This window comes from Arachis ipaensis, chromosome B9 (genome assembly GCF_059453495.1).
Source record: "Arachis ipaensis isolate K30076 ecotype BB chromosome B9, ASM5945349v1, whole genome shotgun sequence".
Lineage (NCBI taxonomy): Eukaryota > Viridiplantae > Streptophyta > Magnoliopsida > Fabales > Fabaceae > Arachis > Arachis ipaensis.
The window spans coordinates 103191284-103263372 of NC_142444.1; the positions used below are offsets into that span (position 1 = coordinate 103191284).

The 72089-nt window shown below is 39.2% G+C and overlaps 2 non-coding genes across 2 annotated transcripts; one reads left to right on the forward strand and one right to left on the reverse strand.

Annotated features, from left to right (window-relative positions):
• The first annotated feature begins 38505 nt into the window (after positions 1–38505).
• On the forward strand, positions 38506–38613 carry LOC148545710 (small nucleolar RNA R71). Its single transcript, XR_015901311.1, has one exon. It is a non-coding gene; the product is annotated as a small nucleolar RNA R71 (small nucleolar RNA).
• A 5219-nt stretch (positions 38614–43832) lies between these two features.
• Positions 43833–43936, reverse strand: LOC148545711 (small nucleolar RNA R71). The gene has a single exon (XR_015900887.1). It is a non-coding gene; the product is annotated as a small nucleolar RNA R71 (small nucleolar RNA).
• Between the last annotated feature and the right edge of the window lie 28153 nt (positions 43937–72089).

Consider the following 72089-nt stretch of genomic DNA (forward strand, 5'->3'; position numbering starts at 1 on the left):
CAACTGATTCCAGAGACTATTTCATGCAGAATTCAAGATGGATCAAGGGGGGAGAAATTAGTTTTAGGTTAGCATCATGTAGTTTAGTTTTCTAGAGAGAGAAGCTCCCTGACAATGAGAATTCTTGCATAGTTTGGAATCATTCAAAACAATAATCAATTCGTTGGTAGCATAGTCCAAACCAATAATGAATTCTCAAGATCAAATATTAAATCCAATCCAAAATAACCGAGAGTATTAGCTCCCGGATCCTCTTCCCTAGGAGTTGCAATGAAATGTACAATTATTGGCTATGAAGGAGAGCACGGGGAATGGAAAGCAAGAGAGCAAGTAATGTAAATAGCAAGAAAGTAAATGATCGCACAAGGAATTAAAGGAAAGCAAGTAAAGGCAATGAAAATGGAAATTAAATACTAAGAAGGGCTCTTAGTGAGAATTGGAGAATTTAGGATTCCTATCCTAGTTATGGACCACAAACATGGCAATTATGTGGAATTAATCCCAATTAGTCAATCCTACTTGAGGATTAGTCAAAAGGGCATAATTGATCTCAATCCATAAGTCATAGTCAACTCACTAATTACTTAGTGAAAGACCAGCGTCAATGGAAACCAAACCACTTAACAATCCTCACACAATACGGAATGGACATCCATAACTCAATTCCACCCAAACACCCAATTTCTCAACTAAGAGTGTGAAAATTAAACATGCAAGAAATTAAAGTCAAGGCAATAAAAGTCAAAGTAATTAAACTTCAAATGCAAGAAACCTCTTGGCAAGTCATTGAGAGCTAAGGATACCTATCCTAGCCATTGACCACAAACACATGATTATAACCTACTTAGTCAACCTTACATCGGAGATAAGTGATGAGTCTGAATTCACACCCCATTCAAAAATGGTAAATCATTTCTTTTGGCAAGCGCACCAAAATTATCGTCAAGTAATAACCCACAGTGGAGTGGGATTGTATCCCCAGAGATTGGTAAATTTGAGCAGTGTTAATCAATTGATGAATTAGTCAAGCAGACAGATAGATTGTGATTGCAGAATTATAAATGACAGAATTGTAAATGGCTAAAATGTAAAGGAAAGCAATAAAGTGCAGAAATAGAAATGGTAGAATGTAAAGTGCAGAATTATAAATGACTTAATTATAAATGGGAATGGGGAACTGCAGAAATAGAAATGGCAGAATGTAAAAGCAAGCTATAAAAAAAGTGATAGACAAGAATGGGGAAATTCATTGAAATCAGGAGATGTTGTCTCTTTGGATCAATTCCAGCTTGTATCCTCTTCAATCATGCAACATCATTGACCTCTTGGCAATCATGATTGATTGAGCCCCAATCCCTTGGTGACTCAATCTCTCAGATCTTGATCAATAGCCAATTCCTTGGTCTAATTATTCATGAAGAGAGATATGCTTGATCTTTGATTATACCACACATCATCATAGGTCCAAGTAGAGGGAGGATTATATGTCAACATATCCAAACACCAAAACCCAGATCCTACTCAAGTGTGAGAAGGGATTTCAAGCATGGTTTCATGTTTCCTTTCCCAAGGTTCCCATGAAACCCATTTTGCATTCAATCTCTTTTCCAAGATAATTGAACACTAAGCATTAAAAACAAAATTCCTTCTAGCAAATCAAAGAGAAGATGACGAGAAGAAGAATTTCACTATCATCAATCCATCAAGTACAACAGAGCTCCCTCTCTCAATGAGAGGGAATTTAGCTACTCATAGATCAAAGAAAAGTACTCAAAAGTAAAGAAGATGATGAAGTGTAAAAGTGAATCTAAAAATAGTCTAACTAAGTGCTTAACCCCTTTTCCAGTACTTCTTGGGGGTATTTATACTATTCCTAGCTCTCAAAATAAAAGAATTACAAAAGTGAAAAAGGAAAATTACAATTTGGAGGGAAAAGAAACTCAATAAGCGTGACTTCCCAGCTGGCGTGTGGCTGGCGCTTCAGTGGCGTGTCACGTGCTCCTCCAATTCTGGCATGGCGTGCCACGCCCAGTCCCTCAAGTGGCACGCTCTTCTTCAATAACATCCCTGGCGTGCCACGCCTTCGAGCTCAAGTGGCGCGCCCTAGCCTCTTTCCTCTTCTTCTTCCCTCTGGAGACTTGAACTAGCATGGCACGCCCAGGGTCTGGTGTGCCACGCCTTTGCTGCACGCTTGAACAAGCTCTCTGGAAAGTTGAACTAGCGTGGCACGCCCAAGGTCTGGCGTACCACGCCCTTTGTAAGCAAGTGATTCTTTTGTACGGCGTGCCACACCACGAACTCAAGTGGCATGCCCCAATGGCTTTTGCTTCCTGAATGACACTGGCGTGCCACGCCTGGGGTTCAAGTGGCACGCCTAAGTGAGGAATAGTGAATGGCGTGCCACGCCCTCGACACCAAGTGGCACGCCCGTGTATTTGGGTAGGCCTTTTATAAATTGAGACCTTGGCCTTGAATGAATGTAACATGACTAAGGGTAGGACTAAGTGCTCAACACATGTATGAATGTTTTAATGTCATAAAAAACTTTTAGATCTTTGAGGGTTCTTTCAAGAATAAGCTTCAGGGGTCCTTTCTATTGATTGTCACCTTGAAGTAGTAAGAGTTGTTTCTCTTTATTTTTGGTTGTGCTTTCTTGACCACGACTCTAAGTGTTCTGTCTCATGACAGCCCTTTAGTTAAGCTTTCAATTAGCACTCCCAAACCAGTTGGTTTTAGGGTACTAGGTGTTGAAGCACCCCTAAAAATTTACTTGCCCAGGTCTCTTCTTGACACATCTTCACCACAAGCATCTACTAGGATCTTTAACTCTTTTTAAGCTTTTTAATGTTTCTTTCCCATCCTAGTAGTTGATGCTCAGAGCCTTGGGTCTTTGTTGCTTACTACTTCTTGGTTCTATGGATATTCAAATCTTAACCTTTTCTTGTTATACCTTCTAAGACTAGTTGCTTTCCATGACTCATTTTCTCTTTCTTAAGTAAAAGTTCATTCAAGGTTCTACACTTAGTGTTTTGTTTCTTAGTTTGTTGAATGATCTCTCTTGGCCTTGGTTTCTCTTATTGTTGTTTCTTTGCACAGCTCACAGCAACTCTTATGGAGAAAAGCTCTACTTTATTTATGTTGAAAAGGAGGACTTGAAATACATTGCGTTTTCTTTCTTGTAGTTTAAAGAACTCATAAAGGACTTCAAGCATGAAATAAAACTAAGCAGAAAACATAAACTACCCTAGCATGACTATTTATTTTTGATAAAAAGTAAATCAAACAAAAGCTTAAACATGATTCAGAAATTAGAGGGTGTCAACCATGGGACTTAACAACCTTGAGCAGCTTAAATCTTTAGTTCATTGGCCCCTTTCCTTTGTCCTTCTTCTTGGAAGGGGAGGAGCCACCTTCATCCTTCTTGGAGGATCCTTCTTGTGCCTTAGCATCTTTGGGCTTCCAAAATCCTAGCCTCCTCATGTAGGATTTCACATTTTCCTTGTGCTGGTATACTATTTCTTCCTGCCTTGTACTGAGTTCCTCCAATTTCTGCATATAGGTAAGGTAATTGGGGTTCATGTTAGCTACTGCATTGCACAGGTAGCTCAACTTTGTTTGTGCATAGTAGTCATATTCCTCTCTGGCTACAATTCTTGCTTCATAAAGGTGTCTGAATTCAGCAAGGCTCCCTATTTATTGTAGTTGTCATTCCAGAATCATTCCTAGGCTGCCTTGCATCTCTCCCCAGTTAATCTAGTCTTGCTGCTCCTTGAGATTCTCGAAACTCCCTTGGAGTTGTTGGATATTTTGGTTCACTTGGCTCCATTGTTGTTGCTGAGTCTCCTTGAGTTGATTGACATCTTCTCTCAGGTAATACAGGTCTCCCTTCATTTGGTGTACATCTCCTTTCAGTTGTTCCCAATTGAATCCCTCTGGAAATTATTGGTATTGGTAGTGTGGTAGTGGTAGTTGAAGTGCTAGAAAGTGTGGTTGCTCTTCTGCCTCTTCTTGTTGTTGTTGTTGTTGTGGCCCATAAGCATGAGCTCTTTGTTCTCTGGCCCTCTGAAGTGGGTTAACAGCCACCACTTTGGCCATCTTCTTGGTAGTTATAAATTTGTGTTGCTTCACTAGCACCTCATCAATGATCTTTTCAACTCCAGCTTCATCACATAACCTCTGTATGATGCTGGGGAATGCCAACCTTGTGTTGTCACTGGTGCTTTTCAGCACTTTGTTAATGTTGTTGGCAATTAGATCTCCCACATTGACATTTTTGCCTTTCATGATGCTGTATATGAGCACATCTCTCTCCTTGGTCACCTCTGAAGTGTTGGATGTGGGAATTAGGGACCTCCTCACAAATTCCAGCCACCCTCTAGCTTAGGGGCTCAGATCCCTTTTTCTCAATTGGTTAGGTATCCCATCCTTGTCCTTGATCCATTACACATTCAGCATGCAAATCTCGTTCAGGATTTCATCAAATCCAGGGTCTTGTTGCTTCATTCTTTCTTCATAGCTCTGGGTGGAGCTTGTCCTCTTTACCATTATCATCCTCTCTATGCTGGAGGGACTATAGTCAATGAACTTCCCCCTCACATAGCTAAGGTAGCCATAGTGTTGTCCTGGTTGAGGCACAGCGTTAGCATAAAACTCCTTCACCAAGCTCTCTACTACCTTCCTTGGTGGATTGCATAGGAGTGACCAGCCCCTATTGTTAATCTCAATGTTGATCTCAAGATGCTCGTTCCTCCCTAATTGGAACCCAACCTCTGGGATGATTTCCTTCTCACTCACCCAACCATAGAATTGATTTTGGTTGAATACGGAGAGAAACTTGTGTTCATTGAAAGATGAGCTTGAGGATTCAGAAGTTGGTTCCTTGGTGTTTCTTTTCTTTGAGGCTGAGCTTTTTGGTGGTGCCATTGAGTTGAGAGAGTGTGTTTGAGGTTGTGGAAAAATAATTTTTGGGGAAGGTTGCAAGAGAGGCAAGCAAAACAAGGTTTTGCTCCAACACCAAACTTAGGACTTGATTGTCCCAATCAAGAAAAAGGAAAAGAAGTAGGGGAAGAGAAGTAGTGGAAGGCAAAAAGAGAAAAGAAGAAGAAAAGTGTTTGGATTCTTTTTCGTGTGTAATTAGGGGTTTGAAGTGGGAGAAGAGTTGGAAAAGTGAGGCTTTTATAGGGGGTGAAGAGTGTGATTTGAATGGTGTGAAATAAAAAGGATTCAATGTTTTTCCACTTGGGGAGTGGCGCCTAGCGTGGGAAGAGGCGCCAACCCTTTTCTCACTGTGCCTCCTGCATGTGTTGAGTTCCAAAGTGTAAGTACACTTTGACTTCTTTGCTTTATGAGTTATTCACCAAGTGGATCCCATCTTTTCTCCTGAAAATGAAACTGAAACCCGTTAGTAATGACCAAAGAATCCTTCACATTCCTTCTTATCATGGGTAAGTGGGATTGCAACTGATGGGTGTCTCTTGGGACACCAAACTTAATCCTATTGCATCTTAATAAATTGGTTTCATCATTGTGTATTTAATGTGCTTATAAGGATGAAATAACTCCAATCTTTTCATTTTCTTTTATTTCTAACCTCTTATGAACACATTAAATCGTGTTCATGCTCTTGCCAAAATATTAAGTGCTTTCAGATTGAGTAAAATTGGGCTTTCTAGGTGATCCTTGTATGGTGGTGGCCACACCAAACTTAATCTCTGGGCTTACTCTTCAAAATCAAGTTATCAAAATGGTTGTAATCCTAGATTAAGTGGGTGAGTGGCCACACCAAACTTAGCCTTTTAGTTAGTTCTCAGCCCACTTACTCATCATTAGTAAATACATTCATCAAGTTGTAATTTCGGAATAAAAGAGACACAAGAATGTCAGGGCATTCTAACTACCAAAACTAATATTTAAACTTCCTAACCTACCACTTGCAATCTAGTTCTTAATGGTAATGCAACACAAGTGTGAAACTGAAACTTAAACTATCTAAAAGCAATGAATTTTAAAACTACTTCTAAGAAAAAATAATAAATCAAAAGGATAAAGTGTTGGAGTGCCTCCCAACTAGCGCTTCTTTATTGTCACTAGCTTGACACTCCTCCATCTTTAGCTGAGCTTGTAGCTCACTCTCTGCTCCTCTAAGGAACCTTCCAAGTAGTGTTTGAGTCTATGGCCATTGACAGTGAAAGTTCTCTGAGTCTTGTCCTCCATGAGCTCTACATGACCATAGGAAAACACCTTGAGTATCGTGAAGGGTCCTGACCATCGAGACTTAAGTTTCCTAGGAAAGAACTTGAGTCTGGAGTTGTACAGCAGCACCTTTTGTCCTTTAGTGAACTCCCTTCTTGCTATCTTTTGATCATGCCACCTTTTTGTATTCTCTTTGTAGATTTTTGCATTCTCATATGCTTGATTTCTAAATTCCTCCAGCTCATTGAGTTGCATTAATCTTCTTTCTCCAACAGCTTGCTCATCATAGTTTAGCATTTTTACAGCCCAAAACGCTTTATGCTCAAGCTCAACTGGTAAATGACAAGCCTTGCCATATACTAGTTGGTATGGGGATATCCCAATGAGTGTCTTGTAGGCTGTCCTATAGGCCCATAATGCATCATCCAGCTTCTTAGACCAATCCTTTCTTGAGCTTCCAATAGTTTTTTCAAGAATTCTTTTTAGTTCTTTGTTTGAAATCTCAGCTTGCCTGTTGGTCTGTGGATGGTACGGAGTTTCCACCTTGTGCTTGACTCCATACCTGAGAAGGAGTGTCTCAAGTTGTTTGTTGCAGAAGTGTGTCCCTCCATCATTAATGAGGGCTCTAGGAACTCTAAATCTGCTGAAGATGTTTGATAAACTCCATTTGTAGGGTTTATCTTGTGTTGAATTTAGAGGTTTTATCATCTTTTCCCATATTTATTCAATAAAATAGCAAGGTTTTGTAAATTCTCCTTTAATTGTGCTTAAGAGTGAAAACATGCTTTTTAGGCCCTTAATTGTTTAATCTTAATTCACCTTGAATCCATTAGATGCCATGGTATGTTTGTTAAGTGATTTCAGGTTTAGGAGGCAAAGATTGGATCAAGTGAATGAAGGAAAAGCATGTAAAAGTGGAGAACTCATGAAGAAATGAAGGAATCGCAAAAGCTGTCAAGCCAACCTCTTTGCACTCAATCGACCATAACTTGAGCTACAGAGATCCAAATGATGCGGTTTTAGTTGCGTTGGAAAGCTAACATCCAGATCTTCGAAATAATATAAGATTTTCTATAGTTTCATCACGTTTAGAGAGCACTCACACGGCATGTACGCGCACACATTGAATTGCACGTGATTCATTAAAAGCAAATTAGTAGCTAGCGAATTCTAAAGCCTTGTGGGCCCAATCCAACTCATTTCTAATGCTATTTAACCCAAGGATTGAAGAGGGATGAGACATCTAGTCATTAGTTTATTTTTATTATGCTTTTAGTTAGTTTCTAGAGAGAGAAGCTCTCTCTTCTCTCTAGGATTAGGAGTAGGTTAGATCTAGATTAGGATTCTTAGATCTAGGTTAATTTCATGCTTTGATTTACTTTTCCTTTTGCAATTCTTCTTCTTCTACCTTTTCTCTCTCTAGTTTAGCATTTAATTCTTGCAATCCTTTACTTTTATGTTCATGCACTTTTGTTTCTTCTATTTTCATTTCAATGCAATTTATGTTTTCATGTTCCTTTGTTATTCATTTGATTTGTTATTGTTTAATTTCTTGCAATTGAGTAGTGTAGATTTACTTTGCTTGCCCTTTTTACTATGCTTTCCTTTTATGCCTTCCAAGTGTTTGATAAAATGCTTGGTTGGATTTTAGAATAGAATTTTATGTTCTTGGCTTGGGAAGGTAAGTTAGGAACTCTTGAGTTACTAATGTCCAAGTGATTGACGATTGGGAGCCATTAACGCTAGATCTCACTAATTGATTTGGTGGAGAACTAGGACTTATGGTCTTTGATTGACATAGCTCACTTAACTTTCCTTTATTAGTTAGAGGATGACTTAGTGGGGTTAGTCCTTGCGAATTCTCATGTTGTGGTTAGTGATTAGGATAGAGATCCTTGACCACCAAACCTTGCCAAGGCCTTTTTATTATTTTATTTTCATTGCCATTTATTTTTCATGTTTCTTATCCAAAAACCCCAAAATACCTCATAACCAATAACAAGACACTTCATTGCAATTCCTAGGGGGAACGACCCGAGGTTTAAATACTTCGGTTTATAGATTTTAGGGGTTTGTACTTGTGACAAATAAAGTTTTGTATGAAAGGACTATTGTTGGTTTAGAAACTATACTTGAAACGAGAATTCATTTGTGAATTCTAAACCACACAAAAGTCTAATCATCAAAATGGCACCGTTGCCGGGGAATTGCAATGGTGTTGTGTTATTGGTTATTGTATATATGTGAATAGTGTGAATATGTTTGCTTTTGTTAGCTCTTACTAGTGGTCTTCTTTATTTCTTATTTGAGTTTATTTTCCTTTTCTCTTGCTACTATGAATTCTAACTTTGGCTATGAGTTTGGTTCTAACTATGTTGTAGGAAATGAGAGCTTCAATGAGGATGTGTATCAAGGATGGGATAATCAACGGTGGGAGGAGCCATATGCATATGATCAATCTTCATGGCAACAACCTCCACTAATGCACTATGAAGAAGAGCCATTCTATGATGCATATCAATGCAATGGCTATGGTGAATCTCCTTGTAACTTTCAAGAACCACCACCATATGCCTATGAGTCATATCCTCAACATGAACCTCAACCACACTCACAAGCCTATTTTCACCAAACACCTCCATATGACCTTGATCCATATCCACCATACCAACCACCTTTTGAACCACATGAGCCATACATGGAACCACCATTCCAAGATCACTACTCCCAGGAACCACCTCAATACACACTACCACATCCTTACCAAGAAGAACCACCTTCCTATCATGAACCTATTCTCCAAGACAATGAACCCTCTTATCCACCCCAATCCTCAATGGATGAAACCCTTAGCTTTATACTTCAAGGGCAAGGAGAAATGCAAAGGGAGACACTAGAATTTGTGGCTACCTTGACCAAGGTAGTGATCATCTTAACCTCCCAATGCTTGAGCACTCAAAGCACTCCCATGGTCACATGTGGAGAATCAATTGAAAAGCATAAGGAGAGATTGGAAACTCTGGTGGAAAATGAGGATGTTATTTTGTATTAGAGCAATTAGAGGAGCCTATGATCATTGAAGAAGAGGAAGAAGTGGTTGAAGACTTAGGAGATGCGGAACCTCCTTGGAAACCTAGAGTTGAAGAGAACCTCTCCAAGAAGAGTGAATTTGATGTTAAGGAGGAATGTGCACAACCTCCAAGGCATATTCCATATGAAAACTTGGAAGAAATGGAGCAAAAATTGAGTTCCCTTGGAGATGAAGACCATGCATCCAATCTTCTTGGTGGTGAATCCTTTGAATTTGAAGAACCTTTTCCCAATGAAATAGAAAGTGATGTGGAGTTAGATTTCTCTCAACCTCCCATTTATGATTTGAGTGATGGGGAAGAGTTATATAAAATTGAAGAACAAAGGATTGAAATTGAAGAAGTTTGTCAAGAGGTGGAGGTAGTCAAGGAAGAACACAAGGGAGTAAAGCTTGTTAGCACGTTGGAGATACCTCTCCCCAAGCCACCACCATCCATTCTTTCATTCAAGTGGGTAAATTCCTTATACTCAAGCTTTATTATTCCCCTTGAATATGGTTTGCTTGAGACGGATGGTCAACTTAGACATATTTGTGGCCTTAAGAGTAAAAGGGAGATGGCTAGTGGTGGGAAACATTATTCTAGGTTCATTATGGTTGCATGTTCAAAGATTGATTGCAATGGTTAGTGTAGAACTAGATTGCTTAGGTCTAGGATGTCGTTTGGTTGCTTAAATGAGAATTCCAAGATTATGCCACCCAAGTGGAATAATGATAATCAACAAGATATGGGATCCCGGCATACATGAGGATCAACTTTGGGAGCCCATAGTCTATGAAGAACTCCATCAAAGCTTGGGAGAATTGAACTTGAAGAATAGAGCTTATTGGAGACTCAAGCATTAGTGGATGTTCAAGGATGGATTCAAGCACAAGCCACCTTGAGAGGAGCTCCCCATAAGTCCAACTTAAGGACAATAAACAAAAGTGCTAGATGGGAGACACCCTACCATGGTAACTTCTTTTCATTTTCTCTTTTTGTACATATTGGTAATTAGTTAAATTCATGTTTTTGGTTGATTTGTTGAGTATAATTGGTAGTTTAGTATGTTAAATAAGGTTTTATGGTGTTTTGGTAGCTGTTTGGAGGTTTGGAATGCTTGGATTGGTGCAAAAAAAAATTTTTTTTTGAAAAATAGAGCACCATCTACGCGTACGCGCACTGCACGCGTACGCGTGCATCAAGCATTTTCGCTAATCCGCGCGCACGCACCATGTGCGTGTACGCGTGGATCCAAGAATTTCATTCCTCCATACATTGACCCGAGAGTTGTGCGAGTGTTTCACGCGCACTGTGCCCAAGGCACAAACCGACTTGCGCGTACACGCACATGACGCATACGCGTCACTCTTGAAATAAGCCATCGACGCACACGCGCCATGCCCGCGTACGCGTCGCGTCCATTGCACCACCATCCGTGCGCACGCGCCATGGTCGCATACGCGTGGATGTCCTTCTTTCAGCACATTTCTTTTCTTCTCCTCTTTCCATTTCTTTCCCCCTCCTTTCTTCTTCCCTTCTTCTACCCCTCATCCAACACTCCCAAACACCATTGATGACCATTTATTTTAGTTAGTTAATTAGTTAGTTAGTTAGTTGATTAGTTAGTTTTAGTTAGTTTTCATTTCATTTTCTCTTTTTCATTATAAGTGTTGGATTGTTATTCTTGTTTACCATTAATTGCTGCTGAATATTAAAAAGGGATGTTATCTTAACATCATTATGTTTATAATCTTTGTTGGATTCTATTGTTGAGGTTATATTTTGCTACTTGGTTTTGAGTTTTTCATGCTTACCTTTTGAGAATACCAAGTGATGAGACTTGCCTTCGAGCTTGTAACTCTTCTTGAATTGCATGATTTGGCCACCATGTGATTTGAACCCTATTCTTTGATTAGGCAATCTCTTGACATTGGATGGTGTGCATTTATCTTAATGCCTTGTGCTTCTTGATTATATGCATCCATATGCTTATAGCTTGAATGCTCTCATGCTTCTTTAATGCTTGTTTTACCTTACGAGTTCACTTAAAGCATCTCAAGCATACTAGAATGAGTAAAGTGCATGCTTCTTTAGTGACATAGCTTTTATGCTAATGTGTGTTCTAAACTGCGCAATTTAGAATTCACATACCTAATATTTCTTAATGTCACACCAATTCACTCACTCAATTCTAGTGATTAGTACCTCATTCCAACAATGTATGCTTCCTTGCTTTTGTTTTCTCATCTTATGGTGTTATTTTCTATTTTTCATGATTGATGCACCACAAGCAAAAACGGAAGCAAGACAAAGAACTCGCAGTAACCGATTGATCTACCAGCTGAAGGTAGCAATCCAGAAAGTCGCCGTACCCCCTTACTCATCTTTGAGTACACCGAGGACGGTGCAAAGTTTTAAGTGTGGGGAGGTCATCCGACCGGTCGGTGATTTTGGGTGACAAGTTTCTAATCTCAACACTTTTGCATTTCATTTTAGGTTTCTAGGATTTTTACTTGCATTTTCTTAATTTTGCATATATATATATATATATATATATATATATATATATATATATATATATATATATATATATACACAATAAGCTTAGTCAAAATAACGAGATTTTTCAAGATTTCTATCTATAGGGCACCTCAATTGATTTGAGTGAAAACTTTTCATTGAAACTTACTTGAATTACATATATTATGGAACATGGTTTTTGAGCTAAGAATACAAGCAAGTGAGATTTGAGCCTAACGGTGTGGTTACATCTTATAACCACTTATTTTCCCTTCTTGTGTGTATTATTCTCTTTCTATGATTGTAATCTTTGATTTGTTTGATTCTCTATGTCCATTATTTTGTATATTCATGCATTTATATGATTGTGGCCATCATTTTATTTAGCTCACTTACCCAAATAGCCTTACCTTTTATCTTCCATTGTTAGCCAATTTGAGCCTACGATTAACCCATTTTTTTTCTAATTTTAGCACATTACAAGCTTTAAAGCGAAAAACAATAAAAGTCCTTATTTGGATCTTTGATTAGCTTAGGCTAGTGTGTGTGTAACATTCAAGTGTGGGAAAACTTGGGACATTGGTTGAATAAAAGGGTAGTTTTGCATTTTTGTTGTAAATATTGGGAATTAGGTACATGCTCATGTATTGATTAAATGTATAGACCTTATGCATTGACGTTCTTATATATGAAAGAAAGAAAGAAAAAAATAAGGAAAAGAAAAGGAGAAAAATATGAAAAAGAAAAAAAAATAGAAAAAGAAAGAAAAAAAAGAAAAAAATAAAGAAATAAAAAGGGGACAAAATGCCCCAAAGCAAAGTAAAGTTCAATAAAGATCAATGCATATGAGTTGTGAAATGAAAAAAAAATGCATGAGTATGTTAAAAAGTGAAAAATGGGTAGTTAGGTTAGAACTTAATTGTATAGGATGTCATAGGTTAGGTGGGAAGGGGACAAAATCCCCCAAATTAAAGCAAAGTAAAGTTCAATAAAGATCAATGCAAATGAGTTGTGAAATGAAAAGAAAATACATGAGTATGTTAAAAAGTGAAAAAATGGGTAGTTAGGTTAGAACTTAATTGTATAGGATGTCATAGGTTAGGTGGGAAGTTTAAGCTTATCAAAGATTCAAATTTCAAGCTCACTTGACCAAATATGCATCCTACCTTGACTTTAGCCCCATTACAACCAATGAAAAGACCTCATGATACTTGTATGCATGCATTGAATAAATGTTGATTGTTAGAAGAAAAACAAATCTTAGAAAGTATGAAATAGAGGAGAATTGAGAGAATCAACCCTAAACACTTGAGCGAATAGAGTGCAAACACATCCGGTGAGGGTTTGATGCTCAATTACATGTTTTCACCTATGATCATCATTCTTCATGCAAGTTTGTAAAAATATTTAATAACTCAATTCAATTGTGGATTAGACTTTCTAGTCCTTAGCCCTTGTGCATATATACTTCTTGGGAATTGATTTATTTTGACCGAACAATTGCATTCATGTAGATAGTTGCATATAGGTAGATTGCATTTAGTTAGACTTCATTGAATAAATGTTGATACCCTTGTTTCTCTCTTGGTTCAAGCATGAGGACATGCTTGGTTTAAGTGTGAGAAGGTTGATAAACCCCATTTGTAGGGTTTATCTTGTGTTGAATTTAGAGGGTTTCATCATCTTTTCCCATATTTATTCAATGAAATAGCATGGTTTTGTAAATTCTCCTTTTATTGTGCTTAAGAGTGAAAACATGCTTTTTAGGCCCTTAATTGTTTAATCTTAATTCACCTTGATTCCATTAGATGCCTTGGTATGTTTGTTAAGTGATTTCAAATTTAGGAGGCAAAGATTAGATCAAGGGAATGAAGGAAAAGCATGTAAAAGTGGAGAACTCATGAAGAAATGAAGGAATCGCAAAAGCTGTCAAGCCGACCTCTTTGCACTCAATTGACCATAACTTAAGCTACAGAGGTCCAAATGATACGGTTCTAGTTGCATTGGAAAGCTAACATCCGTAGCTTCGAAATAACATAAGATTTGCCATAGTTTCATCACGTTTAAGGGGCGCGCATGCGGCATGTATGCGCATGCATTGATTTGCACGTGATTCATTAAAAGCAAATTAGTGTCTAGTGAATTCTAAAGCTTTGTGGGCCCAATCCAACTCATTTCTAATGCTATTTAACCCAAGGATTGAAGAGGAATGAGACATTTAGTTATTAGTTTAGTTTTATTACGCTTTTAGTTAGTTTCTAGAGAGAGAAGCTCTCTCTTCTCTCTAGGATTAGGAGTAGGTTAGATCTAGATTAGGAATTCTTAGATCTAGGTTAATTTCATGCTTTGATTTACTTTTCCTTTTGCAATTCTTCTTCTTCTACCTTTACTCTCTCTAGTTTATAATTTAATTCTTGTAATCCTTTACTTTTATGTTCATGCACTTTTGTTTCTTCTATTTTCATTTCAATGCAATTTATGTTTTCATGTTCCTTTATTGTTCATTTGGTTTGTTGTTGTTTAATTTCTTGCAATTGAGTAGTGTAGATTTACTTTCCTTGCACTTTTTACTATGCTTTCTTTTTATGCCTTCCAAGTGTTTGATAAAATGCTTGGTTAGATTTTAGAGTAGAATTTTATGTTCTTGGCTTGGGAAGGTAACTTAGGAACTCTTGAGTTACTAATGTCCAAGTGATTGACGATTGGGAGGCATTAACGCTAGATCTCACTAATTGATTTGGTGGAGAACTAGGACTTATGGTCTTGGATTGACATAGCTCACTTAACTTTCCTTTATTAGTTAGAGGATGACTTAGTGGGGTTGGTCCTTGCCAATTCTCATGTTGTGGTTAGTGATTAGGATAGAGATCCTTGACCACCAAACCTTGCCAAGGCCTTTTTATTATTTTATTTTCATTGCCATTTATTTTTCATGTCTCTTATCCAAAAACCCCAAAATATTTCATAACCAATAACAAGACACTTCATTGCAATTCCTAGGAAGAACGACCCGAGGTTTAAATACTTCGGTTTATAGATTTTAGGGGTTTGTACTTGTGACAAACAAATTTTTGTATGAAAGGACTTTTGTTGGTCTAGAAACTATACTTGCAACGAGAATTCATTCGTGAATTCTAAACCACACAAAAGTCTAATCATCAATGTTCCTTCTCAAGAAGCTTATCACAATCTTGTTGTCATTTTTTGCAGTGGCTATGGCTTCTACCCATCTTGAGACATAATCAACAGCCACCAGTATGTAACTATTTGAGTAGGAGGTTGGGAAGGGTCCAATAAATTCAATTTCCCATACATCAAATAGTTCAAGCTCTAGTATGAATTGCTGTGGCATCTCATTTCTTTTGGTTAGATTACCAGTTCTTTGGCACTCATCACATCTTGACACCAATTCTTTAGCATCCTTGAACATTGTTGGCCAGTAAAATTCGGATTGAAGCACTTTTGCTGCTGTTCTTTCTCCACTGAAATGGCCTCCATATGTGGATCCATGGCACTGCCACAGCACTTCCTGACTTTCTTCATGGGAGACACACCTTCTCAAGATTCCATCAGCACACTTCTTGAACAAATAGGGGTCATCCCAGATGTAGTGTTTGGCATCCTTGATTAGCTTTCTCCTTATGTGTTTGTTGATGTTAGTTGGTAGTTCCCCAATAGCCTTGAAGTTAGCTATGTCTGCAAACCAAGGGGCTACTCGGATCATCATCAACTGCTCATCAGGGAAGCTTTCATTTACTGCAACTTGGTGCGTCTCTTCTTCTTCTTGTGAAATCCTTGAGAGGTGGTCAGCTACCTTGTTCTCTGCTCCGCTCCTATCTTTAATCTCAATGTCAAATTCTTGTAGTAGAAGAATCCATCTTATTAATCTAGGCTTAGATTCTTGTTTGGTAAGCAAGTATTTGAGTGCTGCATGATCAGTGAATACAATTACTTTAGAGGCAATAAGATATGATCTAAACTTATCAAAAGCAAAGACTATGGCTAAAAGTTCTTTCTCTGTTATTGTGTAGTTCCTTTGATTCTCATTAAGGACCTTAATAGCATAGTAAATAACATGTACTAGCTTGTTTTTCCTCTGCCCTAGAACAGCACCAACAAAAAAATCAGATGCATCACACATTAATTCAAAGGGAAGATCTCAGCTAGGTGGTGCTATAATAGGTGCAGAGGAGAGTCTCTTCTTAAGCTCATCAAAGGCTACCATGCACTCTCTATAAAAAAACAAAGGGAGTATTTGAGACAAGTAGGTTGCTAAGAGGTTTTGAAATCTTTGAAAAGTCCTTGATGAACCTTCTATAGAACCCAGCATGTCCCAAAAAGCTTTTGATTGCCTTGACATTGCAAGGTGGAGGTAATTTCTCAATTACTTGCACCTTTGCCTTGTCTACTTCTATGCCATTTTTTGAAATCTTTTGACCAAGAACCACCCTCTCAGTTACCATAAAATGGCACTTCTCTCAATTCAAAACCAGGTTGGTTTCTTGGCACCTTTTTAGCACCAGGGCAAGATGACATAGGCAATCAGAATATGAGTTTCAAAACACAGAAAAGTCATCCATGAATACTTCTATAAACTTCTCAACCATGTCCAAAAAGATGGAGAGCATGCACCTTTGGAATGTTGCAAGTGCATTGCACAATCCAAAGGGCATTCTCCTATAAGCAAAGATTCCATAGGGGCAAGTAAAAGAGGTATTCTCCTGGTCCTTGAGATCTACAACTATTTGGTTGTAGCCAGAGTAACCGTCCAGGAAGCAGTAATATTCGTGCCCTACGAGTCTTTCAAGCATCTGGTCCATGAAGGGTAGAGGAAAGTGGTCTTTTCGGGTATCTTCATTGAGTTTCTGATAGTCAATGCAGATACGCCATCCGGTTACTGTCCTTGTGGGTATTAGTTCATTCTTCTCGTTTGACACAACAGTGATCCCTTCCTTCTTTGGGACTACTTGCACTGGGCTTACCCACGGGCTCTCTGAGATGGGGTAGATCACCCCTGCTTGCCACAACTTCAACACTTCTTTTTGAACCACTTTATTCATGGTTAGATTCAGCCTCCTTTGTTGTTGCCTTGAAGGTTTGGCATCTTCTTCAAGTAGGATCTTGTGCATGCACATTGAAGGACTGATCCCTTTTAAATCTAAAAGTGTCCAGCCTATGGCATCCTTATGTTGTCTCAGCACTTGGATAAGCTCCTCTTCTTGTTCCTTACTCAGACTTGAATTTATGATCACTGGGTGAGTGTTGTTGGCACCCAAATATGCATATTTCAAGCTGGGTGGTAAGGTTTTCAACTCTAGTTTTGGTGCCTCTGCTTCTTTGTTGTCTGTGGTGGTTGGCATGATTGAATTCTTCATAGTTCCTTGTGGTAGTTCTCCACTTGATGCTTGTTGTTCTAGCTCAATAGCTCCTTCACATTGTTCTTCTTCCAAAACTCCTTGAACTATCTGTTCTATTGTGTCCACCATCATGCATTCTCCTATGGATTCCTGGGGTAACTCATTGCCTTGAAGACATTGAAGACCATCTTCTCTTCATGTAATCTCAAGACTAATTCCCCTTTTTACACATCAATGATGGCTCCAGCAGTAGCTAAGAATGGTGATGAGCGGGTATTTTATACGCTTTTTGGGTTTAATTTCATATAGATTTTAGTACATTTTAGTTAGTTTTTAGTTTATTCTCATTCGTTTTTTTGTAATTTCAGGTATTTTCTAGCTGAAATTGAGGGAGCTAAGCAAAAATCTGATTTAGGCTGAAAAAGGACTGCTGATGGTGTTGGATTCTGACCTCCCTGCACTCAAAGTGGATTTTCTGGAGCTACAGAACTCTAAATGGCGCTCTTCCAATTGCGTTGGAAAGTAGACATCCAGAGCTTTCCAGAAATATATAATAGTCCATACTTTGCTCAAGAATAGATGATGTAAACTGGCGTTCAACGCCAGTCCCATGCTGCTGTCTGGCGTCCAGCGCCAGAAACAAGTTAGGAGTTGGAGTTCAACGCCAGAATTGGATCCAGAGCTGGCGTTGAATGCCCAAAACAGCCTTATACACATGAGAAGCTTTAGTCTCAGCCCCAGCACACACCAAGTGGGCCCCATAAGTGGATTTCTGCACCATCTATCATAGTTTACTCATTTTCTGTAAACCTAGGTTACTAGTTTAGTATTTAAACAACTTTTAGAGATTTATTTTGTATCTCATGACATTTCAGATCAAAACTTTGTACCTTTTTGACGGCATGAGTCTCTAAACTCCATTGTTGGGGGTGAGGAGCTCTGTTGTGCCTCGATGAGTTAATGCTAGTATTTCTGTTTTCTATTCAACCATGTTTGCTCCTATCTAAGATATTCATTTGCACCTTATTATGATGAATGTGATGATCCGTGACACTCATCACCATTCTCAACATATGAACGTGTGCCTGACAACCACCTCCGTTCTACATTAGATTGAATGAGTATCTCTTAGATTCTTTAATCGGAATCTCCGTGGTATAAGCTAGAATCCATTGGCAGCATCCTTGAGAATCCGGAAAGTCTAAACCTTGTCTGTGGTATTCCTAGTAGGATTCTGGGATTGAATGACTGTGACGAGCTTCAAACTCGCGAGTGCTGGGCGTAGTGACAGACGCAAAAGGATCGCGAATCCTATTCCAGTATGATCGAGAACCTACAGATGATTAGTTGTGCGGTGACAGCGCACATGGACCATTTTCACTGAAAGGAAGGATGGTAGCCATTGACAATGGTCATCCTCCAACACACAGCTTGCCATAGGAGGGACGTGTGTGTGTGAAGAAGAAGATAGAGAGAAAGCAGATATTCAAAAGGCAAAGCATCTCCAAAACTCCAACATATTCTCATTTACTGCATAACAAGTAACCCTTAATTCATGCTCTCTTGTTCATTTGCAAGCCAATTGATAACCACTAATTAATATCCTGACTAAGAGTTGCAAGATAACCATAACTGCTTCAAGCCAACAATCTCTGTGGGATCGACCCTTACTCACGTAAGGTATTACTTGGACGACCCAGTGCACTTGCTGGTTAGTTGTGCGGAATTACATAGTGTGAAGTAATTTTCGTGCACCAAGTTTTTGGCGCCGTTGCCGGGGATTGTTTGAGTTTAGACAACTGACGGTTTATTTTGTTGCTTAGATTAGGAAAAATTTTTCTTTTTGGTTTAGAGTCTTTTATTATTTATACATTGTTAAAACACTTTAAATTTATAGCTCAATTAGTTAGAGCGTGGTGCTTATGTTCTGGGTAATTGGCTATCCTATTTTTAAAATCTTTTTCAAAAATAATTTTTCTTTGAATAAATCTTGTGCCAAACTCTAAGTTTGGTGTTTTCTGGGTGATTTTTCTTCGTTTTTTTTTCGAAAATTATAGTTTGGTTTTCTAAAAATTTTAAGTTTGGTGTTCTTTCTTCATGTTCTTGTGTTCTTGTGAGTCTTCAAAGTATTCTTGAGTTTTCCTTGTGTCTTGATCCTAAAATTTTTAAGTTTGGTGTTCCTTGGTGTTTTCCCTCCAAAATTTTCGAAAACAAGGAGCATTAGATCTAAAAATTTTAAATCTTGTGCTATTTTATTGTTTTTCTCTTTCCTCACTAAATTCAAAAATATCTTTTCTCTCTATTTTTAAAACAAATTTTCGAAAATTATTTAAAAAAAAATTCAAATTTTTTTTTTCAAAATTTAAAATCTTTTCTAAATCATATCTTTTTCAAAACTTCCTAACCACTTTCTCTCTCCTCATTTTTTCGAAAATTTTCACCTATTTCTATTTATTTTATTTTAATTTATTGTATTATCGAAATAATTAAAATAAATAAATAAATAAAAATAAATATTTTCTCTACATCATCTCCCTTTCTCCATCATGGATCTAAGTGGAAATGAACAGTCCAGGAGGACTCTGGGGTCATATGCTATCCCCTCTACTGCTTCATACGGGAGTAGCATCTACATACCTTCCATTGGAGTCAGTAGCTTTGAGTTGAATCCTCAGCTCATTATCATGGTGCAGCAAAGCTGCCAGTATTCCGGTCTTCCACAGGAAGAACCTACAGAGTTTCTGGCACAGTTTTTACAAATTGCTGACACAGTACATGATAAGGAAGTAGATCAGGATGTCTACAGATTATTACTGTTTCCATTTGCTGTAAAAGACCAAGCCAAGAGGTGGTTAAATAACCAACCTAAGGCTAGCATAAGCACATGGAAACAGCTGACAGAAAAATTCCTGAATCAATACTTTCCTCCAAAACAGATGACACAGCTAAGGCTAGACATCCAAGGCTTTAAACAAGGAGATAATGAATCTCTTTATGACGCCTGGGAGAGATACAGAGAGATGCTACGAAAATGCCCCTCTGAAATATTTTCAGAGTGGGTTCAGTTAGATATCTTCTATTATGGGCTTACAGAAAGAGCTCAGATCTCTTTAGATTGCTCAGCTGGTGGATCTATCCACATGAGAAAGACAATTGAAGAAGCTCAAGAGCTCATTGATACAGTTGCCAGAAATTAGCATCTGTACCTAAGCAGTGACTCTTCCATGAAAGAAAAGGCTAAAACAGTAACTGCTGAACTCAACAATTGGATTTTCTAACAAAGCAGTTAGCTGAATTCAAGGATAAACTACAAGAGACAAGGATGGCTAATATAAACATGGAAGAACAATTGAAGCAAACAAAGTAGCAACTGTCAAGACAAATAACAGAAGAATACCAAGCAGTCCAATTAAGAAGTGGGAAAACATTAATACCCCACCTCAAGGCAGCAAGAAGCCAAGAAATGAGCAAACCATCCAAAATCCACCAGAGGACAGTAAGAGCCCAAGGAAAAATAATTCTGGTGCAAAAACGCCAGAAATTTGGTGGAAGGTTGGCGCTGAACGCCCAGACCATGCTCAGGACTGGCGTTGAATGCCAGAAACAAGCAAGGATCTGGCGTTGAACGCCCAAAAGGAGCACAGTTCTGGCGTTCAGACGCCAGGAAGAACTGGGAAGCTGGCGTCTAACGCCACTCCAACTCCTAACTCTGGCATTCAATTGCCAGTGAGGGATCAGACACACACAAGTGCTGATGACAACCCATCTAAAAAGGCTTCCTCAACCACTTCTGTAGGAAATAAACTTACAGCAACTAAGGTTGAGGAATATAAAGCCAAGATACCTTATCCTCAAAAACTCTGCCAAGAGGAGCAGGATAAGCAATTTGCTCGCTTTGCAGATTATCTCAAGACTCTTGAAATAAAGATTCCATTTGCAGAGGCACTTGAGCAAATACCTTCTTATGCCAAGTTCATGAAAGAGATCTTGAGTCATAAGAAGGATTGGAGAGAAACTGAAATAGTTCTCCTCACTGAAGAATGCAGTGCAGTCATTCTGAAAAGCTTTCCTGAAAAGCTTAAAGACCCTGGGACTTTTCTGATACCATGCACATTAGAAGGTAATTGCACCAAGACAGCTTTATGTGATCTTGGGGCAAGCATCAACCTAATACCTGTATCCACTATTAGAAAGCTTGGTTTAACTAAAGAAGTTAAACCAACCCGGGTATGTCTCCAACTTGCTGATGGCTCCATTAAATACCCATCAGGCGTGATTGAAGACATGATTGTCAGAGTTGGGCCATTCGCCTTTCCCACTGACTTTGTGGTGCTGGAAATGGAGGAGCACAAGAGTGCCACTCTCATTTTAGGAAGGCCATTCCTAGCAACTGGACGAACTCTCATTGATGTCCAACAGGGGGAAATAACCCTGAGAGTCAATGATGATGAGTTTAAGTTGAATGCTGTCAAAGCCATGCAGCATCCAGACACATCAAAAGACTACATGAAAGTTGATCTTATTGACTCTTTGGTAGAAGAGATCAACATGGCTGTGAGTCTCGAATCAGAGTTGGAAGACATCTTTAAAGATGCTCAGCCTAATTTGGAGGATTCAGAGGAAATGAAAGAGCCTCTGAAATTTCCTCTGGAAGAGGAAAAACCTCCTAAACCCGAGCTCAAACCATTACCACCATCCCTGAAATATGCATTTCTGGGAGAAGGTGACACTTTTTCAGTGATCATAAGCTCTGCTTTAAATCCACAGGAAGAGGAAGCACTTATTCAAGTGCTAAGGACACACAAGACAGCTCTTGGGTGGTCCATAGGTGACCTTAAGGGCATAAGCCCAGCTAGATGCATGCACAAAATCTTATTGGAGGATAATGCTAAACCAGTGGTTCAACCACAGAGGCGGCTGAATCCAGCCATGAAGGAAGTGGTGCAGAAAGAGGTCACCAAATTACTAGAGGCTGAGATTATTTATCCTATTTCTGATAGCCCCTGGGTGAGCCCTGTTCAAGTTGTCCCCAAAAAGGGAGGAATGACAGTGGTTCATAATGAAAAGAAATGAACTGGTTCCTACAAGAACAGTTACAGGGTGGCGCATGTGTATTGACTACAGAAGGCTCAATATAGCCACCAGAAAGGATCATTTCCCTTTACCATTCATAGACCAGATGCTAGAAAGATTGGCAGGTCATGATTATTACTGCTTTTTGGATGGCTACTCAGGCTATAACCAGATTGCAGTAGATCCCCATGATCAAGAGAAAACAGCATTCACATGTCCATCTGGAGTGTTTGCTTATAGAAGGATGCCATTTGGGCTGTGTAATGCGCCTGCAACCTTCCAGAGATGCATGCTCTCTATTTTCTCTGATATGGTGGAAAAATTCCTGGAAGTCTTTATGGATGACTTCTCGGTATATGGAGACTCATTCAGCTCCTGTCTTGATCACCTGAAACTAGTTCTGAAAAGATGCCAAGAGACCAACCTGGTTTTAAACTGGGAAAAATGTCACTTTATGGTGACTGAAGGGATTGTCCTTGGGCATAAAATTTCAAACAAGGGAATAGAGGTGGATCAAGCAAAAATAGAGGTAATTGAAAAATTACCACCACCTGCCAATGTTAAGGCAATCAGAAGCTTTCTGGGGCATGCAGGATTCTATAGGAGGTTTATAAAGGATTTTTGAAAAATCGCTAAACCTCTGAGCAATCTGCTAGCTGCTGACACGCAATTTATGTTTGACACAGAGTGTCTGCAGGCGTTTGAAACGCTGAAAGCCAAGCTTGTCACAGCACCAGTTATTTCTGCACCAGACTGGACATTACCATTTGAGCTAATGTGTGATGCCAGTGATCACGCCATTGGTGCAGTGCTGGGGCAGAGGCATGACAAGCTTCTGCACGTCATTTATTATGCTAGCCGCATTTTAAATGTTGCCCAGAAAAATTACACAACCACAGAAAAAGAATTGCTTACAGTGGTTTATGCCATTGACAAGTTTAGATCATAATTGGTAGGATCAAAGGTGATTGTGTATACTGACCATGCTGCTCTCAAATATCTACTCACAAAGCAGGATTCAAAACCCAGGCTCATAAGATGGGTGTTGCTTCTGCAAGAGTTTGATATAGAAATAAGAGACAGAAAAGGGACAGAGAACCAAGTGGCTGATCACCTGTCCCGGATAGAGCCAGTAGAAGGGACGTCCGTCCCCTCTCCTGAGATCTCTGAGACTTTTCCGGATGAGCATTTATTTGCCATTCAGGAAACACCATGGTTTGCAGACATTGCAAACTATAAAGCTGCAAGGTTCATACCCAAAGAGTACAGCAGGCAACAAAAGAAAAAATTAATTACTGATGTAAAGTACTACTTGTGGGATGAACCCTATCTCTTTAAGAGATGTACAGACGGAATAATCCGTAGGTGTGTGCCTAGAGAGGAAGCACAAAGGATCCTATGGCATTGCCATGGATCACAATATGGAGGCCATTTCGGAGGTGAGCGAACAGCCACCAAGGTCCTCCAATGTGGCTTCTATTGACCCACACTCTATAAAGATTCCTGAGAGTTTGTACAAAACTGTGACAGTTGCCAAAGAGCTGGTAATCTGCCACATGGTTATGCCATGCCTCAACAAGGAATCTTGGAGATTGAGTTGTTTGACGTATGGGGAATTGACTTCATGGGGCCTTTCCCACCATCATACTCAAACACTTATATTCTGGTGGCAGTTGACTACGTATCAAAATGGGTAGAGGCCGTTGCCACACCCACCAATGATACTAAAACAGTGCTGAAGTTCCTCCAGAAACATATCTTCAGCAGGTTTGGGGTCCCTAGAGTACTAATCAGTGATGGGGGCACTCACTTCTGCAATAAACAGCTCTACTCTGCCATGGTCCGGTATGGGATTCGCCACAAGGTGGCAACTCCATATCATCCACAAACTAATGGGCAAGCTGAAGTCTCTAACAGAGAGCTAAAAAGAATCCTGGAACGGACTATAAGTACCCGTAGAAAGGATTGGGCACGAAGCTTGGATGATGCTCTGTGGGCTTACAGAACAGCATTCAGGACTCCTATAGGGACCTCTCCATACCAACTTGTGTATGGTAAGGCATGTCACCTGCCCGTGGAACTGGAACATAAAGCCTACTGGGCAACCAGATTCCTAAACTTTGATGCCAAATTAGCTGGAGAAAAATGATTGCTCCAGCTAAATGAACTAGAGGAATTCAGATTCACTACTTTCGAAAATGCCAAGCTTTATAAAGAAAAATAAAAAAAATGGCATGACCGGAAGCTGTCATCTAGAATCTTTGAACCAGGACAAAAGGTTCTGTTGTTTAACTCTAGGCTCAGGCTATTCCCTAGGAAACTGAAGTCCCGGTGGAGGGGACCATATGTGATTACAAGTGTATCACCATATGGTTATGTGGAGCTTCAAGATAGTGATTCTGATAAGAAGTTCATTGTTAATGGACAGAGAATCAAGCACTATCTTGAAGGCAATGTTGAGCAAGAGTGCTCAAGGTTGAAGCTAGATTAAAAGCTCAGCAAGGTCCAGCTAAAGACAATAAAGAAGCGCTTGCTGAGAGGCAACCCAGCCATGGGGCATCACTTCTTCTTAGCATTTTGCCCTATTCTTGATTTTATTTGTTTATATAAAGTTCATTGATCCTAAGGTAAAGAGTCAATTGTATAAGTTCACAGGGTTACAGAAGGATTCTGCACGCAAAACAGAGAAACAGAGCTCACTGGCAAGAAAATGCCAGTAAAAGTCTGTTTTGGGCGTTAAACGCCGAACAGAAGCATCCACTGGGCGTTGAACGCCAGAAAGAAGCTCTTTCTGGGCGTTTAACGCCAGATTTACAGCGTTCTGGGCGTTCAGAAAAACGCCCAGTAACAAAGGACTTCCTGGCGTTCAACGCCAGAAATAAGCAGCAGCTGGGCGTTGAACGCCCAGGAGAAGCAGCATTTGGGCGTTAAACGCCCAAAACATGCAGCGTTTGGGCGTTCAAACGCCAGGATGGTGGGGAGGAGGTAAATTCATTTTTTCTTCATATTTTTCATTTTAATCCTAATTTTCATGTTTCAATTCATGATTTCTTGCATAAACATGTTAAGAACCCTGATTTCTAAAATCCCTAATTTCTAAAAACCCTTCTTTAAAAATATTAAATGTATCTTAATCCATAAGCACAAATCCTTTTTTTCAATCCAACTCAACTCTTTTTCAAAATTTTCAAAACAAATCTCTCTCTTTTCATTCAAAAATCTTTTCAACTAAGCAATATCTTTTTCAAATCCCCATATTATCTTTTTCAAAATTCCAAATCTATCTTTTTCAAATATCTTTCATATCTTTTCAATTTTAAACCATATCTTTTCTTATCATATTTTTTTTTCTAAAAATCATATCTTCTATCTTATCTTTCTCCCTATTTTTTCGAAAACCCACCCCCCTCCCTTTAAATTTGGGTTCGGCCTCCCTCCCCTCCCATCCACCATTGCACTAGCTCTCCTTCTCTCCCTCTCCTTTCTTTTCTTTTTGCTTGAGGACAAGAAAACCTCTAAGTTTGGTGTGCTCATCCGTGATCACTAAGATCATGGCTTCTAAAGGAAAACAACCCACTCCAAGAGGCAAGAAGGAGAGTGTTCCAAAACCACTTTGGAATCAAGGAAAGTTCTTAACTAAAGAACATTCAGACCATTATTACAAAAAAAGGGTCTAAGATCAGTGATCCCGGAAGTCAGATTTGATCTGAAAGAAGACGAATATCTGGAGATCCAGGAGCAAATTCGAATCAGGAACTGGGAGATCCTAGCCAATCCTGAAACGAAAGTGGGAAGGAATATGGTCCAGGAGTTCTATGCTAATATGTGGCATACAGACAGGCAAAGACTATCTGGATCTGATATCTATGATTATCGGACCGTGGTCAGAGGAATGATTATTCATACCCACCCTGACAAGATCAGGGAGATCTTAAAGCTACCTCAGCTGAAAGATGATCCAGACTCCTTCAATAGGAGAATGATGAGAACAGACAAGGGCCTGGATAAGATTCTAGAGGACATATGCATCCCTGGAGCCAGGTGGACCACCAGCACGAAGGGTGTTCCTAATCAACTCAAAAGAGAAGATCTCAAACTAGTCGCCAGAGGATAGCTGGATTTCATTGGGCATTCTCTGCTGCCCACTAGCAACCGTTCTGAAGTCACTATCAGAAGAGCAGTGATGATCTATTGCATCATGATGGGAAAAGAAGTGTAAGTTCATCAACTGATTTCAACTGAATTTTACAAAATTACAAATAAAAATTCCAAAGATGCCAGGTTGGCTTATCCAAGCTTGATTTCTATGCTCTGCAAGGACGCTGGAGTAAGGATGGGAATAACTGAGTACATCTCAATTGAGCGACCAATCACCAAAGCATCAATGGAAAAACAACAAGCACAGGATGACCCCATCAAGAAGAAAACACAGGAATTTCTCCCAGAAATCCCTCAATCTGAATACTGGGAGTATCTTGAAACATCAGTCACCAAGATGCAAGAAGCTATGGAACAAATAATAAAAGAACAGAAGGAACAAAGTAGTATTCTTTGCTATTTGATTAAAGAACAGGAGGAGCAAGGGCGCGACTTAAGGGAATTGAAGCGCCAGAAATTATCTCTTGAAGGACCAATCACCCCACAGATTAGAGGAACATCCACTCCCCAGAACAAAGGTTGTTAAATTCCAATCTTAGCCTTAACTCTGTGATAACTATTCTTATTCTAGTTTTACCTTAGGAGTCATATAGTAGTAATTAGTATCTATATTTTTGATTTTATCTCCAATTAAGCTATAATTTAATTTTCTCATCATCATCAAACATGAATAAAATAGAAGAATTTCTTTAGAATAAGAGGCAATAATTTTCGAGTTTTTAATAAGAACATTCTAATTATTAACATGTGGTGGCAATGCTTTCTGTCTTCTGAATGAATACTTGAACAGTGCATATGTCTTTTGAATTTGATGTTTAAGACTGTTAAATATGTTGGCTCTTGAAAGAATGATGAACATGAGACATGTTATTGACAATCTGAAAAATCATAAAAATGATTCTTGAAGCAAGAAAAAGCAGCAAAGAACAAAAGCATGCAAAAAAAAAAAAAGAAGAAGAGCAAGCAGAAAAAGCCTAAGCTCTTAAAACCAAAAGGTAAGAGCAAAAAGCAAATAGCCCTTAAAACCAAAAGGCAAGGGTAATAAAAAGGATCCAAGGCTTTGAGCATCAGTGGATAGAAGGGCCTAAAGGAATAAAATCCTGGTCTAAGCGGTTGAACCAAGTTGTCCCTAACCATGTGCTTGTGGCGTGAAGGTGTCAAGTGAAAACTTGAGACTGAGCGGTTAAAGTCAAGGTCCAAAGCAAAAAGAAGAGTGTGCTTAAGAACTCTGAACACCTCTAATTGGGGACTTTAGCAAAGCTGAGTCACAATCTGAAAAGGTTCACCCAATTATGTGTCTGTGGCATTTATGTATCCGGTGGTAATACTGGAAAACAAAGTGCTTAGGGCCACGGCCAAGACTCATAAAGTAGCTGTGTTCAAGAATCATCATACTGAAAAAGGAGAATCAATAACACTATCTGAATTCTAAGTTCCTATAGATGCCAATCACTCTGAGCTTCAATGGATAAAGCGAGGTGCCAAAACTGTTCGGAAGCAAAAAGCTACTAGCCCCGCTCATCTAATTAGAATCTGAGCTTCACTCAAAAACTCTGAGATATTATTGTTTCTTGACCCATTTGTATTCTATTTTATTTATCTAGTTGCTTGAGGACAAGCAACAGTTTAAGTTTGGTATTGTGATGAGCGGGTATTTTATACGCTTTTTGGGGTTAATTTCATATAGATTTTAGTACATTTTAGTTAGTTTTTAGTTTATTCTCATTAGTTTTTAGGAAAAATTCATATTTCTAGACTTTACTATGAGTTTGTGTGTTTTTCTGTAATTTTAGGTATTTTCTGGCTGAAATTGAGGGAGCTGAGCAAAAATCTGATTTAGGCTGAAAAAGGACTGCTGATGTTGTTGGATTCTGACCTCCCTGCACTCAAAGTGGATTTTCTGGAGCTATAGAACTCCAAATGGCACGCTTCTAACTGCGTTGGAAAGTAGACATCCTGAGCCTTCCAGCAATATATAATAGTCCATACTTTTCTCAAGAATAGATGATGTAAACTGGCGTTCAACGCCAGTCCCATGCTGCTGTCTGGCGTCCAGCGCCAGAAACAAGTTAGGAGTTGGAGTTCAACGCCAGAATTGGATCCAGAGCTGGCGTTGAACACCCAAAACAGCCTTATGCACGTGAGAAGCTTTAGTCTCAGCCCCAGCACACACCAAGTGGGCCCTAGAAGTGGATTTCTGCAGCATCTATCATAGTTTACTCATTTTCTGTAAACCTAGGTTACTAGTTTAGTATTTAAACAACTTTTAGAGATTTATTTTGTATCTCATGACATTTCAGATCAAAACTTTGTACCTTTTTGACGGCATGAGTCTCTAAACTCCATTGTTGGGGGTGAGGAGCTCTGATGTGCCTCGATGAGTTAATGCCAGTATTTCTGTTTTCTATTCAACCATGTTTGCTCCTATCTAAGATATTCATTTGCACCTTATTATGATGAATGTGATGATCCATGACACTCATCACCATTCTCAACCTATGAACGTGTGCCTGACAACCACCTCCGTTCTACATTAGATTGAATGAGTATCTCGTAGATTCCTTAATCAGAATCTCCGTGGTATAAGCTAGAATCCATTGGCAGCATCCTTGAGAATCCGGAAAGTCTAAACCTTGTCTGTGGTATTCCTAGTAGGATTCTGGGATTGGATGACTGTGACGAGCTTCAAACTCGTGAGTGCTGGGCGTAGTGACAGACGCAAAAGGATAGCGAATCCTATTCCAGTATGATCGAGAACCTACAGATGATTAGCCGTGTGGTGACAGCGCACCTGGACCATTTTCACTGAAAGGAAGGATGGTAGCCATTGACAACGGTGATCCTCCAACACATAGCTTGCCATAGGAAGGACGTGCGTGCATGAAGAAGAAGATAGAGAGAAAGCAGATATTCAAAAGGCAAAGCATCTCCAAAACTCCAACATATTCTCATTTACTACATAACAAGTAACCCTTAATTCATGCTCTCTTGTTCATTTTCAAGTCAATTGATAACCACTAATTAATATCCTGACTAAGAGTTGCAAGATAACCATAGCTGCTTCAAGCCAACAATCTCCGTGGGATCGACCTTTACTCACGTAAGGTATTACTTGGACGACCCATTGCACTTGCTGGTTAGTTGTGCGGAATTACATAGTGTGAAGTAATTTTCGTGCACCAAATGGCCTTCGTAGGATGATTGATGTGTTGGCCTCTTCTTCCATGTCCAACACAACAAAATCAGCTGGGAAAATGAATTCTCCAACTTTCACTAACAAGTCTTCCACTACCCCATGTGGAAACTTAAATGTTCTGTCAGCCAATTGGAGTGCCTGATGGGATATTTTCGCGGAAAAACGAATTTCTCCAAAACACCCAACTCTAACCGGCAAGTGCACCGGGTCGCATCAAGTAATAATAACTCACGGGAGTGAGGTCGATCCCACAGGGATTGAAGGATTGAGCAATTTTAGTTTAGTGATTGATTTAGTCAAGCGAATCAAGATTTGGTTGAGAGATTTATGATTTGCAGAATTTAAATTGCATGGAAAGTAAAGGGAATGGGTAATTGACATGAAATTAAAGAGAATAGGAATTTAAATGCTGAATCTTAAAGAACAAGAAATTAAATGGCAGAAACTTAGAACGCAAGAAATGTAAATTGCAGAATCTTAAAGTGCAAGAAATGTAAATAGCTTGAATTGTAAAGGGAATTGGGAGTTGGATTTGCAGAAATTAAACGAAGGAAAGTAAATTGCAACAAACAGAGAAATAGAAGATGTCTTGAATCAAACCGGATCTCAACCAGAAAAGTAAAATGAGCATGAAAGCAGTAAACAGAGAAAGTAAAATGAGAATTCAGATCTCAGGACCCAAGAGACTAGAAAACCAAGTCTAGATCTCAATGCCTTCCTAGATCCAACAAGAACAATTGCAAAGGAATTGTAAATTGCAAAGAAAGTAGATGAAGAACAATTAACAGAATTTAAATTCAATAAGCAGTAGAAGAAACAGAGAGATCTTCGGATGAGATTGAAACAGAATTCCTTCAATTCTCCAACCCAAGATCCAAGACAATTGTAATTGAAATTGAAAGCAATAAAACTAAGAGGAAGAGAGTGGAATTCTCCTTCCCCGAAACTAAGAAATTTAAGATCACTCAATATCCAAAGCTCTCCGAAAACTATTATGAAAACTCCAAAGGAAAGCTCCTCGAAGAACTTGAATTCTATCCTATTTATACACTTTCTTCAAATGATCTTCAAGCCTTGAGTTGGGCCTTTGCTCATGGTGGAATTGGGTTGAGAGAGGCCTTGGTTGATTGCTCTTGGAGTTTTGGAGAGGAACCAAAGTGAACCAATTGAACCGGGTTGAAGTTTTGCAAAAGTTAGAGTAAAAGTTAGAGTAAAAGTTTGAGGCTAACTTTTACTCTAACTTTTACTATCAGCCTCCATGCTTTGCTGCTATCCACGTTGGGGCAAAAGTTAGGGGTCTAACTTTTGCTCCAACGTTGGCCTCCTTATGTGTACTTATGGCGCCAACGTTAGCCCAAAAGTTAGAGGCTAACGTTGGCGCAAACTTTTGCTCCCCCTTTGTATTGTTCATGTGCCAACGTTAGCCCAAAAGTTAGAGGCTAACGTTGGCGCAAACTTTTGGTGCCCAGGGAGTGTTTTTCTCATGCCAACGTTAGCCACAAAGTTAGGGGCTAACGTTGGCACAAACTTTTGGTGCCCAGGGAGTAACTTTCATGTGCCAACGTTAGCCCAAAAGTTAGGGGCTAACGTTGGGGCTAACTTTTCACCCAAAAGTTTGTGCAAAAGTTTGAGGCTAACTTTTGGTCCAGCTTTTTGCTTCCTGGTTCATTTTCACTTATTCCATTGTCCTCTCTTTACTCCTAGCCATTCCTTCTTGCTTCAACCTTTCTCCAAGCTTTCTTCACCTATCATTAATCAACCAAACACATCAAAGCTATGCTTAAAATCATGAGATATTCATTTTATCATAATATGTGACAATTATAGCATAAAACCTCATGAAATAGCATGAATTCATACATGGTTGATTAAATCAAAGGAAGCATGAAAATCTACCCAAATTAGCTTACTTGTATCTCAAGAAAGTGCACAATTCAAGTGAAAACAAAGGAAAAATATTAGTGAAACTAGGCTAAGATGACTTGTCATCACAACACCAAACTTAAAGCTTGCTTGTCCCCAAGCAAGAAATGAATTATGCTCATAGGTTCTTTCACTTAAGACGGATTGAAGAACAACTTGTCAGGTCCTGTGAGTGAAGTGATCAAGTGTCAATGGGGTAAACTCTAAATCATATGCTCTTGCAAGGGCTTCAGTGCTCACTAGTCCTCACATATTGGGAGTCTTAGGTCTTAGGATTTTCATCCAAATGGTATCATGGAGATCTCTTTATATGTAGTCACCTTGAAGCAGCTTATAGTTTTTGTGCTTTGGCCTTGACTCTAAGTGTCATGTCTCAAAGCGGCTCTTTAGATAAGCTTTCAATCAATACTCCTAAACCAGTTGGTTTTAAGGTATTAGGTGTTAAAGCACCCCTAAGGATTTACTTGCTCAAGCCTCTTTCCTTGACACAGCTCAACCACAAGCATTTACTGAGTTTTGTTTCTTCTTTCTTTTTCTGCCTAGTAATTGATGCTCAGAGCCTTGGGCCATGTTCTTTTTGCTTTTGTATTTTCTTTATTTTCATTTGTTTTGTTTGCTGCTTCTTGGATCAATAGATTTTTGAGAATCTTTACAATACTTCTTTGAACTTCATGTCCTGCCTATGAGTTCTCATGCAAGTTTTCACAAGCATGCAACCTCAATACATAATCATACAACTAGAACCACCACTTCTCCTAATCTTTTGCTTACCTCAAAATTGTTTGATTCCTCAATCCTTCTTTTCAAAGAACTTTCAAGTGATGCATTTTTGAAATATTGAGTGCAAACAAGTGTGAAAAGTGTAGTGTTGTGAATAGTCAAGCATCTTAGTTATTGAATTACAGAAAAACTATGCTATGCAGGCAGGCAGGGGTATTATGTAACTTTCAATTTAGCAGCATCTGATATAAAATAATCACTGAACAATACAACCTTTTGGAGTTCGCTTGCTTTCCTCCTTCTCATCATCATCATTGCTGTTCTTCATATTCCTCTTTTATCTCCTTGATTGATGATGCTTAATTTTTCCAAAAGCTTGTATGATGCTCTGCAATGATATTGAAAGTTGCTTCTTCCCCAAGCACTTAGAAACAATGGTTAGCATGCAGGATTTATTTGTGGGCCTTTGTACTTACTTTGGTGTGGGAACACCAAACTTAGTACCTTGCCAATGGTTTTCATGCATCAAATTAACCATGTGTGAAACTCTTTTTTTTTTTTCAACAGTAACAAAACTGAAAACTAAAATAGCAAAACAATTAATTAGTTTATCTAACTGCTTGAAGCTAGCATTATGCAGAAGGTGAGAATATATTTTTAAATGAGATTTTGGTAGAACACCAAACTTAGAATCCTTCATTCTCCCTTATATTGTTTTGGTGTGCAACACCAAACTTAGCTTCTTGCAATATAGGTAAAGCTAACTAACCTTTTTATTAAAAGAGCTATGAAAAGAAAACTACCTCCGGTTGGGTTGCCTCCCAACAAGCGCTCTTTTATTGTCACTAGCTTGACATCTTGCTCTTTGATTATGGAGGCTGGAAATCATAATGCCTCAGTTTTTCTCCTCTTGCTGTAGGATTCCTTTCCTCCATGACCTGCACAATCACAAACAATCCAAATGAAAATTGGATATTCTCATGCCAGAATGTAGTCAGAGGATTAGTTGACACAATGTGTCAAACAGTTGATAGGTTTGAAAGATTAGTAAGAGAGAATTGCTTCTCTCGTACATTCAACAAGCTGAAATATTAGAATCATAGGAAGCCAGAGGAACCAAGAAAACTTCACTTTATTGCTAAAGTGAGGTTTCAGTTAATTCAAGCAAAAATTCAAACAGTTAGTGTGTCAGTCAAAAATTAGAGAAACAGGAAATAAAAATGCTAGATCTAGATCACCACCTCACTTAATCATTGTAAATCTAATCAATCCCCGGCAACGGCGCCAAAAACTTGATGGGATATTTTCGCAGAAAAACGAATTTCTCCAAAACACCCAAATCTAACCGGCAAGTGCACCGGATCGCATCAAGTAATAATAACTCACGGGAGTGAGGTCGATCCCACAGGGATTGAAGGATTGAGCAATTTTAGTTTAGTGGTTGATTTAGTCAAGCGAATCAAGATTTGGTTGAGAGATTTATGATTTGCAGAATTTAAATTGCATGGAAAGTAAAGGGAATGGGTAATTGACATGAAATTAAAGAGAATAGGAATTTAAATGCTGAATCTTAAAGAACAAGAAATTAAATGGCAGAAACTTAGAACGCAAGAAATGTAAATTGCAGAATCTTAAAGTGCAAGAAATGTAAATAGCTTGAATTGTAAAGGGAATTGGGAGTTGGATTTGCAGAAATTAAACGAAGGAAAGTAAATTGCAACAAACAGAGAAATAGAAGATGTCTTGAATCAAACCAGATCTCAACCAGAAAAGTAAAATGAGCATGAAAGCAGTAAACAGAGAAAGTAAAATGAGAATTCAGATCTCAGGACCCAAGAGACTAGAAAACCAACTCTAGATCTCAATGCCTTCCTAGATCCAACAAGAACAATTGCAAAGGAATTGTAAATTGCAAAGAAAGTAGATGAAGAACAATTAACAGAATTTAAATTCAATAAGCAGTAGAAGAAACAGAGAGATCTTTGGATGAGATTGAAACAGAATTCCTTCAATTCTCCAACCCAAGATCCAAGACAATTGTAATTGAAATTGAAAGCAATAAAACTAAGAGGAAGAGAGTGGAATTCTCCTTCCCCGAAACTAAGAAATTTAAGATCACTCAATATCCAAAGCTCTCCGAAAACTATTATGAAAACTCCAAAGGAAAGCTCCTCGAAGAACTTGAATTCTATCCTATTTATACACTTTCTTCAAATGATCTTCAAGCCTTGAGTTGGGCCTTTGCTCATGGTGGAATTGGGTTGAGAGAGGCCTTGGTTGATTGCTCTTGGAGTTTTGGAGAGGAACCAAAGTGAACCAATTGAACCGGGTTGAAGTTTTGCAAAAGTTAGAGTAAAAGTTAGAGTAAAAGTTTGAGGCTAACTTTTACTCTAACTTTTACTATCAGCCTCCATGCTTTGCTGCTATCCACGTTGGGGCAAAAGTTAGGGGTTTAACTTTTGCTCCAACGTTGGCCTCCTTATGTGTACTTATGGCGCCAACGTTAGCCCAAAAGTTAGAGGCTAACGTTGGCGCAAACTTTTGCTCCCCCTTTGTATTGTTCATGTGCCAACGTTAGCCCAAAAGTTAGAGGCTAACGTTGGCGCAAACTTTTGGTGGCCAGGGGGTGTTTTTCTCATGCCAACGTTAGCCACAAAGTTAGGGGCTAACGTTGGCGCAAACTTTTGGTGCCCAGGGAGTGTTTTTCTCATGCCAACGTTAGCCACAAAGTTAGGGGCTAACGTTGGCGCAAACTTTTGGTGCCCAGGGAGTAACTTTCATGTGCCAACGTTAGCCCAAAAGTTAGGGGCTAACGTTGGGGCTAACTTTTCACCTAAAAGTTTGTGCAAAAGTTTGAGGCTAACTTTTGGTCCAGCTTTTTGCTTCCTGGTTCATTTTCACTTATTCCATTGTCCTCTCTTTACTCCTACCCATTCCTTCTTGCTTCAACCTTTCTCCAAGCTTTCTTCACCTATCATTAATCAACCAAACACATCAAAGCTATGCTTAAAATCATGAGATATTCATTTTATCATAATATGTGACAATTATAGCATAAAACCTCATGAAATAGCATGAATTCATACATGGTTGATTAAATCAAAGGAAGCATGAAAATCTACCCAAATTAGCTTACTTGTATCTCAAGAAAGTGCACAATTCAAGTGAAAACAAAGGAAAAAGATTAGTGAAACTAGGCTAAGATGACTTGTCATCAGTGCCATTCTTGTTAGTTTGGCTTCCTCAATCTTCATCCTTCTCATCATGGTTAGGGACATGAGATTTATTCTAGCTCCCAGGTTACACAAGGCCTTCTCAATGTTGATATCCCATATGATGCAGGGGATTTGGAAACTCCCTGGGTCCTTCATTTTTTGGGGTAGCTTCCTTTGTATTATGGCACTACACTTCTCAGTTAGTACTATGGTCTCCTTTCCCCTCCAGTTCCTTTTCTTATTGTGAGCTCTTTCAAGAATTTGGCATAAAGTGGCATTTGCTCCAATGCCTCAGCAAATGGTATGTTGATTTGGAGCTTCTTGAAGATCTCTAGAAACTTAGAGAATTGGCCATCCTTCCTATCTTTTCCCAGCCTTTGTGGGTATGGTGTCTTTGGCACATAAGACTTCAAGACTGGTTTAGGTGAGGGTGGAGCAGGGGTTTCTTCTTCATTCTTGTTTTCATGCTTTTCTGCAACTTCTTCTTCATGGTTGCCTTTGCTTGGGGTTCCTTCCTCCACAACTTTCCCACTTCTAAGTGTAATGGCCTTGCATTCCTCTCTTAGGTTGGCCATGGTATCACTGAGAAATGTGTGTGTGGACATTGGGATTCGCTTCGATAAGATCCCCACTTGTGCTTCCAACTTTGAGATTGTTGCGCCTTGATTTTTCAGATTTGACCTGTATTCTTCTTGATTGGCATCTATCCTTCTGTCAGTCTATGTTTGTCTCTCCATAAGGGTGGAGACTGCTCCTGCAAGCTGTGATGATAGCTATGCTATTTCAGCTTCCATCCTCTCAAAGTTACTCTTGATTTTACATGGTTGCATAGTTGAGGGTGGTGTATCTTGATGGTGGTTGTTATGTGTTGGTTGGTTGCCATGGTATAATGTGTTTTGTAAGTTATAGTAAGGTCTATGGCTGCCTGTTTGATGGTTGGGGGTTGTGAGTGTTGTGTTGATTTGATGGATAAGGTTTGTTGTGGTCCTGGTTATGGCTTTGTTGGTTTCCCCACCCAAAATTTGGGTGGTTCTTCCAACCTGGGTTGTATGTCTTAGAGTTTGGATCATATGGAGGTCTGGATGAGTTGTTCACATAATTAGCTTGTTCCCAATCACCTTCAGATTCTGATGCACTTCATTCTTATTGAGGAGTTTGGTCTTGAATGGCTGAAACTTGAGTAGCCTCCATCTTATTGGTTAAGACTGCTAGTTGTGCTACAATTTCCTTGTTTTGAGCTAACAAGGCATCCACAGAATTGAGTTCTAGCATTCCTTTCTTCTGAGTTCTTTCTGAAGCATAGAAATACTCATTTTCAGCTACAGTCTTGATGACATCTATGGCTTCTTCAATGCTTTCATTCTTATTGAGTGAGCCTCCTAAAGAATGATCCACAGCCTTTTTTGATTCATAGGATAGCCTGATGATCGGGACTTTTGTACTGTTTAGAATTTACAAATGAAGTCTCATTGCAAGTATAGTTTCTAAACCAAACAATAATCTTTTCATACAAAAGATTGTTTGTCACTAGTACAAACCCCTAAATTTATAAACCGAAGTATTGAACCTCGGGTCGTTCTCCCTAGGAATTGCAATAAAGTGTCTTGTTATTAGTTATGAGTTATATTTGGGGTTTTTGATAAGAGGCATGAAAAGTAAATGGAAATGAAAATAAACTAACAACTAAAGAGGTCTTGGCAAGTTTGGTGGTCAAGGATCTCTATCCTAATCACTAACCACAACATGAGAATTGGCAAGGACCAACCCCACTAAGTTAACCCCTAACTAATAGTAGAGGAAAGTCAAGTGAGCTATCTCAATCCAAGTCTATAAGTCCTAGTTCACCACCAAATCAATTAGTGAGATCTAGAGTTAATGGCTCCCAATCGTCAATCACTTGGACATTAGTAACTCAAGAGTTCCTAAGTTACCTTCCCAAGCCAAAAGCATAAAATTCTACTCTAAAATCCTACCAAGCATTTTATCAAATACTTGGGAGGCATAAAAGGAAAGCATAGTAAATCAACAACAAGAGTAAAATCTAACAACAACTAAAAGAAGTATTTCATCAAACATATAGAAGGTAATAAAAGTAAACAACATGAATTGCAAGAATTAAAGAGAGATCTAACTAGAATAGCAAGAGATCAACAATAGAAAAGGAAAACAATTATGAAACAACAAAGAACTTACCAATTGCATTGAAGAAGAAATGTAGATCTACAAAAGAAAGTTCATAAACTACAACTAACAATACAAGGGAATTACAAGAGAATAAGAATTCTACAACTACAAGAGAATAATTAAGGAAGCAAAAGGAAAATTAGAAGAGAGAAGAAGAAGTAGATCTAGATTAAAACCTAATCCTAATTCTAGAGAGAAGTGAGAGCTTCTCTCTCTAAAACAAACCTAAACTAAACTAATGATCAAAAGTATGTAAAGTATGTAGAGTATGTCAATTCCCCTTCAATCCTTGGCTTAAATAGCATCAGAAATAAGTTGGATTGGGCCCACAAGGCTTTAGAATTGGCTGGCCACGAATTTGCATTTAATGAATCACATGCAAATTAGCGTGTACATGTACCGTGCGCGTGTGTGCCGCTATCCGCGATGCAACTATGGCAAATATTATATCATTTCGAAGCCCCGGATGTTAGCTTTCCAAAGCAACTAGAACCGTATTATTTGGACCTCTGTAGCTCAAGTTATGGTCGATTAAGTGCGAAGAGGTCGGCTTGACAGCTTTTGCAATTCCTTCATTTCTTCATGAGTTCTCCATTTTTTCATGCTTTTCCTTCATTCCCTTGATCCAATCTTTGCCTCCTAAACATGAAATCACTTAACAAACACATCAAGGTATCTAATGGAATCAAGGTGAATTAAATTTATCCATGTTAAGACCTAAAAAGCATGTTTTCACTCTTAAGCACAATTAAAGGAAAACAACAAAAACCATGCTATTTCATTGGATAAATGTGGGTAAAAGGTCATAAAATCCCCTAAAGTCAATACAAGATAAACCCTACAAAAGGGGTTTACCACAACCCTTCATAGAAGATGTGTAGTTGCACCCACTCATTGAACATTTCTAGTGGGCATCTTCTTGTCAAATCCTTGAATCTCTCCCAGGCCTCATAAAGTGTTTCACCATCTTGTTGTCTGAAAGTTTGTACCTCAGCTCTTAGCCTGTTGATTCTTTGTGGAGGATAAAATCTTGCAAGGAATCTGTTTACAACATCCTCCGATGTGGTTAGGCTCTCCTTGGGGAATGCTTCTAACCACTTTGTTGCCTTATCTCTGAGTGAGAAAGGGAATAAGAGTAGCTTGTAGGTGTCAGGGTGTACCCCATTGGACTTTACAGTATCACATATCCTCAAGAATGTGTTGAGATGTTGATTTGGGTCTTCTTGGGCACTTCCTCCATATGAACAGTTATTCTGGACAAGTGTGATGAGTTGAGGTTTCAACTCAAAGTTATTGGCATGGATCGTTGGTTTGAGGATGCTACTGCCACAGTTTCCTGGATTTGGGTTGATGTAGGAGCCTAAGACTCTCCTTTCTTGTCCAACATGATTTCTAGCATCTTCTCCAACATTGTCTTGTACTTCGTCATCCATGGTGGTTCGCAGATCTTCCTCCACTAGTTCCTCTCCAACTATGCCTTTACCTCTTGCTTCCCTCCTTAATCTAAGGAAGGTCCTCTCAATTTCAATATCAAAGGAAGATGAAGTTTCTCCCCTCCTACCTGTCATACATTCAACAAACAGCAAGTGGGGGACGAGTGAAAGAATCACTATAGTAAGATTAGTGGTTAGCTTGGTTGAGGAAATTAATCAAATAGTTAGAAGAATGGAAATATGAACAGTGAATAGCTAGAATAATCAAAGTAAAACTAAGGAAACAGAGTAGACAGAAAAGTAAAGAGCTAAAAGGTAAATAACAAGAGAAAAAAATGCTTAATCTAGTTCCCCAATCAATTTAATTACTGTCAAATTTAAACCAATCCCCGGCAACGGCGCCATAAAACTTGATGAGTCTAAATTCACACCCCATTCAAAAATGGTGAATCAGTTCTTTTGGCAAGCGCACAAAAATTATGATCAAGTAATAACCCACAGTAGAGTGGGATCGTATCCACAGAGATTGGTAAATTTTGAGCAGTGTTAATTAATTGATGAATTAGTCAAGTGGACAGATAGATTGTGATTGCAGAATTATAAATGACAGAATTGTAAATGGATAAAATGTAAAGGAAAGCAATAAAGTGCAGAAATGGAAATGGCAGAATTTAAAGTGCAGAATCATAAATGACTTTATTATAAATGGGAATGGGGAATTGCAAAAATGGAAATGGCAGAATGTAAAAGCAAGCTATAAGGAAAGTGATAGATAAGAATGGATTCATTAAGATCAGGAGATGTTGTCTCTTTGGATCAATTCCAGCTTGTATCCTTTTCAATCATGCAACATCATTGACCTCTTGGCAATCACGATTGATTGAGCCCCAATCTCTTGGTGACTTAATCTCTCAGATCTTGATCAATAGCCAATTTCTTGGTCTAATTGTTCATGAAGAGAGATATGCTTGGTCCCTGATTATACCACACATCATCATAGGTCCAAGTAGAGGGAGGATTATATGTCACCATATCCAAACACCAAAACCCAGATCCTACTCAAGTGTGAGAAGGGATTTCAAGTATGGTTTCATGTTTCCTTTCCCAAGGTTCCCATGAAACCTATTTTGCATTCAATCTCTTTTCCAAGATAATTGAACACTAAGCATTAAAAACGAAATTCCTTCTAGCAATTCAAAGAGAAGATGACGAGAAGAAGAATTTCACTATCATCAATCCATCAAGTACAACAGAGCTCCCTCTCTTAATGAGAGGGAATTTAGCTACTTATAGTTCAAAGAAAAGTACTCAAAAGTAAAGAAGATGATGAAATGTAAAAGTGAATCTCAAACTAGTCTCTCTAAATGCTTAACCCTTTTTTCAGTACTTCTTGGGGGTATTTATACTACTCCTAGCTCTCAAAATAAAAAATTACAAAAGTGAAAAAGGAAAATTACAATTTGGAGGGAAAAGAAACTCAATAAGCGTGACTTCCCAGCTGGCGTGTGGCTGGCGCTTCAGTGGCGTGTCACGTGCTCCTCCAATTCTGGCTTGGCGTGCCACGCCTAGTCCCTCAAATGACATGCTCTTCTTCAATAACATCCCTGATGCCAGGGCATCTTGGCCAGTTTCACTGACCTTTTCTTTACTGTTTTTAGGTTAGTTCCATGCATTTCCTTAGGAAATAAGCTAGTTTTGGGTAGATATTCACTTACACCTTGATTCAAGCATACATTGTGCATTTTACATTATTTCATGGGGATTTTGCATAAGTTTAGTGACAAATTTTATGTTGCTTTGCCCATGACTTGGACTAGAACTTTGATGCACTCTACTGCTTGATTTCAGGACCAAAGGAAGCAAGGAAAGGGAGGTAACTTGCAAGGATAATGAGAAAAGTGATTTCCAATAACACTCTCAAAGCCATCATTGCCCACGTTAAGAGTCACGTTAACTAAGTTAACGTGAACTCTAACGTGGAGAAGGGAAGTTGAGCCAACGTTAGTGACACTTAACATTGTCACTAACGTTGGCAAACACTCATGAGTGGCCACGTTAGAGCCCACGTTAACCTAGTTAACGTGGCCTCTAATGTTAAAGGGGGAAGAGGAGCCAACGTTAGTGACATTCAACATTGTCACTAACGTTGACCTAAGGATGCAACACACCACGTTAACTCCCACGTTAACTTGGTTAACGTGGGAGCTAACGTAAGAAGTGAGAGTTGTCGACAACGTTAGTGACACTCAACATTGTCACTAACGTTGGAAGCAACCACACAACCTCCCAAGGAGCCACGTTAACTTCCACGTTAACTTAGTTAACGTGGAAGCTAACGATGAGGAATGAATGATGAGCCAACGTTAGTGACACTCAACATTGTCACTAACATTGGGATGGCTAAGAATGGCCACGTTAGAAGCCACGTTAACCTAGTTAACGTGGACTCTAACGTGAGATCTAGGGGCACACTAGAACGTTAGTGACAATGTTGAGTGTCTCTAATGTTCTCGAAGTTTGGCAAAAGCCACATTAGAAGCCACGTTAACCTAGTTAATGTGGGCTTTAACGTGAAGCAAAAAGGGGCACACTGGAACGTTAGTGACAATGTTCAGTGTCACTAACGTTCTCAAAGGTTGGCAAGGCCACGTTAAAAAAACCACGTTAACCTAGTTAACGTGGGCTCTAACGTGAGGCAAAGGGGTACATTGGAACGTTAGTGAAAATGTTAAGTGCCACTAACGTTCTCGAACTTATACTTTCACTAAATGTTAACACCCCTAATGCCCTGAGCTAAAGTCTCTGCCCACTTAGCACTTTCTCTCTGCAAGTAAAGCCAAGCCCAAATAAAGAAAAGAACTGCTTCAATCTCAAGATCCAAAGGCCCAAGACTTGAAGAGAAAATTCTGGAAGCTGAGAAGAGTAGTATATATAGGAGTAGCTTTGAATTGAGAAAAGAGTTCGGGAAGCTGAAGAAAGGGGATTACTCTCTGTATTTGACTTTCTCTGCAATTTCTAGTTCTATGATGTATTCTCCATCTTTATTTTCATTTTCTAGAGCTATGAACAACTAAACCCCTCTCATTGGATTAGGGAGCTCTGTTGTAATTTGATGGATCAATACTAATTTTCATTATTCTTCTTCTATCTTTTCTCTTGATTTTACTTGAAAGCTTTCGATCTTCATCCCATTGAGTAGTTATCTTGGAAGAGAAGCTATTCAAACTTGGATCTCTTTTGAACCTTGAAAGAGGAATGAAGAGATCAAGCTAGAAATGCTTTCTCATGCTGGACCAAATTGGGTTTGGATGGGTATGTGACTATAACCCTCTCAATATTTGATTTGGAAAATGCATGTGGTATAATCAGTGACCATACTTCATCTCTTCTCATGAGAAATTGACCAAAGAATTGGCTATTGATCAAGATTTGAGAGATTGAATTCCAAGAAATTGTAATTGAATCACTTAAGATTGCCAAGGAGATCATTGAGTGCATTGATTGAGGAAGAGATGAAAATGAACTTGATCCGGAGAATTGCAACATCTCCTAAGCCCAATGAACTCCCCATCTCTGATCTTACCCATTCTCTTTAATTTATGCCATTTACTTTTATGAGCAAATCCCACTTTCCCATTTACAATTCTGCAATTTATTTTCAGTCTTTTACTTCCGGTCTTTTAATTCTAGCATTTACTTTTCTGTTATTTACATTCCCGCCATTTTATTTTCTGCAACTCTCAACCCAAATTCTGGATTCGCTCAACTAGAACATTCTTCTAATTAAAGTTGCTTGATCAATCAATCCCTGTGGGATTCGACCTAACTCTATTGTGAGTTTTTACTTGATGACAAATTCGGTACACTTGCCGAAAGGAGATTTGTTGAGAGACAAGTTTTCCGTGCATCAAGTTTATGGCGCCGTTGCCGGGGATTGATTATGCATCAACAATGATTAAATTGGAAGATCACTAGATTGAGCAATTTTATTTTGTGAATTTCATTTTCTGTTTGAGTGATTTACTTTTTGTTTTAGTTAAACTTTTTCCCTTCCCCCTCTACACTTTTGTTTTTCTTTATTATTTTCAATTCTATTTGCTAACCCACTAACTGTTTGATATATTGCATCACCCACAACTAACAGTAATTCTGACACAAATACTTTCTGCACCTATCTTTTCTTGCTTGCACTTGTTGGTTGTATGACAGGGAGAAGAAGCGGGGCTTCAACTTCCTTCAATTCTGAACCTGAGAGGACCTTCCTTAGATTAAGGAGGGAGGCAAGAGGAAAGAAAGTGGTTGGTGCTGAGGAAGAAGAGGAATTCTTTGAACCAAACATGGAAGACAACATGGAAAACCATTATGAGGAAGAGGATCATAACCATGGGGGAGGAGGTAGAGCAAATCATGCTGGGGAGGAAAGAAGAGTCTTAGGCTCTTACATCAATCCAAACCCAGGCAACTATGGAAGTAGCATCCAAAAGCCAACAATCCATGCCAACAACTTTGAACTTAAACCACAGCTCATCACCCTTGTTCAGAACAACTGTTCGTTTGGAGGAGGTGTTCAAGAAGACCCCAATCAATATTTAACCACCTTCCTGAGAATATGTGACACAGTGAAGTCTAATGGTATTCATCCTGATACCTATAGACTGCTCTTGTTTCCATTCTCACTTAGGGACAAAGCAGCCAAGTGGCTGGAATCTTTCCCAATGGAAAGCTTGACAACTTGGGAAGACGTGGTGAATAAATTCTTAGCAAGATTTTACCCTCCTCAACAAATCAATAGGCTGAGAGCTGAGGTCCAAACTTTCAGGCAACAAGATGGTGAGACTCTATATGAAGCATGGGAGAGGTTTAAAGACCTAACAAGGAGGTGTCCACCTGACATGTTCAACGAATGGGTGCAGCTGCACATTTTCTATGAAGGGCTCTCTTATGAGTCAAAGAAGGCCGTAGACCATTCATCTGGAGGATCTTTGAACAAGAAGAAGACCATTGAGGAAGCCATAGATGTTATTGAAGCAGTAACAGAGAACGACTACTTCTATGCTTTCGAAAGAGGGAACACAAGAGGAGTAATGGAGCTAAACAATGTAGATGCTCTATTGGCCCAAAATAAGCTCATTATCCAGCAGCTGGCTGACCTCACCAAGAAGATGGAGATGAACCAAGTAGCAGCAATCTCCACTTCATCAACAACACAAGAAGGAGTGCATGAAGAAGTAGAGGGTAGTCAGGAGCAAGCCAACTACATTGGGAATTCACCAAGGAAGAATTATGATCCATACTCCAAGACCTACAACCCTGGATGGAGAAACCACCCAAACTTTGGGTGGGAAAGTGAGCAAGATCAAAACCAAGACCAGAGACGTTACAACTCCAACAACAATGCAGCTCACCAGCAATTCACACAGAGGACATCTCAATACCCCCACAACAATACTTCTCCACACGCTTATCAAAACCAAAACAGCACATCTGCTCCAAATCACTCATCAATTGATGACAAGCCTTCTAAGATTGAAGCCTTACTTGAAGGAATATGCCAAGAGATTCAAGAAAATAAGGTGTTCAAAGAGGAGGTGCGAGCCAATATCAAGAACCAGGGAGAGACCATTAGGAAGCTGGAATTCCAAGTGGGATATTTAGCTGAGAAAATTCCCAAACCTACTGATAGCTTCCCAAGTGACACGGAGAAAAACCCCAAAGGAGAAGCAAAGAAAGTAAGATGGGAAGATTGTAAAATGGTCACTACAAGTGATCAAGAGACTAAAGACAAGCAAAACACACTTTTCGAACAACCTGAAGACAACTTAACAAAGGAGGAGGATAAAGATCACCAAGAACCAGAAATCTCACAACAAGAGCTGCTGAAGCTCTATGCACCCTTCCCTCAACTGCTCAATGGTGCTGTGCGAAAAAGAATATACTCAAGGTTCCTAGACTTGTTTGCATCTCTGCATGTGAACATACCATTCATCAAGGCAATTCAACAAATGCCTGTATTCATCAAGTATATGAAGGAACTTCTTCCCAGGAAAAGCTCACTCAAAGGAGGCCAGACTATAGTGATGAACAAGGAATGTAGTGCCCTTATTCAACCTGAGTTGCCTACAAAAAGAAGAGACCCAGGGAGTTTTCACATCCCTTGTGCCATAGGTGAAACTATGTTCGATAGAGCACTATGTGATTTGGGGGCCAGCATCAACTTACTGCCCCTATCCCTAGTGAAGAGGCTGTAGATCAATGAGATAATGCCCACAGATGTAATCATCAGACTGGCTGACAAAACTCAAAAGCAAGCAATAGGAGTGGTGGAAAATGTGTTGCTAAAGGTTGGGAAATACTTTCTCCCAACAGACTTTGTCATTCTGGACATGGAAGAGAGTCACACTCACCCAATCATATTGGGAAGACCATTCCTAGCTACGGCCAGAGCACTTATCGATGTAGAGAAAGGGGAGCTAAAATTGAGGATCCATGATGAACGACTCAGCTTCAATGTTTTCAAACTCTCATAAGAAACAGATCAAGAGGACAAGGAACTAAGCACAAATGATAATGAGGCACTGAAGGAGGAAACAAGCACTGAAGCACAGCCAGTTCATTCTGAGATCCCCTTAATAGATAAACAAGGAAAACAGCAATTGCCACAGTTCAAGGAAAAGTTGGAGGAACCTAAACCTCTAGAGGCAGGTGAAGACATCATCACAACTCCTTTAGAAAAAGAGGTTACCAAGGGGAAGGCAACCTCAAAAGAAACAAAGAAGAAGGTACCAAGAAGGTGGAGGAACAAGAAGATCCCTACGGAAGACTTCTCTCCAAGGGATAGAGTTGTCTCAGCTTACTTCCCAGATATTCCTCCTAATCTCCCTACTTTACCATCTCAGTTACCCAAGGTCTTCACTATCAATAGAGTTCTTTCCTTGGAACATGTGGAGATCATTGATCCAACCAATGGATATAAGTCCACAGCAAGAGGGGAGGACTTTAAGCACTACCAACCACCTTGATGAAGGAAAAACGTCAAGCTAATGACGCTAAAAAAGTGCTTCATGGGAGGCAACCCATGTTTTATATGTTTTTAAAATAATGAATAAATCAATGTTTATGAATTTCAACCCAAACTTGACAAACACTTGGTGAAATCTTTATCATGCAGTATATAGTGAAGAACAAGTTTGGTGTTCAAAGGCAAACCAAGATGCATGCTAGTCTTGGGAGCTTTGAACAAAACTTTTCATCACATTGCTTCAAACTAAGTTTGGTGTCACCCCATGGTGCCACCAAAATGCATATAAGGACCCACCAATAGTTAGTTAGTTAGTTGGAATTCATAAATAAACAATCAAATCCTTTCTTCCCTTTTATTAATATTAGCCGTAAAGTTCATATGGTCATTTTAATATCTTTTCTTACTTTACTTAGTTTGTCTTTATAGGAAAGGAAAAGAGCATGGACATCCACAACAGTAAAAGGTGGTGGAGTTCCTTCTTTGTTCCATCTTTCTCTATGTTTTAAATAAGGAAGATCTTGTATGAAATAAAACTTGCTTCCATGTTATGTTTAAACCTTTTTCAATTATGTCTTTTAAGTTTTTGGTATTGAAGAAAGTCTATGTGCACTGGTCTTTATGTCACTGCATCCTTACTTTACTTTCGTGTAAGCTTGTCCCTTTAAATCAAATGAAGAAGAGAATGTTTATGTTTTTAAAGACCAGAGTAGAGTTCATAATGTGGAAGTGCATTCATGAATCTTTGGGGTAGTCATAAGTTAGCTAAGTTGGTTCAACCACAAGGCTAGGAGGACAACTATCTATCCTGAATACTTGACTTTGGATATACCCATGAGACTAAGTTAATAAGATCCTAATAAGAAATAAAAGGGAAAGAACAATGGAAGTGAAAAACAAAAGAAAAAGAGTAAGCAATAAGGCTAGGCACCAATGGTTTGGACCTTGAGACAAGTGTCTGTGGTGCTCCTGTGTGAGGGATCTACTTGGATGAATAAGCTCTCAGGGGTGCTTTATCACCTGGTAACTTGGGTTAACTAACCCGGGATTATCAGCTGAAAGTCCATTATCAAGAGTAATCCTCACCACAGAGCATTTAGTAACCCAAAGAGGTGCTGGACACCAAGGTCTCAAGAAAAGAAAATAAATAAACTATATGCCTGTGGTGTGTATGTATGGGGGAGAGACTTGAGGGAGTAAGTCCTTAGGGGTGCTTCAACACCTAGCACCTTGAACCAACTGGTTCGGGAGTGATGGCTGAAAGCTTATCTTAAAGAGTTGCCCCCTTACAGAGCACTTAGCCTAAATAACACAAATAACCCTTGAAATAACAATAAAAGGATCAATGAATAAAAGTCTCATGGGATATAAACAAAGTAAGTGTTTAGGGACATGATAAAAGTCTGAAAGCCAGTAATGGAATGAACCTAAGTTGCTATGCATGAAACCACCATAAAATCAGTGATATGACTTCCACAAGAATGACTCACTGCTCTTGGCATTCCATTCATCATTCTCTTGTTCCAGTACTTGCTTAGGGACAAGCAAGCTTTAAGTTTGGTGTTGTGATGCCAGGGCATCTTGGCCAGTTTCACTGACCTTTTCTTTACTGTTTTTAGGTTAGTTCCATGCATTTCCTTAGGAAATAAGCTAGTTTTGGGTAGATATTCACTTACACCTTGATTCAAGCATACATTGTGCATTTTACATTATTTCATGAGGATTTTGCATAAGTTTAGTGACAAATTGTATGTTGCATTGCCCATGACTTGGACTAGAACTTTGATGCACTCTATTGCTTGATTTCAGGACCAAAGGAAGCAAGGAAAGGGAGGTAACTTGCAAGGATAATGAGAAAAGTGATTTCCAATAACACTCTCAAAGCCATCATTGCCCATGTTAAGAGTCACGTTAACTAAGTTAACGTGAACTCTAACATGGAGAAGGGAAGTTGAGCCAATGTTAGTGACACTTAACATTGTCACTAACGTTGGCAAACACTCATGAGTGGCCACGTTAGAGCCCACGTTAACCTAGTTAACGTGGCCTCTAACGTTAAAGGGGGAGGAGGAGCCAACGTTAGTGACATTCAACATTGTCACTAACGTTGGCCTAAGGATGCAACACACCACGTTAACTCCCACGTTAACTTGGTTAACGTGGGAGCTAACGTACGAAGTGAGAGTTGTTGACAACGTTAGTGACACTCAACATTGTCACTAACGTTGGAAGCAACCACACAACCCCCCAAGGAGCCACGTTAACTTCCACGTTAACTTAGTTAACGTGGAAGCTAACGATGAGGAATGAATGATGAGCCAACGTTAGTGACACTCAACATTGTCACTAACGTTGGGATGGCTAAGAATGGCCACGTTAGAAGCCACGTTAACTAGTTAACGTGGACTCTAACGTGAGATCTAGGGGCACACTAGAACGTTAGTGACAATGTTGAGTGTCACTAACGTTCTTGAAGTTTGGCAAAAGCCACGTTAGAAGCCACGTTAACCTAGTTAACGTGGGCTTTAACGTGAAGCAAAAAAGGGCACACTGGAACGTTAGTGACAATGTTCAGTGTCACTAACGTTCTCAAAGGTTGGCAAGGCCACGTTAAAAAAACCCCGTTAACCTAGTTAACGTGGGCTCTAACGTGAGGCAAAGGGGTACATTGGAACGTTAGTGAAAATGTTAAGTGCCACTAAGGTTCTCGAACTTATACTTTCACTAAATATTAACACCCCTAACGCCCTGAGCTAAAGTCTCTGCCCACTTAGCACTTTCTCTCTGCAAGTAAAGCCAAGCCCAAATAAAGAAAAGAACTGCTTCAAACTCAAGATCCAAAGGCCCAAGACTTGAAGAGAAAATTCTGGAAGCTGAGAAGAATAGTATATATAGGAGTAGCTTTGAATTGAGAAAAGAGTTTGGGAAGCTGAAGAAAGGGGATTACTCTCTGTATTTGACTTTCTCTGCAATTTCTAGTTCTATGATGTATTCTCCATCTTTATTTTCATTTTCTAGAGCTATGAACAACTAAACCCCTCTCATTGGGTTAGGGAGCTCTGTTGTAATTTGATCGATCAATACTAATTTTCATTATTCTTCTTCTTTCTTTTCTCTTGATTTTACTTGAAAGCTTTCGATTTTCATCCCATTGAGTAGTTATCTTGGAAGAGAAGCTATTCAAACTTGGATCTCTTTTGAACCTTGAAAGAGGAATGAAGAGATCAAGCTAGAAATGCTTTCTCATGCTGGACCAAATTGGGTTTGGATGGGTGTGTGACTATAACCCTCTCAATATTTGATTTGGAAAATGCATGTGGTATAATCAGTGACCAAACTTCATCTCTTCTCATGAGCAATTGACCAAGGAATTGGCTATTGATCAAGATTTGAGAGATTGAATTGCAAGAAATTGTAATTGAATCACTTAAGATTGCCAAGGAGATCAATGAGTGCATTGATTGAGGAAGAGATGAAAATGAACTTGATCCGGAGAATTGCAACATCTCCTAAGCCCAATGAACTCCCCATCTCTGATCTTACCCATTCTCTTTAATTTCTGCCATTTACTTTTATGAGCAAATCCCTCTTTCCCATTTACAATTCTGCAATTTATTTTCAGTCATTTACTTCCAGTCCTTTAATTCTAGCATTTACTTTTCTGTTATTTACATTCCCGCCATTTTATTTTCTGCAACTCTCAACCCAAATTCTGGATTCGCTCAACTAGAACATTCTTCTAATTAAAGTTGCTTGATCAATCAATCCCTCTGGGATTCGACCTCACTTTATTGTGAGTTTTTACTTGACGACAAATTCGGTACACTTGCCGAAAGGAGATTTGTTGAGAGACAAGTTTTCCGTGCATCAATCCCTGGTATGCCACACCTTCGAGCTCAAGTGGCACGCCTAGGGTCTTTTAATACCCATGTAGCCTGGCGTGCCACGCCTTCGAGCTCAAGTGGCACGCCCTAGCCTCTTTCCTCTTCTTCTTGCCTCTGGAGACTTGAACTAGCGTGGCACGCCCAGGGTCTGGCGTGCCACGCCTTTGCTGCACGATTGAACAAGCTCTCTGGAAAGTTGAACTAGCATGGCACGCCCAAGGTCTGGTGTGCCACACCCTTTGTAAGCCAGTGATTCTTCTGTTTGGCGTGCCACGCCACGAACTTAAGTGGCACGCCCCAATAGCTTTTGCTTCCTAAATGACACTGTCGTGCTACGCCTGGGGTTCAAGTGGCACGCCTAAGTGAGGAATAGTGAATGGCGTGCCACGCCCTCGACACCAAATGGCATGCCTATGTATTTGGCCTCCTTTATCTTTTCTGGAAACTTGTACCAGCATGCCACGCCTAGAGGCTGGCGTGCCACACCCATGATCTTGCCTTGGTTCTAGCAACTGGCATGCCACGCCCAGCACTCAAGTGGCACGCCATAGTGAGATTCTTGGACTGGCGTGCCACGCCTTAGATACCAAATGGCACGCCCAGCCCTTGCTTTGGCCTCTTTGTGCATTGGCGTGCCACGCCTGGTCGCTCAAGTGGCACGCCTAAGTGAGATTGATAGCTGATAAACCCCATATTTAGGGTTTATCTTGTGTTGAATTTAGAGGGTTTTGTCAACCTTTCTCCCATTTATCCAATGACATAGCATGATTTTGTAAATTCTCCTTTAATTGTGCTTAAGAGTGAACACATGCTTTTTAGGACTTAGAATAGCTAAATTTAATTCACCTTGATTCCATTAGATGCCTTGATATGTTTGTTAAGTGATTTCAGGTTTAGGAGTGGTGCACGAAATCGTGATTGTTCATTCCTTGGTAATGGCGCTGAAAACTTTATACGCACGTTCTTAATCTTAATTCTTTGTCACAACTTCGCACAACTAACCAGCAAGTGCACTGGGTCGTCCAAGTAATAAACCTTACGTGAGTAAGGGTCGATCCCACGGAGATTGTCAGCTTGAAGCAAGCTATGGTCACTTTGTAAATCTCAGTCAGGCGGATTCAAATGGTTATATAGTTTTAATAATTAAAAGATAAATAAAACGTAAAATAGGATAGAGATACTTATGTAATTCATTGGTGAGAATTTTAGATAAGCATATAGAGGTGCTTTTATTCCTTCTGAACCTCTGTTTTCCTATTGCTTTCATCCAATCCTTCATACTCCATTCCATGGCAAGCTGTATGTTGGGCATCACCATTCTCAATGGCTACATCCTGTCCTCTCAGTGAAAATGGTCCAAAATGCGCTGTCACCGCACGGCTAATCATCTGTCGGTTCTTGATCATACTGGAATAGGATTTAGTAATCCTTTTGCGTCTGTCACTACGCCCAGCACTCGCGAGTTTGAAGCTCGTCACAGCCATCCCTTCCTAGATCCTACTCGGAATACCACAGACAAGGTTTAGACTTTCCGGATCTCAAGAATGGCCGCCAATAATTCTAGCCTATACCATGAAGACTCTAATCGTAAATCAGGAGGCTAAGAGATATGCATTCAAGCTTGCTTTCATGTAGAACGGAAGTGTTTGTCAGGCACGCATTCATAGGTGAGAATGGTGATGAGAGTCACATAATCTTCAAATTCATCATGTTCTTGTGTGTGAATGAATATCTTAGAGAAGAAATAGGCTTGAATTGAATAGAAAAACAATAGTACTTTGTATTAATTCATGAGGAACAGCAGAGCTCCACACCTTAATCTATAGTGTGTAGAAACTCTACCGTTGAAAATACATAAGTGATAATGGTCCAGGCATGGCCGAATGGCCAGCCTCCCAAAGAGGGTTCAATCATCAAAAGATGTCTAACACAATAGTAAAAAGTTCTATTTATACTAAACTAGTTACTAGGGTTGCAAAAATAAGTAAATGATGCAGAAATCCACTTCCAGGCCCACTTGGTGTGTGCCTGGGCTGAGCATTGAAGCTTTCACGTGTAGAGGTCTTCCTTGGAGTTAAACGCCAGTTTGTAACCTGTTTCTGGCGTTTAACTCTGCTTTGCAACCTGTTTCTGGCGTTTGACTCCAGAATAGGGCAAAAATCTGGCGTTGAACGCCAGTTTGCATCGTCTAAACCCGAACAAAGTATGAATTATTATATATTGCTGGAAAGCCCTGGATGTCTACTTTTAAACGCAATTGAGATCGCGTCATTTGGACTTCTGTAGCTCCAGAAAATCTGCTTTGAGTGCAGGGACGTCAGAATCCAATAGCATCTACAGTCCTTCTTCAACCTCTGAATCTGATTTTTGCTCAAGTCCCTCAATTTCAGCCAGAAATTACCTGAAATCATAGAAAAACACACAAACTCATAGTAAAGTCCAGAAATGTGAATTTTATTAAAAACTAATAAAAATATACTAAAAACTAACTAAATCATACTAAAAACTATGTAAAAACAATGCCAAAAAGCATATAAATTATCCGCTCATCACAACACCAAACTTAAATTGTTGCTTGTCCCCAAGCAACTAAAAATCAAATAGGATAAAAAGAAGAGAATATACTATAAATTCCAAACATCAATGAAACTTAGCTCCAATCAGATGAGCGGGACTAGTAGCTTTTTGCCTCTTGAATAGTTTTGGCATCTCACTTTATCCATTGAAGTTCAGAATGATTGGCATATATAGGAACTTAGATTTTAGATAGTGCTATTGATTCCCCTAGTTCAGTATGTTGATTCTTGAACATAGCTACTTTATGAGTCTTGGCCGTGGCCCTAAGCACTCTGTTTTCCAGTATTACCACCGGATACATACATGCCACAGACACATAACTGGGTGAACCTTTTCATATTGTGACTCAGCTTTGCTAAAGTCCCCAATTAGAGGTGTCCAGGGTTCTTAAGCACACTCTTTTTTTTTTTTGCTTTGGACCTTGACTTTAACCGCTCAGTCTCAAGTTTTCACTTGACACCTTCACGCCACAAGCACATGGTTAGGGACAGCTTGGTTTAGCCGCTTAGGCCAGGATTTTATTCCTTTAGGCCCTCCTATCCACTGATGCTCAAAGCCTTGTGTAACAATCCTAATTTTCGAGTACGCGAGATCTTTTCTAAAGACACGGATTTCTCCGAAAGATCAGTAAAGGAAACACCTCTTCTGTATCATCAAGCGTCTCAATCCTCATTGTCATTATATTATCTTTAACTCAGGACCTTAGTCAAGACAAGCTCAATAACGTAATCATGAAGAACCTAGTTTTTGAACCGTATCGATTAGGAGTTTTGATTCGGTTTTTCGTAAATAGTCTCAATTTGATGAACCGGACTCGATTCATGAGAGAAGAGAGATAATATGATAATATCATCATTATATGAGTATTAGAAGCTTCTTGAATGATATTATAAGGTTACCTGGTCAGTTTTAGTTAAAAATAGAAAATTGGTTTAACCGGGTTCACAGTTTACTGGTGCAACTTAACACCAGCACTCTCTGATGACTTTAGCAATGCTAAGGCCTCATCATACATGTTTTATTCTCATAATAAATATGTTACTAGTGTCATTTATGCTAGTAGCTCAGAAAATAATTTTTAGAGATGTTTTTGCAAGTGTTCCGATACATCTAGTTTTAGTAGTTATACACCTGAGATATTTTCATATTATTTTAATCCACCTCCAAGCCAACCAATCACAACTCACCCTACACCCCCAAAACCCCCAAGGCTGGTCATTTACTCCCTTTAGCCGAAATTGAAAGGAGAGAAAAGAGAGAAAACTTCATGAACACTTAATCTTCAAAGCTTGATTTCTTCTTAACCAAAACTCAAATCAAAACTCCGATTTCACCAAAATAATCCTCTCTTCTTCCTCTACATAACCATGTGACTTATCAAGGCTGGAAATAACGTGAGATGGCTGTCTCCCTCCCTCTTCAATTCGGTTTTCATGGAAAACCATGCAAAACATGTGTTTTCTTGATGTTCTTCCTTAGGAATCATGCTTAACTTGACTTAAGGGCCAAGAAACATTAATTTCCAGTAAGTCTAAGGTGAGATATCTCTTCCTAACATACTGAGTGAGATTTGGTCAGTTGAGAGTTTTTGGATTTAAAGTTGTTCTTGATGTGATTTAGGAGGAAAAAGTGCTTAAGGACCACCTAAAATTTTAACCGAATTAGGAGCAGCAAAACCAGGTAGGGATTGACGAATTTAAGCTTGATTTATTGTTTTTGAGTTGTATGATTATGATATGGTTTGGCTGTGCTTGAAATTGATTGTTTGTATGAGTAATTCTTGTTGAAATTTTGGTGAAAATTTGATGAAATTTGATGAAATTCAAGCTATGAATGTGTGTTCTTGTGGCTGCTGGAAAACGAAACCCTAGAGCTTAAATTGAGGTTCAATTTGTGTTAAAATCATGTAGAAAATATGGGGTTTTAGTGGTTGGAAATTTATTTTGAATTTCGGTAAAAATCGGTTGCTGAAAAGACTGAAAAACGGGTAAAAACAGAGAAAGAATTTGAAGAATATACGAAGAACACGAAGAAAACTTTGAGTGTGGTGAAGAACATTGAAGAACACCTTTTAGATCTTAGAAAGGGCAAGGAAATAAAATTTTTGGTGTTTAAGGGGTTATATGGTAATTTCTGGAAGTTAGGGTGGTAAAAGTAGAAATATTAAATGTTACGGGTGGTAAAAAGTGAATTTTAAAGGTTAAAAGTAAAAGGTAAGTTAATTTTCAAAAATTTAGTATTAAAATAATAAATAATAATAAAATATTAAATAATAATATTTAATTAAAAATAATATTTTAATAAAAATAATAAAATAATGCGAAAAGGCAGTTTTCTGTAAAAGCTTTAGAAAGACAACTTTAAGCGCAGAATCTCATAATTACCTTCATAAAACACTTAGGGAGTGGTAAGAACATATTAGTGAGGCAAAGATAAAAGAAATATAAGAAGTTGAAGAAAAGATAAAAATCGAAAGAAAAGTCTGTAAAGTTTTAATGACAGAAAAACAGACAAAGACTAGTGAACGAACTAGGGCAACTTAGTTAGTACTTGAGTCGCGACTAGGGTTAGGTATTATATAAAAAGTTAAATTGTTTCAGTATAGACTTAATGAACCTATACTTGGGACATGCTAACTATTCATACCGAAATTTACATAAGCTTTAAATACATACGTTAAACAGAAAAATCAGAGTAGAGTAGAGAGATACAGAGAGCAGAGTAAAGAGAGAATGAGAAAAGAGTAATATAACAAAAAGAATAGAGGAGAAGAGTATAAGAATAAAGAGTTAAGCCTTGTGGCATGATGTTCTGTTGTATGTTCATCTGTTGCTTTTCCATTGGCCCTAGAGGTCCTGTAGGCCCAAGTTCACCTACAGTGAGTTGTTATTCCTGTAAGCCGAAGTTCACCTGCAGTGAATATCAATTGTGTATCTCGGGGTGTTGCTCCTGTAGGCCGAAGTTCACCTACAGAGAGTTGTGATTCCTGTAAGCCGAAGTTCACTTACAGAGGTGTCATTTCTGTAGGCCAAAGTTCACCTACAGAAAGTTGTTGTGCTGTAATTAGACTTTTTCTGTAAGCCGAAGTTCACTTACAGAGGTGCCATTTCTATAGGCCAAAGTTCACCTATAGAAAGTTGTTATGTTGTGATTGAACTATTCCTGTAAGTCGAAGTTCACTTATGGGAGTGCTATTTCTATAGGCCGAAGTTCACCTACAGAGAATAAGCCATATCTAGGACTAGTTCCTGGGTAATGTCGGGCTGCAGGGTGTAAACCGTCACGTGAGCTCATGGCCTGCATAGGACAGACATGCATCATACTTGGTTGCGCATTTCCTCTGTTATGATTGTTGTTTGAATGTATGCTTTCTTTGTTTTCATTCTATTTTCTGTGTCTGTGTTTTATTTTCTTGTATTCTTTTGTTTGTGTTTTACTTTCTTATATTCTTCTGTTCGTGATCTATTTTCAGTTTACTCTATTTTCTCTATTCATCTGTCTTCTGTTTACTGCGTCTCTATATTCTTCTATATACCTGCTAAGCGACACAAATTAATGAACTTAACTAATAACCCCGGCCCTACTAAGAACTCCCCAGTTCTTACCCCTTCTGTCTCCCTTTTCCCCTTCAGATGGAAGTGAGAGTACCTTACCGTAGTTTGTTGATGACTGTTCTGCAAAGAGGATTCCGCTCTAGGTAGTATTCTGAGTCTAGAGTAAACTCCGTTACCTGTTTATATGTGTATACTGTGAGACCAGCCAATGTCTGCACCCCGTTTGTATGTGAACGTTAACTTAAATAATGTGTACGAGACTCCTGTTGTGTGGCTACTTGATGAGGTACCAGAGAGACGTCCTATGGCAATGTCTGATCGTGCAGAGGAGTAGCAGATGATGTTCTACCTTTTGGTTATGTTCCACCTGACTTGAGTTTTGAAGACCTAGAACGTACTTTCCCTCGCTTTAGTAGTTTAGAGGGACTAGGTGAGTATAGAGTCTAGGCTAGCCTGGGCGCCAGCTTAGGGACTTCTTGAACAGGTCAGGGCCTAGGATGTTGTATGTATATATGTATATAGTTATTATCTAGCTATATCTAGGGGTGTTCTAACTAAAAGTCTATACTTAAATAAAAGTTGGATCACTGAATGTTGTTGACTGCTTGTGATGTATTTATTTGTGGTTGTTTATAACTGTTTTATCTGTTATCAGTTGTGAATTGATTATGAATGATTCCGTCTATTAATCCAAATGTTTTCAAAAAAAAAAAGTACCTCGCAAATTAACTACGTTTTTAACAACGAATCAGGTTCATATGATAAATAATAGATAATAATTAGGAAGACAAGTTGGTAGCGCTCAATTTCTAGTATGATCATGACGTACCAGAAATTGGGTCGTTACACCTTGGATCCTTTTTATTACCCTTGCCTTTTGGTTTTAAGGGCTATTGGCTTTTTGCTCTTGCCTTTTGGTTTAAAGAGCTTTTGGCTTTTTCTGCTTGCTTTTTCTTTTTCTTTTTTTTCGCCATTTTTCTTTTCTCTTCTCTTTTTTTTTTCGCAAGCTTTTGTATTCACTGCTTTTTCTTGCTTCAAGAATCAATTTTATGATTTTTCAGATTATCAATAACATTTCTCCTTTTTCATCATTCTTTCAAGAGCCAACATATTTAACATTCATAAACCTCAATATCAAAAGACATATGCACTGTTCAAGCATTCATTCAAAAAACAAAAAGCATTGTCACCATATCAAAATAATTAAACTAGTTTCAAGGATGAATTCGAAACCATGTACTTCTTGTTCTTTTGTAATTAAAGCATTTTTCATTTAAGAGAGGTGATGGATTCATAGGACATTCATAGCTTTAAGACATATACACTTAAATACTAATGATCATGTAATAAAGACACAAACATAAATAAAACATAAGGCTCAAAAACCGAAAAACAGGAAAATAAGAACAAGGAGATTAAGGAACGGGTCCACCTTAGTGAGGGTGGCGTCTTCCTCTTCTTGAAGAACCAATGGTGCTCTTGAGCTCTTCTATGTCTCTTCCTTGTCTTTGTTGCTCCTCCCTCATAGCTCTTTGATCTTCTCTAATCTCATGGAGGATGATGGAGTGCTCTTGGTGCTCCATCCTTAGTTGTCCCATGTTGGAGCTTAATTCTCCTAGGGATGTGTTGATTTGCTCCTAATAGTTCTGTGGAGGGAAGTGCATCCCTTGAGGCATCTCAGGGATTTCATGGTGAGAAATTTCCTCATGCTCTTGTTGAGGTCCATGATCTCTTGTTTGCTCCATCCTTTTCTTAGTGATGGGCTTGTCCTCTTCAATGAGGATGTCTCCCTCTATGTCAATTCCAGCCGAATTGTAGAGGTGACAAATGAGGTGAGGAAAGGCTAACCTTGCCAGAGTGGAAGATTTATCAGCCACCTTATAGAGTTCTTGAGGTATAATCTTATGAACTTCCACTTCCTCCCCAATCATGATACTATGGATCATGATGGCCCGGTCTATAGTAACTTCAAACCGGTTGCTAGTAGGAATAATTGAGTGTTGAATGAACTCCAACCATCCTCTAGCTACAGGCTTAAGGTCCGGTCTTCTCAATTGAACCGGCTTGCCTCTTGAGTCAACTTTCCATTGAGCTCCTTCCACACATATGTCCATGAGGACTTGGTCCAACCTTTGATCAAAGTTGACCCTTCTAGTGTAGGGGCATGCGTTTTCTTGCATCATTGGCAAGTTGAACGCCAACCTTACATTTTCCGGACTAAAATCTAAGTATTTCCCCCGAACCATGGTAAGCCAATTCTTTGGATTCGGGTTCACACTTTGATCATGGTTCCTAGTGATCCATGCATTTGAATAGAACTCTTGAACCATTAGGATCCCGACTTGTTGAATAGGATTAGAGAGAACTTCCCATCCTCTTCTTCTAATCTCTTGTCGGATCTCTGGATATTCGCTCTTTTTGAGCTTGAAAGGTGATGCACGGAAACTTGTCTATCAACAATTTTCCTTTGGCAAGTATACCGAATTGTCGTCAAGTAAAAACTCACAATAGAGTGAGGTCGAATCCCACAGGGATTGATTGGTCAAGCAACTTTAATTAGAGGAATGTTCTAGTTGAACTAATCAGAATTAGATTTGAGATTTACAGAAAATTAAATGGCGGGAAGGTAAATAGCAGAAAACGTAAATGCTGGAAATAAAGAGCTGAATGTAAATAGTGGAAAGTAAATTGCAGAATCTTAAATGGGAATGGGGAAGATGCTCATAAAAGTAGATTGCAGAATTTATAGAGAATGGGTAAGATCAGAAATGGGGAATTCATTGGGCTTAGGAGATGTTGCATTCTCCGGATCAAGTTCATTTTCATCTCTTCCTCAATCAATGCATTCATTGATCTCCTTGGCAATCTTAAGTGATCGAATTCCAATTTCTTGGTAATTCAATCTCTCAAATCTTGATCAATAGCCAATTCCTTGGTCAATTGCTCATGAGAAGAGATGAAGTGTGGTCACTGATTATACCACAAGTATTTCCAAATCAAAGTGTTGGTAGGATTATATGTCACTATATCCATCCAAACCCCAATTTGGTCCAACATGAGAAAGCATTTCTAGCATGATCTCTTCATTCCTCTTCCAAAGTTCCGAAGAGATCCAAGTATGAATAGCTTCCTTTCCAAGATAACTACCCAATTGAATGAAGATTGAAAGCTTTCTAGTAAAATCAAGAGAAAAGATAGAAGAAGAATAATGAAAACTAATATTGATCCATCAAATTACAACAGAGCTCCCTAACCCAATGAAAGGGGTTTAGTTGTTCATAGCTCTGGGAATGAAAAGCATAGATGGAGAGTACATTCTGAGAATTAAAATAAAAGTTGCAGAGAAAGTAAAATACAGAGAGTAGTTCTCAAATTTCCAACCCCCTTTTTGATTCAAAACTACCCCTATATATACTACTCTTCTGATCTTCTAGTTGGTTCTTCAAATCTTGGATATGGGCCTTTAGATCTTGAGTTTGAAGCAGTTATCCTCTTCAGTGGGCTTAGGTTTACTTGCAGAGAGAAAGTATGAAGTAGGCAAGGACATTTAGCTTAGGACGTTAGTGGCGTTAACGTTAAGTGAAAGTGTGGGTTCGAGAACGTTAGTGGCAGTCACCTTTTTCACTAACGTTCCTAACCCAAGGGTGATCCACGTTAACTTCAACGTTAGTGGCACCAACGTGACCACTAACGTTGCCTCTTGATCCTTCGCACACGTTATTGGGACTTACCTTTTCCAATAACATTGAGAATCCTCCCTTCCCTACGTTAGAGTTCACGTTAGTGTGGCTAATGTGACCTTTAACGTAGGCTTGCTAAATCTTCGAAAACGTTAGTGACACTTACCTTTGTCACTAACGTTTCAAAACGCCCCTAGTTCCCACGTTAGAGTTCACATTAACTAGGTTAACGTGGCTTCTAACGTGGTAGTGATAGCCATCTCCAACGTTAGTGACAAAGGTGAGTGTTACTAACATTGGCTCATCATTCATTCATCCATGTTAGCTTCCACGTTAACTAAGTTAACGTGGGAGTTAACGTTGCTCAAAGTGGCTTAGTCCAACGTTAGTGACAAAGGTGAGTGTCACTAATGTTGGCCATTCCTTTGCTTCCCCACGTTAGAGTCCACGTTAACTGAGTTAATGTGGCTCTTAACGTGGCCAATATGAGCTTGGTCCAACGTTAGTGACAAAGGTGAGTATCACTAACGTTGGCTTCATTTTCTTCTTCCACGTTAGAGTTCACATTAACTTAGTTAACGTGACTCTTAACGTGGGCTATGATGGCTTCGAGGACGTTATTGGCGATTACTTTTCTCATTAACGTTGCAAGCTAGCTCCCTTTCCACGTTAGTGGTCACGTTAGTTAGACTAACGTGGCTATTAACGTGGTTCTTCCTTGCTTCCTTTGTCCTGAAATCAAGCAGTAGAGTGCATCGAAGTTCTAATCCAAGTCATGAGACATGCATCATCCAATTTGTCATTTAATTCATGCATAATTCTCATGAAATCATGTAAAGTGCACAATGTTTGCTTGAATCAAGATGTAAGTGAAATTCTACCCAAAACTTGCTTATTTCCTAAGAAAATGCATGAAACTACCCTAAAACAGTAAAGAAAAGATCAACGAAACTGGCCAAAATGCCCTGGCATCACAACACCAAACTTAAAGCTTGCTTGTCCCTAAGCAAGTACTGGAACAAGAGAATGATGAATGGAATGTCAAGAGAAATGAGTCATTATTGTGAAAGTCATGTCCTTGGTTTTATGGTGGTTTCATGCATAGCAACTTAGGTTCATTCCTTCACTGGCTTTCAGACCTTTATCATGTCCTGGAATACTCACTTGATTGCACCCTATGAGACTTTTATTCATTGATCCTTTTGTTGTTTTCAGAGTTTGATTGTGCTCTTAGGCTAAGTGCTCTGTGAGGGGGCGACTCTTTAAGATAAGCTTTCAGCCAGCACTCCCGAACCAGTTGGTTCAAGGTGCTAGGTGTTAAGACACCCCTAAGGACTTACTCCCTCAAGTCTCTTTCCCCCATACATACACACCACAAGCACATGGTTTGTTTATTTTCTTTCTTGAGACCTTGGTGTCCAGCACCTCTTTGGGTTACTAAGTGTTCTGTAGGAAGGGTTACTCTTGATAGTGGACTTTCAGCTGATAATCCCGGGTTAGTTAACCCAAGTTACCAAGTGATAAGGCACCCCTGAGAGCTTATTCATCCAAGTAAATCCCTTACACAGGAGCACCACAGACACATGCCTCAAGATTCAAACCATTGGTGCCTAGCTTTATTTCTTACTCTTTTTCTTTTATTTCTCAACTTTCATTTTCTCTTTCCCTTTTTCTTATTAGGATCTTGTTATTTAGCTAGTCTCATGGGGTGTGTTTCAAGCATATGATTCGGGATAGATAGTTGCCTTCCCACCTTATTGGTAAATCAACTTAGCTAATCTATTACCATACCACAAACTTAGGAACTTACTCTACAATATGAATTCCACTCTGGTTTTTCATCAGACACATTCTCTTTTTATTTAACTTAAAAGGATAAGCATACAAGTAAAAAAGGTGAAAATGAAAATAGGCAACTTAACTAGCAAGCATAGACCTAAGCAAAAACAAACTTAAAGACAGAATTGAAAATTCCTAAGCTACTATGGAAGCATGTTCTATTTCATACATGATTTTCCTTATTTAAAAGACTTGAAAAAGAAAAATGGAACAACAAGGGAACTCCACCACCTTTTACTCATGGGGTTGTTCGCGCTCTCCTTCCTGTTTGTCCTCTTTGCATCCACTTGTGCTTCCTTGTATCCGTGCTAGTCTGGCTATTTTCCAGTCTTCAAGTGCCTTCCTTACTGATTCATGACTCTTCTCCACCCTTTCTCTTTCTTCTCGTGCTAACTCATCCTTCTCTTTCTTCTCCACTTTCACTCATGTAAACCCCTTCAGAGAATGCCATGTGCTCGTCAAAGAGTTCTGCTTGTTCTATTTGTTTTCGATGCATCTCATATATGTGTGCACCTTGATGTGCTTGGATGTTGATTATCTTCTGGATAGATTCTTGTTGTTCATTTTGCCTTTGTTCTATCCTGTGGAAGGATTCACCCCATTATTTTCCTTGTTCCAGTTGCTGCTCTATCATTTGCTTCTGCCACTCCCCTTATTGATTCATCCCTCTCGAGAGCGATTACTCTTGACGGCCCATCATCTGTAATTGAAGTTCCTTCTGTGCCTCTTGATTCTCCCAATATTGCCTAGATAAGCCATCAATGGCTTCTTGTAATTGGTGCATGTTCAAGGTGGCTGCGGCTTGCTCCTCTGGGTTTTGCCCTTCTACAGTTTGCTAGGCTACCCTCTTTCTTATCCTTTGTTGAGATAGGGGAGATGTAATAGCATGCATACGCTGTACAGTAATTGGGATACCCTCTTTTATCCACTCGGGGTCCTCATCTTCAAACACCACTCCAGCTTTGTCACATAGTCAGAAAATAGTGCTGGGGTAGCCTAACTTTCCTCTAGAATCGCTTTTCTCGGCTCTCTTCCTAATGCCTTCGGCTATGAGTTCATGAACCTTGATCTCTCCTCCTTTGAGTATGCAGTGCACCATTGTGGCTCTCTTGAGATTCACCTCTGAGTTGTTCCCGACGGGGAGGATGGATCTCCTTACAATTTCGAACCACCCCTTTGCTTCGGGAGTGAGGTCCCCTCTCTTAATGAACTTGGGTTTCCTTTCGGAATCTCGTACCCAGTCAGCTCCTGGTACACAAATATCTTGCACAATCTGGTCATAATTGGGGCTGTTATCAATTCTTGAATGATAGCTCTCTTCTGCAAATGGTATAGACCGTAGCTTTAATGCCCTCATGACACTCATGGGACTGAAATCCACGGTCTTTCCTCTTACAAAACTTGTATAGGACTCATCTGCCTTATCATATCGGACCGTATTTACATAGAACTCTCTTACAAGATTTGCATTTACCCTAATGATCGGGTCAGTGAGGAGCTCCCATCTTCTCTTTTCCACCTTCTTTGTGATTTTGGGGCATTCAGTTTTTCTGACTTGAAAGCCCAGCTCATAAATGATATCCTTATCAACCATCCATTCGTACTACAATGCATGGTGAAAGGTTCTAAATTTCTTTTCATCGAAAGGGCGTTGCTCCATAGGCTCCTTTCCCTTTCTTCTCTTAGAGCTTGATGAAGACATGAGTGATTTTGGCTATGTGAAGGTGTTGGGTTTCGAAAATGATAGATGTGAAGAGTGAGAGTGGAATGTGAAGGTGGGGTACGGAACAAGGGTCACTTATATAGAGAAGTGATGAGTGAATGAAAGGTGTGGATTGATGAAGTGGTTGTTTGATGGACGGTTGAGGTTTTGCATGGAATGAGCACAAAGATTATCAACTTTATGATGGTGTTGGTTCAGTTTCCAAGCTTGTTCTTTTTCCAATGTTGCATGGCAACAATTCCCAATGCAATCTCCTTGAAGATAAGTGTGTACTCCCCCTTCATGAAGTGGCCAAGAGTTCTCCTTTCAATTGTCCCATCAATTTTTCTACAAAATAACAAAATGTGATTATTAAATGTGTGGATAGTGATGGCAAAAAAAATAAACAATTTTGCTTATTCATGAGTACAGACCAACTGACTAACTGAATGTCCATGTATGCAATATTGGGGACACCAAACTTAGTTTGGTGTCATGTGGTGTAAAAGATTTGTTCAAGGCCTTAAGAGTGACATAATATGGGTTACATTTATGTTCTCTTAGTATGCCTTGAACACCAAACTTGTTCTTCACTATGTGCTGCATACAAGGATACATTTAAGTGCATGTCAAAGTTTGATTTTGATTTCATGAACTCTTGCATTATTCACTATTCTAAAAGCATATAAAACATGGGTTGCCTCCCATGAAGTGCTTTTTTAGCGTCACTAGCTTGACGTTTTTCCTTTGTCAGGGTGGTTGGTAGTGCTTCAAGTCCTCCCCCCTTGCAGTAAATCTATCTCCATTGGCTTCATCAAGGATCTCCACATGTTCTAAGGAGAGAACTCTGTTGATGGTAAAAACTTTACGTAGCTGAGATGGGATGGTGGGAAGATCGAGGGGGATAGCTGGAAAGTAAGCTGAGATCACTTTATCCCCTAGAGAAAAGTCCTCTGTAGGGATCTTCTTGTTCCTCCACCTCCTAGGTGCCTTCTTCTTTGTTCCTTTTGATGTTTCCTTGCTCTTTGTTACCTCCTCTTCCAAGGAGATTTTGTTGCTGGTCTCATATAACTCTGGTGGTTTAGGTTCCTCCTGATTTTCCTTGAGCTATGACAGCTGCTGATTGCCTTGTTCATCAACCAAGGAGATTCCCAGATGTGCTGGTTATGCTTCAGTGCTTGTTTCTTCCTTTAGTATCTCACTGTGATCTTTCCTTGGTTCTTTGTTCTTTTGATCTGTTTCTTGTGAGGGCTTGAAAACATTGAAAGTGAGTTGTTCATCATGGATCCTCAAAATTAGCTCCCCTCGCTCCACATCTATAAGTACTCTGGCTGTAGCTAGGAATGGTCTTCCCAATATGATTGGGTGGAGGTGACTCTCTTCCATGTCCAATATGACAAATTCTGTGGGCAGGAAGTATTTTCCAACCTTCACCAGCACATTTTCAACCACTCCTACTGCTTGTTTTTGAGTTTTGTCAGCCAGTCTGATAACTACATCTGTGGGTATTATCTCATTGATCTGTAGCCTCTTCATAAGGGATAAAGGCATTAAGTTGATGCTTGCTCCCAGATCACAGAGTCCTTTGTCAAACATTATTTCTCCTATGGCATAGGGGATGTAAAAACTCCCTGGGTCCTTCCTTTTTGTAGGCAGCTCTGGTTGAATGAGAGCACTGCACTCCTTATTCTTCACTATTATTTGTCCTCTTTTGAGTGAGCTTTTCCTGGTCAGCAGCTCCTTCATATACTTAATGTATGAGGGCATTTGTTGGAGGGCCTTGATGAATGGTATGTTTACATGGAGAGATGCAAATATGTCAAGATACCTTGAGTATATTCTCTTCTCTACACCACCATTGAGTAATTGGGGAAAAGGTGCATAGAGTCTTATCAGCTCCTTCTGTGAAATTTTGGGTGCTTGGTGCTCCTCTTCCTGTTTCTCTGCTGATGTATCTCCAGGTTGTTCTAATGGTTTGTTCGGTTCGTCCTCGGTCTCCTTATCACTTATAGTGACCATCTTGCAATCTTCCCATCTTACTTTCTTTGCTTCACCTCTCGGATTTTTCTCTGTGTCACTTGGGAAGCTGTCTGTAGGTTTGGGAATCTGGTCGGAGAGGTATCCCACTTGAAATTCCAGCCTCTTGATAGTGTCTCCCTGATTCTTGATATTGGCTCACACCTCCTCCTTGAACACCTTGTTATCTTGAATCTCCTTGCATACGCCTTCAAGTAGAGTCTCAATCCTTGAAAGTCTGTCATCAGATGATGGTGGGTTGGGATTGGATGGATGAGAAGGGTTATTTTAGTTTTGGTATGGATGTGGAGAGGTGTTGTTAGGGTGGTGTTGATATGATCTCTGTGTGGAATGTTGGTGAGCTGCATGGTTGTTGGGGTTGTGACGTCTCTGATCTTGGTATTGATCTTGTTGATTTCCCCACCCAAAGTTTGGGTGATTCCTCCAACCAGGGTTGTAAGTCTTGGAGTATGGATCATGGGTCTGTCTGGGTGAGTTTCCAATGTAGTTGGCTTGTTCATGCTCACCTTCTACCTCTGCATTCACCCCCCTCTTGGGTTGTTGATAAGGTGGTAATTGCTACTACTTGGTTCCTCTCCATCTTCTTGGTGAGGTCGGCCAGCTGCTTGGTAATAAGCTTGTTTTGGGCCAGCAGTGTATCCACATTATTTAGCTCCATCACTCCTCTAGTGTTGCCTCTCTCAGAAGCATAGAAGTAGTCATTCTCTGCTATAGTCTCAATGACATCTATGGCCTCCTCAATAGTCTTCTTTTTGTTCAGAGATCCCCCGGATGAGTGGTCTACTGCCTTCTTTGATTTATAGGAGAGGCCTTCATAGAAAATGTGTAGCTACACCCATTCATTGAACATATTTAGTGGACACCTTCTTGTCAGGTCCTTAAACCTCTCCCATGCTTCGTAGAGAGTCTCACCATCTTGTTGCCTAAAAGTTTGAACCTCAGCTCCCAACCTGTTGATTCTTTCAGGAGGATAGAATCTTGCCAAGAATTTGTTCACCACATCTTCCCAGGTTGTTAAGCTCTTCTTCGGGAAGGACTCCAGCCATTTAGATGCTTTGTCCTTGAGTGAGAAGGGAAATAAGAGTAGTCTATTAGTGTCAGGATGAACACCGTTAGACTTCACAATATCACATATCCTCAGAAAGGTGGTTAAATGTTGGTTTGGGTCTTCTTGGACACCTCCTCCGAACGAACAGTTGTTCTGAACAAGGGTGATGAGCTGTGGCTTTAGTTCAAAGTTGTTGGCATGTATGGTTGGCTTTTGAATGCTACTCCCACAGTTTCCTGGGTTTGGGTTGATATAAGAGCCTAAAACTCTTCTCTCCTGCCCAGCATGATTTGCAAGACCTTCTCTGCCATGGTTGTGAGCCTCTTCTTCATGATGGTTCCCCATATTTTCATCCATGTTTGATTCAAAATACTCCTCTTCTTCCTCCGCACCAACTACTCGTTTTCCTCTTGCTTCCCTCCTTAATCTCAAGAAGGTCCTCTCAGGTTCAGAATCAAAGGAAGTTAAAGCCCCGCTTCTTCTCCCTGTCATACAACCAACAAGGCACAAGCAAGGAAATAGATGCAGAAAGTATTTCTGTTAGAATTGCTGTTAGTGTGAGTGGTGCAATATATCAAACAGTTAGTGGGTTAGTGGACTGAATTGTAAACAACTAAGAAAATGGGTAGGGGAAAGGGGAGAAAATAACTAAAACTGAAAGTAAATTACTCAAACAGAATTTTAAATCAAACAAAAGAAAAATTCTCAATCTAATTATCCTCCAATTTAATCAATGTTGATACAAAATCAATCCCCGGCAACGGCGCCATAAACTTGATGCACGGAAACTTGTCTCTCAACAATTTTCCTTCAACAAGTATACCGAATTGTCGTCAAGTAAAAACTCACAATAGAGTGAGGTCGATTCCCACAGGGATTGATTGGTCAAGCAACTTTAATTAGAGGAATGTTCTAGTTGAACTAAGCAGAATTAGATTTGAGATTTGCAGAAAATTAAATGGCGGGAAAGTAAATAGCAGAAAACGTAAATGCTGAAAATAAAGAGCTGAATGTAAATAGCGGAAAGTAAATTGCATAATTTTAAATGGGAATGGGGAAGATGCTCATAAAAGTAGATTGTAGAATTTATAGAGAATGGGTAAGATCAGAAATGGGGAATTCATTGGGCTTAGGAGATGTTGCATTCTCCGGATCAAGTTCATTTTCATCTCTTCCTCAATCAATGCATTCATTGATCTCCTTGGCAATCTTAAGTGATCAAATTCCAATTTCTTGGTAATTCAATCTCTCAAATCTTGATCAATAGCCAATTCCTTGGTCAATTGCTCATGAGAAGAGATGAAGTGTGGTCACTGATTATACCACATGTATTTCCAAATCAAAGTGTTGGTAGGATTATATATCACTATATCCATCCAATCCCCAATTTGGTCCAACATGAGAAAGCATTTCTAGCATGATCTCTTCATTCCTCTTCCAACGTTCCGAAGAGATCCAAGTATGGATAGCTTCTTTTCCAAGATAACTACCCAATTGAATGAAGATTGAAAGCTTTCTAGTAAAATCAAGAGAAAAGATAGAAGAAGAATAATGAAAACTAATATTGATCCATCAAATTACAACAGAGCTCCCTAACCTAATGAAAGGGGTTTAGTTGTTCATAGCTCTGGGAATGAAAAGCAAAGATGGAGAGTACATTCTGAGAATTAAACTAAAAGTTGCAGAGAAAGTAAAATACAGAGAGTAGTTCTCAAATTTCCAACCCCCTTTTTGATTCAAAACTACCCCTATATATACTACTCTTCTGATCTTCTAGTTGGTTCTTCAAATCTTGGATATGGGCCTTTGGATCTTGAGTTTGAAGCAGTTATCCTCTTCAGTGGGCTTAGCTTTACTTGCAGAGAGAAAGTATAAAGTAGGCAGGGACTTTTAGCTTAGGACGTTAGTGGCGTTAACGTTAAGTGAAAGTGTGGGTTCGAGAACGTTAGTGGCAGTCACCTTTTTCACTAACGTTCCTAACCCAAGGGTGATTCACGTTAACTTCAACGTTAGTGGCACCAACGTGACCACTAACGTTGCCTCTTGATCCTTCGCACATGTTATTGGGACTTACCTTTTCCAATAACATTGAGAATCCTCCCTTCCCTACGTTAGAGTTCACGTTAGTGTGGCTAACGTGACCTTTAACGTAGGCTTGCAAATCTTCGAAAACATTAGTGACACTTACCTTTGTCACTAACGTTTCAAAACACCCCTACTTCCCACGTTAGAGTTCACCTTAACTAGGTTAACGTGGCTTCTAACGTGGTGGTGATAGCCATCTCCAACGTTAGTGACAAAGGTGAGTTTCACTAACGTTGGCTCATCATTTTTTCATCCATGTTAGCTTCCACGTTAACTAAGTTAACGTGGGAGTTAACATTGCTCATAGTGGCTCATTCCAACATTAGTGACAAAGGTGAGTGTCACTAACGTTGGCCATTCTTTTGCTTCCCCACGTTAGAGTCCACGTTAACTGAGTTAACGTGGCTCTTAACGTGGCCAATATGAGCTTGGTCCAACGTTAGTGACAAAGGTGAGTGTCACTAACATTGGCTTCATTTTCTTCTTCCATGTTAGAGTTCACGTTAACTTAGTTAACATGACTCATAACGTGGGCTTTGATGGCTTCAAGGACGTTATTGGTGATTACTTTTCTCATTAACGTTGCAAGCTAGCTCCCTTTCCACGTTAGTGGTCACGTTAGTTAGACTAACGTCGCTGTTAACGTGGTTCTTCCTTGCTTCCTTTGTCCTGAAATCAAGCAGTAGAGTGCATCAAAGTTCTAATCCAAGTCATGAGACATGCATCATCCAATTTGTCATTTAATTCATGCATAATTCTCATGAAATCATGTAAAGTGCACAATGTTTGCTTGAATCAAGATGTAAGTGAAATTCTACCCAAAACTTGCTTATTTCCTAAGAAAATGCATGAAACTACCCTAAAACAATAAAGAAAAGGTCAATGAAACTGGCCAAAATGCCCTGGCATCACAACACCAAACTTAAAGCTTGCTTGTCCCTAAGCAAGTACTAGAACAAGAGAATGATGAATGGAATGCCAAGAGAAATGAGTCATTATTGTGGAAGTCATGTCCTTGGTTTTATGGTGGTTTCATGCATAGCAACTTAAGTTCATTCCTTCACTGGCTTTCAGACCTTTATCATGTCCTGGAATACTGATGAGCGGATAATTTATACGCTTTTTGGCATTGTTTTTAATATGTTTTTAGTATAATCTAGTTACTTTTAGGGATGTTTTCATTAGTTTTTATGTTAAATTCACATTTCTGAACTTTACTATGAGTTTGTGTGTTTTTCTGTGATTTTAGGTATTTTCTGGCTGAAATTGAGGGACTTGAGCAAAAATCAGATTCAGAGGTTGAAGAAGGACTGCTGATGTTGTTGGATTCTGACCTTCCTGCACTCAAAATGGATTTTCTGGAGCTACAGAACTCAAAATGGCGCGCTTATAATTGCGTTGGAAAGTAGACATCCAAGGCTTTCCATAAATATATAATAGTCCATACTTTGCCCAAGTTTAGATGACGCAAACTGGCGTTCAACGCCAGCTCTCTGCCCAATTCTGGCGTCCAGCGCCAGAAACAAGTTGCAAAGTGGAGTTCAACGCCCAAACTGGCACAAAATCTGGCGTTCAACTCCAAGAATGACCTCTCCACGTGTAGACTTCAAGCTCAGCCCAAGCACACACCAAGTGGGCCCCGGAAGTGGATTTATGCATCAATTACTTACTTCTGTAAACCCTAGTAGCTAGTTTATTATAAATAGGACCTTTTACTATTGTATTAGACATCTTTGGATTATCTTTTGATCTATTGATCACGTTTGGGGGTTGGCCATTCGGCCATGCCTGGACCTTCATTACTTATGTATTTTCAACGGTAGAGTTTCTGCACTCCATAGATTAAGGTGTGGAGCTCTGCTGTTCCTCAAAGATTAATGCAAAGTACTACTGTTTTCTATTCAATTCATCTTATTCAGTTTCTAAGATATTCATTCGCACTTCAAACTGAATGTGATGAATGTGACAATCATCATCATTCCCTATGAACGCGTGCCTGACAACCACTTCCGTCCTACATTAGATTGAATGAGTATCTCTTAGATCTCTTAATCAGAATCTTCGTGGTATAAGCTAGATTGATGGCGGCATTCATGAGAGTCCGGAAAGTCTAAACCTTGTCCGTGGTATTCTGAGTAGGACTCTGGGATTGAATGACTGTGACGAACTCCAAACTCGCGAGTGCTGGGCGTAGTGACAGACACAAAAGGATAGTAAATTCTATTCCAGTATGATCGAGAACCTCCAAGATGATTAGCCATGCAGTGACAGCGCATCGGACCATTTTTATAGAGAGGAATAGGATGCAACCAACGACAAGGGTGATGCCTCCAGACGATTAGCCGTGCTGTGACAGAGCATTTGGACCATTTTCCCGAGAGGATTGAAAGTAGCCATTGGCACCGGTGACATCCTTACACAAAGCCAGCCGTAGGAAGGAGTAAGACTGATTGGATGAAGATAGCAGGAAAGCGGAGGTTCAATGGAACGAATGCATCTCCATACGCTTATCTGAAATTCTCACCAGTGATTTACATAAGTATTTCTATCCTTCTTTTATTACTAAATTTTGAAAACTACATAACTATTTTATATCCGCCTGACTGAGATTTACAAGGTGACCATAGCTTGCTTCATACCAACAATCTCCGTGGGATTCGACCCTTACTCACGTAAGGTATTACTTGGATGACCCAGTGCACTTGCTGGTTAGTTATGCGAAGTTGTGAAGATATGTTTAGACCGTGGTTCTGTGCATCCGTTTTTGGTGCCATCGCCAGGGAATCAATTTCGAACAATAATTCACAACCTAAGTAACAATTTCGCATACCAAGTTTTTGGCGCCGTTGCCAGAGATTGTTCGAGTTTGTACAACTGACGGTTCATCTTGTTGCTCAGATTAGGTAATTTTCTTTTTGTTTTATTTTCAAAAATTTTTCAAAATTCTTTCAAAAATTTTTCCTTTGTTTTCGAAAAAAAAAATTTTAAAATAAAAATGTTTTCAAAAATATATTTTTCTTCAGAATTTTTAAGAATGAATTCTAGTGTTTCATGAAGCATGTGGAAACCTGGCTGGCTGTAAAGCCATGTCTAATTCTTCTGTGTAGGGCATGTCAGGCATGTCATGTCTGAGTTACATACTAAAGCTTGGCTGGCTATTAAGCCATGCCTGACCCTTTGATTGGAGCTTTAGGCTAAAGAGCATAAGATTCCTGGAATTCATATTAAAAATTTTGGAATCCTTATTTTCCTTTTTCAAAATAATTTTCGAAAAAAAATTCCAAAAAAAAAATTTAGAAAATTATAAAAATTAAAAAAAATATTTTTGTGTTTCTTGTTTGAGTCATGTGTCATGTTATAAGTTTGGTGTCAATTGCATACTCATCTTGCATTTTTCGAAAATTCATGCATTCATAGTGTTCTTCATGATCTTCAAGTTGTTCTTGGTAAGTCTTCTTGTTTGATCTTGATGTTTTCTTGTTTTGTGTTGTATGATGTTTTTCATATGCATTCTTGCATCCATAGAGTCTAAGCATCAAAGATTTCTAAGTTTGGTGTCTTGCATGTTTTCTTTGCATTAAAAATTTTTCAAAAATATGTTCTTGATGTTCATCATGATCTTC